Here is a 72,089-nt window from a genome sequence, read left to right as displayed (position 1 = left end):
AAAAGGGGTCCAATTTTATAACCTACACCAGCAATTCTTAAACATTTTGGTCTCACTCTTTAAAATTACTGAGGGCTCTTTTTAGAGGCACCTCAGAGGCAATCAGCCACTTCAAGATGAAGCTGAATGTCTCCTTTCCAGCTGCTGGCTGCAAGAAGCTCCTTGAAGTGGACGAGGAATGCAAACTTTGTACTTTTTATGAGACGCATACAGCCATAGAAGTTACTGCTGACGCTCTAGGGTGAAGAATGGAAAGGTTCTGCGATGGGAATCGGTGACGGAAATGACAAACGAGGTTTCCCATGAAGCAGAGTGTCTTGACTCATGGCTGGGTCTGCTTGCTACTGCTGAGCAAGGGGTATTCCTGTTACAGACCAAGGAGAACTGGGGCAAGAAGCACAAAGCTGTTTGTGGTTGCATTGTGGATGCCAGTCTGAACTTTCTAAACTTTGTTATGGTAAAAAAAAAAAAAAAAAAAAAAAAAAAAAAGAATAGAAGGATATTTCTGGACTGACTGATACTGTGGAGCCTCATCGCCTGGGGCCCAAAAGAGCTAGCAGAATCCACAAACTTTTCAGTCTCTCTGAAGAAGATACTGTCCACCAATGTGTTGTAAGAAAGCCCTTAAAGAAGGCAAGAAGCCTGGGACCAAAGCACCCAAGATTCAGCTTCTTGCTACTCTATGTGACTTGCAACACAAATGCTGACATATTGCTCTGAAGAAACAGTGTACTAAGAAAAATGTGGAAGAGGCTGCAAAATACACTGAACTTTCGGCCAAGAGAATGAAGGAGGTCAAAGAGAAACACCAGGAACAGATTGCCAAGAGATGCACACTGTCCTCTGTGAGCTTCTACTTTTGCATCTAGGCAAAAATAGGGTGTTTTGAGTAACCAATAAATAAGACTGGACTCCTGAAAATAAAATAAAATTGAGGAACTTGAGAGTTTTTGTGTATGTGCCTTCCATCTAATGCTATTTACTTTGTGATATGGTTTGGCTGTGTCCCCACCCAAATCTCATCTTGAATTGTATCTCTCATAATTCCCACGTGTTGGAATTATGGGACGGACCCAGTGGGAGATGATTTAATCATAGGGGCAGTTTTCCCCATACTGTTCTCATGAGAGTGATAAGTCTCATGAGATCTGATGATTTTATAAGGGGATTTCCCCTTTCACTTGGCTCTCACTCTCTCTTGCCTGCTGCCATGTAAGACATGGCTTTCACCTTCTGCCATGATTGTGAAGCCTTCTTAGCCACATGGAACTGTGAGTCCATTAAACCTCTTTTGCTTTATGCATTACCTAGTCTCAGCTATGTCTTTATCAGCAGCATGAAAACAGACTAATACACTCTGTTAGAAATTAGATCTGAGAATTTAAAAATTATCTTTCTTAATTCTCTTTAAAAATAATAAATCCATTGGTTAAGATAAGTAACACATTTTTATTGAAAAAGTCTGTATTAAAAAAAACTTTAACCGGAAGAGTAGAATTGTTTTACATTTGGCAAATCTTTTTAATGTCTGGCTTAATAGAAGACAGCTGGGTTCTCAGAGCTGCTTCTGTACTCCGCCAGTGGCAATATCACACATCGGGTGGCTTCTAGTACACTCCACTGTACGACTGAGAGGAAGTGAGTGAAAAAGGCAGATAATAGCTTCATGTTATGGTGAAAATACTTTCAGGCATGCAGGTGCCCTGAAGGGTCCCAGGGACACACAATCCCCAACACATCTTGAAAACCACTGAGCCAGCCTCTCTTCAAATGCCTTTTCCTTTTCTTTCCAATTCTTTCTCCTCTGAAACTGCTCTGGGGATCTTACTGTGAGACCATGCTTCCATCAATCCAACAGCCAGTGGGGCAATATTTTCCCATGTCTTTCTATCCTCCCATACTTGCTGCACTGAGTAGCTCTACTTAGCCTTTTTCTTTTCTTTCTTTCTTTCTTTTTATTTTTTTGGTGCTTCTTCCATCACTCAGATGATCACCCAGTCCTTCTCCAGTTCCATCCACTTCTCCTATCCTCTCATCTTAATCTTTTCTCCCATTTTGTGTCACAAAAATTCACAAACTGGGTGGAAAAGGCAGTTCTTTATTTAAAGGAGAGGAGAGGTTGGACGTGGTGGTTCTCACCTATAATCTCAACACTTTGAGAACCTGAGACCAGCGTGGGCACCTAGTGAGACCTTGTCTCCACAAAAAAAATTTAAAAAAAAATTAACTGGGTGCGGTGGTGCACATCTGTAGTCCCAGCTACTCAGGAGGCTGAGGTGGGAGGATGCCTTGAGCTCATGAGTCAGAGGCTGCAATGAGCTGTGATTACGCCACTATACTCCAGCCTGGGCAACAGAGCCAGGCCCTGCCTCTAATAAATAAATAAGGGAGTGGAGAGCAGAGTAGAAGCTGAGCAGGCAAAGATTGAATTCCCTTAGGGGAGAAAAAGGGAGGTTACAATTTAATCAGTTTCCTTTCTTTCAAAAGGCTAAGCCCTAAGTGGTTTGAATCCTAATAATGAGTGTGGTGGCTCACACCTGTAACTCAGCACTTTGGGAGGTTCAGGCAGGTGGATTACCTGAGGTCAGGAGTTCAAGACCAGCCTGGTCAACGTAGCTAAACCTTGTCTCTACTAAAAATACAAAAATTAGTTGGATGTGGTGGCACACACCTGTAATTCCAGCTACTAGGGAGCCTGAGGCAGGAGAATCACTTGAATCCAGGAAGCAGAGGTTGCAGTGAGTTGAGATTGCACCACCACACTCCAGCCTGGGTGACACAGCAAGACTCCATCTCAAAAATAAAACAAAACAAACTAATAAAACACTGCTTTATGAAAGCCCCCCTCCGTGACCCCCAGGGCACCCTGTGTGTACTCTTGTCATGCTCCCTGCCTCTCACATCCCACTGCTCTTGCCTACCGGTTTCCCCAACCCTGGCTGGGCTATCACACACTGCCTGGCGCTATAAGTATTCAATAATGCATGGATGTATGCAAGAGCAAATGTGAGGTGGATGGGGGTTTCCCCTTTGCGGTTATTTCACTGCTTCTTCACTTATCTGGGCCCCCACTTCAGCCCCTGGAGTCTAGGACCCAAGTCTAATTTACCACTGCACCCCTGTGCACAGTGGCTGGCACATGGCGGGTGTCTACTCAATGTCCACTGAATGACGAGGAACACACCTGTTTGAAGGCTTCAGCCTTGTGTCGAGATCGCCTGAACAGAACATCGGTGGCTGCCTCATTTTCCCCTTGGTTGCACGCCACAATATTAAAACTCAAAACTTCCTTGCCCCAAATCGTGCATGTGCTATTTGTTTTGCTGCAAACAAAGTAAATGATGAATTTTGCCTTGGCCCAGTCTTCTTTTAGGCCAAAGTCATTAAAAGCATCTGTTCCTACAGACGGAGGATCCAGTCAAGATTTGAGCAGATAATGATGCAGAAAACATCTGTATCATAAGAAGAATTTGAGAAAGATGAGGGGAAAGAGTTTGAAATTATAGTGCCTTAAATAAAAGAATATTTCCCCATCCCACTTCTCCCCCTCCTTGTTTATGATAAAAACCAGACGGCTGAACTGAGTGCCACTGAAACCTGGGACCCCAGTTCTAGGGAATTGACACTTGGATGGGGAAATGGTGTCTCAGGTAGCCATAGGAAGGCCTGGGGGTTCCGTGCAGATGTTGGGGGGCTGTCTGTGCTTTTGTGTACATCTGCCTCCCTCAGGAGGGCCAGGAGGGCCTTACCTCCCACTTCTGTGTCTCTCCCCTGGCAGGGGCAGAGTGAAGCCGAGTGGGTGCTGGGAAGGACGCCCAGCTGAGCCCCTAGGCCTTCCTTCCCCTTCCTCCTCTTTCACCCTCCCAGTGATAAAAGAGGCCCCAGATCAGATTAAAATGACATGTTTTGATGGTTCCTATAACTGGAAGGACATTGCTCTATCTCCTTTCCTGAAAGTCATCATCTCTGGGGAGCCCCAGATGAACTTGGACGTTATGTCTGTATTTGCTCTTTGAGGCAGGGCCCACCTGTATTCTGGGGTGAGCTCCATTATCCCACCTTTGCCAAAGTACACAGCAAGGGTCAAATAGAGGCATCTGGCCTTAAGCAGCAGCTTCTGAGTCCCCTTTCCTGTGGGTCTAAATGGCCACAAAGAATCTTGGCATTTATTCATTTCTTTATTGCTGGCTTTCATTCAGTTGCTGTTGAGAGAGTTTTGTCATATGAGTTCAGAGGTAGGTTTATTTGCAAACTTATTTATTATACTTATTTTAACTTATATCTTACTTACTTTAAACTCCCCCAACATCTCTGTGCCTTTTAAAATTGCATTTAAAAAATGCTAGGCTGGGTGCGGTGGCTCATGCCTATAATCCCAGAAATTTGGGAGGCCAAGGTGGGAGGATCACTTGAGCTTAGGAATCTGAGACCAGCCCGGGCAATATATCAAGACCCCGTCACTAGAAAAATTAAGAAATAATTAGCCGGGCATGGTGGTGCACACCTGTGGCCCCAGCTACTCAGGAGGCTGAAGTGGGAGGATTGCTTGACCCCAAATGCAATGAGTGGTGATTGTGCAACTGCACTCCAGCCAGAAAGAAGGAGATTCTGTCTCGAAAAAAAAAAAAAGGATGCTAGATGAGCTATTCATTTGTAAAGGGTCTGGAGATGAAGCGTGGTGGGTGTGGGACTCCCAGGCCACTGTAGTACTCCAGGCTGTTCACTGTTGAGCACTTACTGATTTTTGGAGGAGGAAGTATAGTACCCTAGGCTCTTCATCTTCATCTCGGGGAGGACGGACCACAAATCTTTCTGCTTCCCTTCAGGCCAATAGTTTCATGGTGTTGCAGAAGGAAGGAAATAGAGGGAAATGAGAAAAGGGAACAGGAAGGCTTTCCCTCAGATTAAAAGGAGGTGAGGAGGTGGGAGGAGAAACTAGGAGAAATACAGAGTGGCCCTGGCCACATGGGAGAGAGGGAGAGCCTCTGTTCCCTGCTACTGAGGGGAGCAGAGTGCCTGATGGTGGCAGTGGGCCGAGCAGGGCTCACTCTGTGGGGCGTCAGCGGGCCCAGTGGGGCCTCCCCCGGGTGAACACAGCTACCTCAGACCCAGGAACTGGGTCTTCCAGCCCAGCCCCAGCCTACAGCAGGAATCCTCCTACTCGGGGCTTCTCCCACTTCAGCATGCATCAGAATCACTGCGAGGGTTTGTTGGAACACGGTGAGCTGGGCCCTACCTCCAGAATTTTTTTTTTCAAGACAGAGTTTCACTCTTGTTGTACAGGCTGGAGTGCAATGGTGCAATCTTGGCTCACTGCAACCTCTACCTCCCTGGTTCAAGTGATTCTCCTGTCTCAGCCTCCCAAGTGTCCCAAGTAGCTGGGATTACAGGCATGCGCCATCATGCCCAGCTAAATTTTTTTGTATTTTTAGTAGAGATGGGGTTTCACCATGTTGGCCAGGCTGGTCTTGAACTCCTGACCTCAGGTGATCTGCCTGCCTCAGCTTCCCAAAGTGTTGGGATTACAGGTGTGAGCCACCGTGCCCAGATAACCCCCATTTTGAACTCAGGTGTAGCTGGGTCCCAGTCCAGCTGGGGTAGCTAGAGCCTGAGAATGTGCATTTCTAAGGCCTGAGAATGTGCACTTTTAAGTCCCTGGTGATATTCATGCTGCTGGTATGAAGAGCACACTTTGAAAACCATGTTGCAGCTCCCCAACCTCACAGTTGCCTGTGGACCTGTTTCGCCTGGTCCCCATTGTATCACCCTTGTGAACCTCCCCACTCATCTCCATGGCTTTTCTCCCGGGCATCTCGAGGAGTGATGAGGACAGCGCCCCTTTTCTCCACCTGCTCTTGGGGTGGGGCTCAAGCAGGTTGAGAACTTCTCCCTGGGCAACAAGCATTAGTTCAGCATTTATGTTTTGGAGGAGGAAGCTGTTTCTGTTTATTCAAAACAAAAATTTTGCAATTGTCCATCAAAACTTGCACTAAATATGGTTTGCACTAAATGCTGAAGATTCAAACCATATATAAGCTTTGAGCACTTGTATTATAGTAAAATAATACAATGTGCCATTTTAATCACTTAAAATATACACTTAGAATTGTACACCTTAAAAGTGTACAATTCTGCCGAGTGTGGTGGCTCATGCCTGTAATCCCAGCACTTTGGGAGGCTGAGGTGGGTGGATTATCTGAGGTCAGAAGTTCAAGACCAGCCTGGCCAACATGGTGAAACCCCGTCTCTACTAAAAATATAAAAATTAGCCGAGCATGGTGGCACGCATCTATAGTCCCAGCTACTCAGGAGGCTGAGGCAGGAGAATCACTTGAACCAGGAAGTGGAGGTTGCAGTGAGCCAAGATTGCACCATTGCACTCCAGCCTGGGCAACAGAGTGAGACTCTGTCTCAGAAAAAAAAAAAAGTATACAATTCCATGACATTCAGTACATTCACAATTCCACGATATTAGTACATTCACAATTCCATGATATTCAGTACCTTCACAATTCCCTGATATTCAGTACATTCACAATTCCCTGATAGTCAGTACATTCACAATTCCGTGATATTCAGTACATTCACAATTCCGTGATATTCAGTACCTTCACAATTCCCTGATATTCAGTACATTCACAATTCCCTGATAGTCAGTACATTCACAATTCCCTGATAGTCAGTACATTCACAATTCCCTGATAGTCAGTACATTCACAATTCCGTGACATTCAGTACATTCACAATTCCGTGATATTCAGTACATTCACAATTCCGTGATATTCAGTACCTTCACAATGCAACCACCATCTCTAGTTCCAAAACATTTTCCAAAGTAAAACTTACTTAGTAAGTAGTTTCTCCCATTCCCTCATTCCCCAGCCTCTGACAACCATTCGTCTACTTTCCGTCTCTATGGATTTATCTCTTCTGAATATATCATCTACAAGGAAGCATACAATATGTGCCCTTTTGTGTCTGGCTTATTTTATTTGGTTTGATGTTTCCAAGGTTCATCAGAGTTGTAGCACGCCTCAGCGCTCCATTACTTTGTATCGCTGAGTGGTATTCTATCACGTGGATAGATCCATTGCTTGTTGTTTTGAAGCCTGCACTTGACCCTGCCTGCCTACTTGCTGGCCTTCCTGTCTCTTCTCTTCCAGGGCAGGAAATCCCTGTGCTATTCTCAACAGCAAACAGAATACCTAAGATATAGCAGGTGCTCTTAAATATTTGTAACTGGGATGGCCAGCTGACTTCCTTTCCCTTCTTCACTCTTCTGCTTCCATCCAATATTTCTTCAGCAAAAAGTAACTGACCACCTGAGGGTGGAGACCTGGGCTGGCTCTATTTAGGCCCTTCTTCCAGTGAGCTAACAGTATAGGGTGGCAGGAAGGGGGCACTTTCTTTCTTTTTTTTTTTTTTTTGAGTGAGAGAATCCAGAAAGATGGAATCCAGGAGAGGAAAGCAGCTTCCACACTGAGTGGAAGGGAATAGAGAGAGATGGAGTTTAGGAGGGGAAGACAGACTTCCATGCAGGGAGTGTTCATAGAAGGGGACACCAGAGGGAAAATCCAGGATAGAGAAAAACAGCTTCCACGAGCACAAGAGTGTTCGTGGAAGGGGATCCAAACATGGAGTCCCGGGGCACTTTCTTTTTCAAAGCCCCAGCTTCTTTCCCCTGGGCTTACAGGTATTTGGTGGCCTGTCTGGAGGGCTGGGAATAAGAGGGATTTACACATGGGGCAAGATGGTTCGGTACTCAGTTATGCCTGAAGGTGTGCCAGGTAGCCTGTGGCCGTGTGGTTGGCAGGCTGGGCTGGAGGGGTACTGGGAATACAGGTTGCAGTGAGCAGAGTCCTCCATGGCTGCTCCTGGGTGTGGGCAGAGTCTCAGGCCTTTAGCAGAGCTTCCTGACATCCTTCCTCCCCCTGCTAGACCCTTGACCTCTCGACGCCTCTGGGAGCTGGAACTTCTCATAGCCTTGAGGCAACAGAAGCCTATTCTCCTTCTTTCTATTTTACTCAAGTGTTTTGTCTGTGCCCAAAACCGGGACACTTCTTTGTCTCCCGTTGCCTGATCAAGTCCATCCCCAGGGAAACAAATATAGAACAGCCTCTGTTCGAAGGGGGATTTTTGCATAATGTTCTAAAGTATTAAACTGCTTCAAGGGCCTTTCGTGGGTAATATTCTGGAATAATATGGTGGCTACTATCAAATCCCTGTCCCTTAGAAACTATGTGAACTGGGCTGTGGGTCTGTCATCACCACCTGTCTATTCAGCTTTTCCATAACCATGACTGCAAGATCAGCTTACCATCCACCTGACCACAAGCCTGACTATTTGGCTGTGATCACTAAATTAGACACGTTTTCTTGAGAGCTAACATACAGCTATAGCCTCCTAGCCCGAGCAGATTATTTTCAAACTTATCTCAACTGACATGATTTCAATATGTGTAGCAGAAATGAAGCATTTGAAATGCCCTTTGTGAAATAATGTGAAAACTACTTCTGCAAATAGACTGAAAATAAGAAATCTCTCTTTAAAAAAGCAATATACATTTTCATTTTGCCATTTACAGATTCATGAGAATGGCTTTCAGAAATATTTTCCCAAAGAGTACAATATGCCTTGCATCTGAGGTGGCTTTTTGACTTTGGTAATAAAAAGTGATTACAGTGGCCTATTAATTTACAGAGACTAATTCAAGCCTGGGGATACAGTCTAGAATTTTGTAGGCAGTTACCAACAGCTGCAAAAAGCCCCGTGAATCCTGGTCCGAAGTAGAGCCGTCATAAAAATTATAGCAATGAAATCTGCAAGGATTAAGGGGTAGCGATGATAAAACAGCAGCCAGACTAATTTCAGCTGCAGAATCGCATCATGTGAGTGAATGGCCTTCCTGGATTAAACTTCAATGCAAGAAATTATTGTGAGCACCCATTATGTGCCAGGAATGTGAATGGACTGAGAAATACAAAACAGTCACGATAAGCTCAGTAACACACTTAAAGCACCTCCCTTTTAGAAGCACAGTTGAAAGAACAACTTTACCAGGGGTTGGGAAGTTTCCTTGGAAGAAATGACATAAGGGAAGGCCACTGTAATCACTTTTTATTACCAAAGTCAAGGCAAGGAGAAAAGGAAGGAGGAATCCTAGATGTGGAGGCTTTCTATCTTGGACATCAAGGCAGGTGAAGCTGGAACAAAATAAGACCTCGGGGGAGGCTTGGGAGGGAGGCGGAAGCTATGTTTGCACACCCGACATTTGAGGTGCCTGCAGAATTTTCACTTGGCTTTGGAGAATATGACAACAACAGCGACAATATATTTTACGTTTTCAGTTCTGCTGATTTATTTTTTTAAGGCTTCAAACTCACACTCCATGCCACACTCTCTTACAGGCAGATTGCTAATCTTTTTTTTTTTTTTTTTTTTTTTTTGAGATGGAGTCTTACTCTGTCGCCTAGGCTGGAGTGCAATGGCTTGATCTCGGCTCACTGCAACTTTTACCTCCCGGGTTCAAGCGATTCTCCTGTCTCAACCTCCCAAGTAGCTGGGATTACAGGAGCCTGCCACCATGCAGCTAATTTTTGTATTTTCAGTAGTCATGGGGTTTCATTATGTTGGTCAGGCTGGTCTCGAATTCCTGACCTCAGGTGATCCACCTCTCTTGGCCTCCCAAAGTGCTAGGATTACAGACATGAACCACAGTGCCCAGCAGATTGTTCATCTTTTATAGCAACTTCACTTCCTCAGAAATTATCCTTGGCAATGGACTCAGATTTGTGTGAACTCAGGACTGTCTTTGTCTTCTCATCCCGTGCCGGGGGGAACCCAGATAATTTCTGGTCACAGCTGCAGATCTGAGGTTGTAAGTGATCTCTTGGAAAATAGCCATAAAGTTGCTGAAATTATCCTTTTAAATTTTTTTATTTCATTTCATAACATAAAATACTTTAGCTTTGTTCTTGTGACTAGATCTCAATTCCTGGCATTTCCCCAACCGTGCTGTATTATCAAAGAGCTTCATGAATTTTTAAACAAAATTAGCCTACTTTCCAGAGCCTTTCTTTTTCCAGGGACTTCAACTTTTTAAAGATTAGTTACCCTCGCAGAAAAATCCAGAATGAATGAAAACTGTTGCTTCCACCACCCACTGCAGCACATAGATTTTTTTTTTAACTTCTCTTCTAAATACTTTCTTGGAAATTACTCTGGTAGGGTCATTCTTTTTTTCTTAGCTCACCATTGCTTATTATAATTGACTTTATATATATAATTGTATATTATATATCTACAATTATATTATATATATAATATAATTGACTTTATATATATAATATATATAATTGACTTTATATATATAAAAGTCAATATATAATTGACTTTTCTTTGCAAATCTAAATTTGTTGCTGTTTAATAATTACCCGACTTCCAGAATGTAGGTAAGGTTGTACCGTCAGTTCCTATCTTTTAAGAAATTATTTTTTTAAACATGCAATTGTTTTAGCCTGTATTAGGATCATAAACTGTAATTTAAAGGACTACTACATATAAAATATAAGACTTGTACATGGCAAAAATTCACCCAAATAATGAATGAATAAGTAAATAAAACAACCAATTGATCAAAGGAAAAGCAGGGGAAAATATCCAATTGAGATGGTTAATATGCAAATTACAATCTTTACTACAGAAAGAGCTGTTGTGGGCAGGATGTGATGACTCATGCCTGTAATCCCAGCACTTTGGGAGGCCGAGGTGGATGGATCACTTGAGGCCAGGAGTTTGATACCAGCCTGGCCAACATGGTGAAACCCCGTCTCTACAAAAAATATAAAAATTAGCCTGGCATGGTGACACATGCCTGCACTCCCAGCTACTGGGAGGCTGAGGCTGGAGAATCACTTGAACCCAGGAGGCAGAGGTTGCAGTGAGCTGAGATCACACCACTGCATTCTAGCCTGGGCAACAGAGTGAGACTCTGTCTCAAAAAAAAAAAAAAGAAAGAAAGAAAAGAAAGAAAAATTTGCTAAGAAAATCACCATCCACTTGTGCAGAGAACTCTGTAGAATTTTATTCACTGCTCTCTTGTTTACAGAGGGGAAAGGGATAAGATTTCCTGTTTGTTTAATAACAAAATATATTATCTTAATAATAAAAATGATAAAACTATTACTATTAAGGGGAAACATGAAGGATATGATTGAAGTTTTCTGTTTTTGGGTGATAGAATATTTTCCCTTTACATGCCATCGAGAAAAGCACTAGAACCTTATGAATTTGACATAATTTGGGGAACGTGGAGATGACTTAGCACTGGAGCATGTCCAGCCAACATTAAGGTCAGACGACAAAGATCACTTTCAGTCAGCACAGTGTTAACAGCTAAGGAAGCTGAGGCTCAGTTAGATCTATTGTCATAAAAGACAGAATATTTTTTAATTCTTTTTTTTTTTTTTTGAGATGGAGTCTCACATTCTGTCACCCAGGCTGGAATGCAGTGGTGCAATCTCAGCTCACTGCAACCTCCGCCTCCCAGGTTCCAGCAATTCTCATGCCTCAGCCTCTGGAGTAGCTGGGATTACAGGTGCCCGCCACCATGCGTGGCTAATTTTGGTATTTTTAGTAGAGACAGGGTTTGGTCAGGCTGGTCTTGAACTCCTGACCTCAAGTAATCCAGCTGCCTTGGCCTCCCAAAGTGCTGGGATTACAGGTATGAGCCACTGCACCTGGCCTAGATTCTTAATTTTATATTTTTGGAGTGCTGTTGTACAATCTCAGCTCACTGCAGGAGTAGATTAGAAAACAATTTCTCTCTGGTAAAGAAAGTCACCCCAAAGCTTACAGTTTTCTTGTCCTGTTAGGATATTAACCAATTTTGGACATTAACCATCTCCTGCTAAAAACAATTCATATGTGGAAGTCTTAACCCCTAATTCCTCAGAATGCATTTGGAGATAGGGCCTTTGAAGAGGTGATTAAGGAAAAATGGAGTCATTAAGGTGGGCCCTAATCCAATATGACTGCTGTCCTCATAAGAAGAGATTAGGACACAGACACACACAGAGGGAAGACCACATGAAGACAAAAGGGAGGCCAGGTGCTCTGGCTCATGCCTGTAATCCCAGCACTTTGGGAGGATTGCTTGAGCCCAGGAGTTCAAGATCAGCTGAGGCAGCATCCTGAGACCCTGCCTTTACAAAAAAAAAATTTTTTTTAATTACCCAGGTGTAGTGGTGCGCACCTGTAGTCCCAGCTACCCCAGAGGCTGAGGTGGGAGGGTTGCTTGAGTCCGGGAGGTGGAGGCTGCAGTGAGCTATGATTGTGCCACTGCACTCCAGCCTGGGTGACAGGGCAAGACCCTGCCTCAAAATAAAAACAAAACAATAAAAAAGGGAAAAGGTGGCCATCTATAAGCCAAGGAAAGAAGTTTCAGAAAGAACCAACTCTGCCAACACCATGATCTCAGACTTCCAGCCTCTAGAACTATGAGAAGATAAATTTCTCTTGTTTAAATCACTCACCGCAGTACTTTGTGGCAACCTGAGTAATACTCTTAGCTAAGTCATTTCGGCAAACTTTTCCTGATTAAATACATTCTTGAATTCTACTTTGAAACAGCTTTAATGTCCTCTTGAATCTCTCACTAGTGTTTGTATGTAACTCATGTTTTTTAATCTTTTGAACACTGAACTTTGATATAAAAAAATTTTTAAGGTCACATTGTAATCCCAGCACATTGGGAGGCCAAGGTGTGAGTGGATCACTTGAGTCGGAATAGGTTGAGACCAGCCTGGCCAATGTGGCGAAACCTTGTCTCTACTAAAAATACAAAAATTAGCTGGGCTTGGTGGCACCTGCCTGTAGTCCCAGCTACTCGAGAGGCTGAGGCAGGAGAATCACTTGAATCCAGGAGGCAGAGGTTGCAGTGAACCGAGATCATGCCAGTGGACTCCAGCCTGGGTGACAGAGCTAGACTCTGCCTCAAAAAAAAATTTTTTTTAAATCTTGTTCCCCTCTTATTGGACATTTATTAAATCTGAGTACACATTTCCAAGTGTTCTTTTGTTAATTCTTTTGATATCTGGGATAGCAATCGATACGTTGTGAGCCAATATGCTCCTCAGCTTTAATTTGATCTTTTGTTTTTAGCGTCCCATGGGAACTTCAGTTAGAGTGCCCTATGGCTAGTTATCTTCCAACTTACTCAGATAACTCTCCTTCCTTCTTGGTATTATCTTGGTCAAAGGGAGCTCTCAGGGTTTTTGTCAGTGAAGGGCCCTGGCCTCGAAAAGCTTTCTGGGTTAAAGAGGGCAGGCAGGCAGAAGAAAGGGAGGTGTTTCCAGACTTAAGAGAAGGGCCTGGAGAGAGACTGCTCGGGTATATCTCTGCAGGGTGGAGGGAGTTGCAGCATTAAATATTCTGTACCTGCATCATTCTATGATGTTAGCAGACATAAAATCTAATATAACCCTTTTGCAATTCATCTGGGATCATATCTTTAATCTCACCAGTCAGAATCTGACACTTTGCTCACAGCAAGGCCACCCCTGTTTACATCACTAAAACAGCTATTCCCCATCACCAGAGTGGATTAAATTTCTTCCATTTACCAAAGATAGAGAACAGGCCCTCTCTTTGCAATGAGATGGGAGGTAGTTGTTTTTATTAAGAAAAACATTAGGTGATTTTCTGTAAGAAAAACATGTATTGGCCGGGTGCAGTGGCTCACATGTGTAATCCCAGCACTTTGGGAGGCCGAGGCAGGTGAATCACAAGGTCAGGAGATCAAGACCATCTTGGCCAACATGGTGAAATGCTGTCTCTACTAAAAATACAAAAATTAGCTGGTGCGGTGGCACGCATCTGTAGTTCCAGCTACTAGGGAGGCTGAAGCAGGAGAATCGCTTAAACCCAGAGGTGGAGGTTGCAGTGAGCCGAGATTGTGCCACTGCACTCCAGCCTGGTGACAGAGTGAGACTCCGTCTCAAAAGAAAAGAAAAACATATATTCAAGGCACTAGGCACCAATAGGGAAACAGCCTGATGCAGAAAATGGTATCGGGGCCTTTGGAATAATTAATTAATTAATAGCAAATGAAACAATTAACTTAAAATTTAATAAGTAATTAAGATAAGTGGGTGCTCATTGAGAGGGAGTGCAGGCTGGTTGGGAGGGGTATGAGGGAAGTGGGGGTCAGTTTGAAGACTACAGCCCCGGCCCCAAGTGCATAGGCCCTGGGAAGAGAAGCAGAGAAACAATCACCTTTATTTTCTTTAATCCCCAGGAAGAAATAAATAATAAATATGATATTTTTTATTTTCATCCTTGCCAGCAGAAGATCAATTAATAAATACGTTACATGCCTTTTTCTGGAAGACGTTGTGCTGTCTACTGTCCAAAAGTGGTGGTGGCTGACTCAGCTCATTGCTGAGCTCACGGCTTGGGATCATGAGAATGGACAAGGTGGACATGCGCTGAGCCCCTGCACATGCCAGGCACTGACCAGCAGGGTCTCATCTCATGGAACCAACAGCCCTGAAGAGAAGCTATGTCATCTCACTTTGCAGGGGAGGAAATGAAGCTCACAGAGTTAAGAACTCTGCTCACAATTATTTTGAGGCCAAGCCAGGTGCGAAATTCCAAGTCAACTCCCAAAGTTCATGCCATACAGGCACCAGTAAGTCTAATATGCATCCTCAAATGAACCAAGTGTGTCCTGGAATCAACAAGCATTTTTCTTAACTGTCTAATTTATCTCATAGGCAACAATATTGTAACAATGATTACACAGCATTTTTAAAAATCATAAGCAACAAAAACCTGTCATTGAAATTCGAAGGACAACCAATGTTATCCCTGCCTTACTGTCTCACAGCCTATGCCCTCTTCCTATCTGTGTGCCCACGGTTGTTTGTTTTCGTTTGCCCTATATGGGTATTATAAGGCCGGTTGCCTCACCGGGAGCTCAGACGCACACACCCCCCTTCTTTTTTCCGAAAGCTCAGACATGCTTGGGCATGTTCCCTTCTCCACTTCTCGCACAGCCTGGCCTTTCCTTAAAGAACCCAGTATGCAAGCAGGGTCTTGTGATTCTAGCCAATAGCAGCCAAATCTTTCTAGCCAATAGCAGCCGAGTCTTTCTAGCCAATAGCAGCCGAGTAATTCTAACCAATAGCAGCCAAGTCCTGTATGCAAACAAAGGCTTGTAACCTTACCCAATAGTAGTCCTGCTCTCCTACAACCAATCGAACTCCTTCACTCCCTATAAAACCCCACGTCTGAGAGGAGTCCGTGCGACTTCTCCAGCCCCTCCTGTCGGACTGCAGAACCTCGCCCGGGAGCCTGAATAAACCCTTCATACTGGATCTTCTTGTGTTGGCCTCAGTTTCTTCCTTTTAAACTCGGCAAGAACAAACCTTACAAGTATTTCTTGCAGTTCTTTTGCTACCTGACCCTGGCCATGCCCCTGAAACTCTACCTTTGCTGCACTATACAGACTTGATTTTGACAATGTGCAATGTTGAGTGTTCTTCTGATATCTTTCCCCAGATCAGGAGGAATGACCCCATACTAAGAATGCATTCATCAACCAATATTTAGTAAGTTCCTAAAAAGTACATCAGGCACTAACAATAAGGCCTCAGTTCTGAGAACATAAAAAGGAATATAGGCCAGGCTCCATGGCTCACACCTGTAATCCCAACACTTTGGGAGGCTGAGGTGGGAGGACCGCTTGAGCCCAGGAGTTTGAGACCAGCTTGGACAACATGGCAAGACCCCCATCTCTACACAAGATACAAAAATAGCCAGGTATGGTGGTGTGCACCTGTAGTCATAGCTACTCAGGAGACTGAGGTGGGAGGATCACTTGAGCCTGGGAGGTTGAGGCTGCAGTGAGCCATGATCATGACACTGCACTCCAGCCTGAGCAACAGAGTGAGAACCTGTTTCAAAAAGAAATAAAATTACAATGCAGTCCTTGACATTAGTAAGCTTCAGATCTGGTAAGGAAAGAGAAGTAAACAAATTGAAATACAGCTGATAGCAACTACATAATTCAGACCAACCTGCCTGACGAAAACAATTAAAAAGATGCATAAAATGCTGTTGTTGTTTCAGAAAACTTACGAACATCCGGGAGTTAATATGACACTGAAATGTTACCAGGCCAAGAACCAGAGAACTGAGTATCTTAGATGATTTTGTGATGCTATAACAAAATACCTGAGACCTGAGACCAAGCAATTTATTAGAAAACAGACATTTATTTCTCAAAGGGCTGGATGCTGAGAAGCCCAAGATGAAGGCACTGGCAGGTTTGGTGGTCTGGTGAAGGCTGCTCTCTGCTTCCAAGATGGCGCCTTAGTGTTGCCTCCTCAGGAGGGGAGGAGCACGGTGTCCTCACAGAGTGGAGGCTGACAGGCAAGCCGCTGTATGCTATGCAAGGCCTCTTTATAAGAGCACTAATCTCATAAGCAAGATGGCTCACGGTCTGTCACCTCTTAAAGGCCCTACCTCTTAATGCTGTTGCATTGGCAACACCTGAATTTTGGAGGGAACATATTCAAACCGTGGTATTCCACCCTTGGCCCACCAGAATTTGTGTCCTTCTCACATACAAAACGTAACCACGTGTCACGTAATGATGGGGATATGTTCTGAGAAACACACTCTTAGGCCATTTCATCATCGAGCGGGCATCATACGGCGTGCTCACACAGACCTAGATAGTACAGCCTACCACATCTAGGCTACATGGTATGGCCGACTGCTCCTAGGACACAAGCCTGCACGACATGCTACTGTACTGAATACTGTAGGCAACTGTAACACCGCGGCAAGTATTTGTGTATCTAAACAACTAAACATAGAAAAGTTACGGTAAAGGGCCGGGCGCGGTGGCTCACACCTGTAATCCCAGCACTTTGGGAGGCCGAGGCAGGCGGATCACGAGGTCAAGAGATCGAGACCATCCTAGCCAACATGGTGAAACCCTGTCTCTACTAAAAATACAAAAATTAGCCAGGCGTGGTGGCACACGCCTGTGGTCCCAGCTACTCGGGAGGCTGAGGTGGAAGAATCACTTGAACCCAGGAGGCAGAGGTTGCAGTGAGCCGAGATTGCGCCACTGCACTCCAGCCTGGGTGACAGAGTGAGACACTATGTCAAAAATATAAAAAAATAAAATTGACTCTTATGATAACACTTAGCTTAAAACACAAACACATTGTATAGCTGTATAAAAATATCTTTTTCTCTATATTCCTATTCTATAAACTTCTTTCTGTTTTTAACTATTAAAATTTTCTCTAACTTTTTGAACTGTTTTATAAAAAACTAAGAGCCAAGACCCAAACATACACATTAGCCCAGGCCTACACCAGGTCAGGATCCTCAGTGTCACTCACTGTCTTCCATCCCTTCATCGTGTCCCACTGGAAGGGCTTCAGGGGCAGTAACATGCATGGAGCTGTCATCTCTTGTGATCACAGTGCCTTCTTCTGGATACCTCCTGAAGGACCTGCCTAAGGTTGTTTTACGATCACGTTGTTAAAAAAACAAGTAGGAGGAGTATGCTCTAAAATAATGATAAAAATTATAGTATAATAAAAAACATAAACCAGTAACATAGTCACTTATTATCATCAAGTATTATGTTCTCTACATAACTGTATGTGCTAGACAGCAGGTTTGCGGACACCAGCATCACCTGGGATGGGGAAGTGATGTGTTGTGCTGTGATGCTATGAAGGCTATGATGTTCCTAGGCAATAGGAAGTTTTCCTTGTAAAATCTTACAGGGTCACTGTCATATAGGTAGTCCATAGTTGCCTAAACCATCCTTATGTGTTGTATACTGTACATTCATTCTCTCCCACTAGCCTCAAGTATTTTAATTTGTCCCAGGATTAACTCAAGCCTAAAGTCCAGAGTCTCATGTAAGTCAAATATGGGTGAGACTCAAGGCAGGATTCATCCTGAGGCAACTTTCCCTCCAGCCTGGTGCCTAAGAAGCCAAACAAGGTATGTGTCTCCAAATTATAATGGGACAGGCACAATACAGACGCTTTCATTCCAAAAGGGCGAAATGGAAAGAAGAAAGTCATAACAGGTCCCAAGTAAGTCCAAAACCTAATAAGGCAAAGAACATTAAAACAACATTAAATCTTTTTTTTTTTTTTTTTGTAACAGAGTCTCACTCTTGTCTCCCAGGCTGGAGTTCAGTGACACCATCTCAGCTTACTGCAACCTCTGCCTCCCAGGTTCAAGCAATTCTCCTGCTTCAGCCTCCTGAGTAGCTGGGATTACAGGCGCCTGCTACCATGCCTGGCTAGTTTTTGTATTTTTGGTAGAGACAGGGTTTCACCATGTTGGCCAGGCTGGTCTTGAACTCCTGACCTCAGGTGATCTGCCCACCTTGGCCTCCCAAAGTGCTGGGATTATAGGCATTAGCCACCACACCCAGCCATAATAGTAAATATTGAGGCCTGAGAACAATCCCGTCTGACTCGATGTCATGCCTTCTAGATATACTGGGTTGGTGTTGGGCTTCCAAGGCTCCACAGGACCCTACCCTCAAAGCTTTGCTGGGAGCAGCCTGTAATGCAGCTCTCAGCAGTTGGAGTTGGGTACCCAGGACTCTCCCAGGCTGGCATTGCACATTGGCAGCTCTACAAGTCTGGGGTCTTGGGGACAGCCTGCCCCCATTGGCTGCACTAAGCATTGCTCTAGTGGAGATTCTCTGCAGTGAGCCCACCCTGGAGCAACTTTCTGCTTGGTCCCCAAGGCTGTCCATGATATCCTTTGAAATCTGGTGGGAGAAACCATGCCTCCACAGCTCTTGCATCTGTGCACTTGTGGAGTTAGCACCACGTGGATATTGCAAAGGGTTATGGCCTCAGTCTTCGAGAGCGGTGGCTAAAGCCATACCTGGGCCCACTTGAACACAACGGGGTCAGTTCAAGAATGCTTCGCAGAAACACGGGGCATGGAGTCCCAGGGTAGCCCTGGGTCATGAGCCCTGAGGCCCCTGGGCCCCTCCCTTGAAATCATTCTGCCCTCAAGGGCCTAGCACTCTGGGCCTATGATGAGCAGGTGACCTTGAAGGTCTCCACAATGCCTTCAAGGTCGGTCTCCTATTATCTTGATGAATAGCATCTGGCTTCCTTCTGTCCCTACTAATCTCCTTAGCAAAGGTTGCCAGGCCACACTTTTTTTATTCTTTACATGGCCAGGCTGAGAGCTTTCTAGATCTTTACATCTGCTTCCCTTTTAACGATCAATTCCATCTTTAAATCATTTTTCTCTTTTTGTACTCTATTGTAAGCAGTGAAGAGAAGACATACAGCCCTTTCAACATTTTGCTGCTTAGAGATTTCTTCCACTAAATATCCTAGTTCATTGCTCTTGAGTTCTGCCTTCCACAGACTCCTGGGACATGGACATAATTCTACCAAGTTATTTGTCACTTTGTAAGAAGGATGGCCTTTCTTCTAGTGTCCAGTACCTTGTTTCTCATTCTCATCAGAAATCTCCTCAGGATGGTCTTCCTGGTTCATATTTCTACCAACATCCTACATACGGCCACTTAAGTAATCTCCCAGAAGTTCCAGACTTTCCCTGCGCTCTCCTCTTCTGAGCCTCCCCTAGTCACCCTAGATGCTCCATTCTTAGCACTCTAGGTCTTTTACAGCATTCACTTCAAAACTGTTCCAGTTCTACCTATTACCCAGTTCCAAGGCTACTTCCACAGTTTTAGGCATTTGTTACCAGTGATTTGGTGCCTCACTTCTCTGGTACTAATCTGTCTTTGCCTGTTTTGTGCTACTATAACAGAATACCACAGACTGGGTATTTTATAAAAAACAGAAATTTGTATTCTCACAGTTTGGAAGCTGGGAAATCTAAGATCAGTAAACCAGCAGTTTTGGTTGTTCAGTGAGGGGTGCTCTCAGCTTCCAAGATGTTGCCGAAATTTATATCCTCTAATTGTATATCCTCTGGAGGAGAGATGCACTGTATCCTACTGTGTAAAAGGTAGAAGGACAAGCCACCAAAAGCTGTATGAAGCCTGTTTTATAGGGGCTGTAATCTGAAACCCTCATAGTCTGATCCCTTTTTAAAGGCACCACCTCACTGGCAACACCTGAATTTTAAAAAGAAAGGTTTTTTTTTTGTTTTTTTTTTTTTGTTTTTGCTTTGAGACAGGGGTCTCCCTCTGTCACTCAGGCTGGAGTGCAGTGGCTCCATCATGGCTCACTGCAACCTCTGCCTCCAGGTCCCAAGCGATTCTCTTGCCTCAGCTTCCCAGATAGTTTGGACTATAGGCACATGTCACCATGCCTGGTTAATGTTTGTATTTTTTGTAAAGATAGAGTTTTACTATGTTTCCCAGACTGGTCTTGAACTTTTGGGCTGAAGTAATTCACCCACCTCAGCCTCCCAAAGTGCTGAAATTACAGCCATGAACCACACACCCAGCCAAGGGGAAGCATTTACAACCTAGCAATGAAACATGCATTTGGAGTAACTTTTGTATGAGGATATCTGAGATGGGATTAGTGGTTCAGAGGCTGAACTGCACTTTTGAGAGCCTTATGAAAATGGGGGTCAAATGTCAGAGTCCAGGGCAGGCTAAGTTTGGGTCCCCTGCTAATTAATCCCCTGCTTAGGCAGGAACCACAAAGGTCTGATCCTGAGAAGTAAGAGTAAATAAAAAGGAAATCAGTGCTGGCATGGACTACAACCAAATTTTGAGTCCTTTTGGTTACTTAGAAAATCTCTAGCCCTGAAGATAGTTTAAGGTGACACTATTGATAGAGTACCAAAGTACCTGACATAAACGAATGAAAATTTTTTTATAGGGGAAAATAACATTATCCTAAACTTCAAATTATTACTACAAATAACTTCTGAAACATGATGTCAAGCACAAAATAAAAAATAACCAGGCACCACCTCCAACTCATTAGGAGAGCTCCTATTAAAACAAACAGAAAATAAAAAATGTTGATGAGGATGTGGATAAATTGGGACCTTTATGCACTGTTAGTGAAAATATAAAATGGTGCAACCACTGTGGAAAACAGGATGGTGATTCCACCCAAAATTAAAAACAGAATTACTATATGATCCAACAATTCTACTTCTGGATATAAGCCCAAAAGAATTGAAAGCAGGGTCTCCAAGAGATATAGCTATGCCTATGTTTACAGCATATTCATAGCAGCATTATTCACAGCAGCTAAAACATGGAAGCAACCCAAGTTTCCATTGACCATAAAATGCACATGCAAAATGTGGCATATACATAAAATGGAACATAGAAAACATTACAATAAGTGATGGACAAAAATCATACAGTAACAAAAATACAAATACTGTATGATTTCACTTATATGAAGTACCTAGAGTAGTCAAATTCATAGAGACAGAAAGTAGAATGGTGGTTGCCAGGGGCTGGGGTGTGGGTGCAATGATGAGTTAATATTTAATGGGTACAGAGTACGAGTTTTGCAAGTTAAAAAGAATTCTAAAGATGGATGATGGTGATGTTGCACAACAATATGAATATATTTAATACCACTGAACAGTACACTTACAAATGATTAAAATGGTTAATTTATGTTGGACGTATTTTACTAGAATAAAAAAAAAATTGAAAAATATTTGAAAGAATTACCAGACTACCAGACATACAAAAGAGATGATGTTAATGAGAAATAGCAGGAAAAAAAATCATAGCAACAAGGACTCCAGATATTGGAAATGTCAGACACAGACTGTCAAACAACCATGCTGAATATGCTCAAAGAAATAAAAGCTCAGCTGGGTTCGGTGGCTCATGCCTGTAATCCTAGCACTTTGGGAGGCCGAGGTGGGTGGATCACCTGAGGTCAGGAGTTCAAGACCAGCCTGGCCATTATGGTAAAATCCTATCTTTAAAAAAAAAAAAGAAAAAGAAAAAGAAACAAAAGCTCAAAAATTTTGGCAGAAAATTGGAAACTTTAAAACAGAAATCATATTTAAAACAGAAATCAACATTCTACTATCACTTATTAGAAGCACCTCCACTTAATATTATCACATTGGCAACATCTGAACTGCAAAAAAGCAAAATCAAGTGGTTGCCATGGTTTAGGGGGAGTGGGTGAAGGGATGAATAGGTGAAGCATAGGAGAATTTTAGGACAGTGAAACTATTCTCTATAATTCTGTAATGATGGCTACATGACATTATGCAACTGTCAAAATACACAGAACTGTACAACACAAAGAGTGAACCTCACTGTAAATTGTGGGACTTTAGTTAGTGACAATGTATTAATATTGATTCATTAATGCAATAAACATGCCACACTGATGCAAAATGTTAATAATAGGAAAAACTGTGTGTGGGAGGAGCACATATGGGAATATTCTGTATTATTGGCTTAATTTTTTGATAAATCTAAAATCATGAGCCTCAAGTCAGGGTAAGAAAAAAATGAAAATAAAATAAAATCATTATAAGAAATAAATTCGGCCGGGCGCGGTGGCTCACGCTTATAATCCCAGCACTTTGGGAGGCCAAAGCAGGTGGATCACGAGGTCAAGGGATCGAGACCATCCTGGTCAACATGGTGAAACTCTGCCTCTGCTAAAAATACAAAAATTAGCAGGGCATGGTGGTGCGCACCTGTAGTCCCAGCTACTCGGGATGCTGAGACAGGAGAATTGCTTGAACCCAGGAGGCGGAGGTTGTAGTGAGCCGAGATCACGCCATTGCACTCCAGCCTGGGTAACAAGAGCGAAACTCCATCTCAAAAAAAAAAAAAAGAGAGAGAAAGAAATTCTACCAATTTTTAAAAAGGAAAATCATCAGTGTGAAAAAGGAGCAAACAGAAAGCTTAGAAATGAAAAAATACAATATAAAAAGGAGTCCCACAGTTGGGATTAACAGCTAATTAGAAATGGATGAATTGAAAGTTAACTTATTGCAAGATAGGCCAGGGGAAAAAACACTAACCTGAATGAAGCACAGAATGTGAAAGGGATGAAAAATACAAAAGGAGAGGATTAGTGGCATAAAGAATAAAGTGAGAAGGTCTTACATTCAACTGGTATCCCTAAAAGAAAGGAGAATTGTAATAGGGAAAATTTAACATCTGAAGTAAAATTGCTTATGCCTGTAATCTCAGCACTTCGGGAGGCCAAGGCAGGTGGATCACTTGAGGTCAGGAGTTTGAGATCAGCCTGGCGAACATGGTGAAACCCCGTCTCTACTAAAAATATAAAAAGAAATTAGCTGGGCGTGGTGGCACACACCTGTAGTCCAAGCTACTCGGGAGGCTGAGGCAGGAGAATCACTTGAACCTGGGAGGCAGAGTTTGCAGTGAACTGAGATCACGGCACTGCACTCCAGCCTGGGCAACAGAGTGAGACTCTGTCTCAATAAATAAATAAATAAGTAAATAAAAATAAAGAAAGTAAAATAATAGAATCTTCTAAAAGTGATGAAAGACATCAGTCCTCAAACTCAGAAGTCCTATAAATTTGACATAAAGTAAATTTTTAAAAATCTAGGTCCAGACAACTGAGTGAAAAACAACACTAAAGACAATGAGAAAATCTTAAAAGCAGTCAGAGAATGAAAATCAGCTTATTTAAAAACAAAAACAAAAACCCAGCTGACTTTACAACACAGACAACAAAAGTCAGGACCCAAAGATGAGAAGTTTTCAATGTGCTTGCCAACTTAGCATACTATAACTATGTTCAAGAATGAGGAGTCAGAAAATTACAATAATTATCCAGGCATCATGGTGGTTGCCTGTAATCCCAGCTACTCAGGAGCCTGAGGCAGGAGAATTGCTTGAACCCGGGAGGTGGAGGTTGCAGTGAGCCGAGATCACGCCACTGCACTCCTGCCCAGGACCTGTCTCAAAACACAAATAAACCAAAGTTAATCATAAAATCAGAGGGTGCTCAACAGACAGTGAAACTAGTAACACAGACCTCATGATAGGAGGTCAATATTAGAGGAAGTTAAAACAGGTGCTCCTGCCCAGCAATTACCAGTGGAAGATGCAAGATGAGAACAGAGGTAGACTCTATTTCCTCATCGGAACAGTCATGTGCCACCCAATGGGCTCCCAGCTTCCTCCAAAACATTTGATGTTTCATGATGTGCTTTTAACCAGCGGTGTTGGCCAAAGAGATTGTAATTTATAGCTGTTGCCCATCTTAATCTCAAAACTAATTGGACCCACTCCCCAGTGATACCCTGACAGCCCCTCCTCCCTTGACTAGCTTGTGGGCTCACAAAAGTCACTTGACCATCAACCAGTGATGTGAATATTGCCTTTATTACTAGCAAAGCTGCTGTCTTCAGGAAGAAGAGTTGCCTTTGTGGGGTTTAAGAAACTTTCTTCTTCCTATATGACAAATAATTTTTAGCAACGTGAGAGCTGAGTCTGGTAGCCATTGTTTGAGCTTTCCTGTGCTGGGTTTTGTGATAAATCAAGACTTTTGTTTTGTTTTGTTTTTCTTCCTTGCAGGGGAAGTCAAATGCAGCTGGCCTCTTCACAGTGGGCTGAATCTGGAGTGGCAGGAAGTTCGAGTGATGGCTCCTAGGATGGGCCAAACAAAAACACCCACCCCGCCTCAAGAAATGGAAACTGCTATGCTAGAGCAGAAGGTGTGAGAAATTGTCTTCGAGAAACACAGAACTCACGTTCCTATCACCTCTTCTTAGATGACAATTCTCATTTTTTCAGTCATTCAGCAAACATTGACTCAGCAGCTCCTAGTATCTGCTGAGCACTCTGCTCATCAGTGTCCCCTTTAAAGAGCTCACTTTACAGAGGAAGGACAACCGAGCACACCGACTGGTAGAACCAGGCAGGAGCAACACTGTGACAGAGGTGAGCCCAGTGGGCCTGGGAGGGCACCGGGAGGGCACAAGGGAGCCTGCACTTAGGCTGGCTGGAGAAGATGGGGGGTCTCTGGGAAGCCTTCAGGACAAAGGGAGCATAGCTAAGCTGAAGTGGGCTGGGCAGCATTCAGCTGGGGAAGATGAGAAGTCTAGAGATTCCAGACAGAAAGAGCAGCTTGTGCAAAGGCACTGAGGCGTGCCAACACACAGCTCAAGGAACTGCAAGTTCTGGGCTTCAGGGAGCTTAGAGGGGAGATGAGTGATGTGAGGTTAGAGAAGCAGTTGTGCAAATCGAAATTTCCTTCCTTCCTTCCTTCCTTCCTTCCTTCCCTCCTTCCTGCCTCCTTCCCTCCCTCTCTTCTTTCTTTCTTTTTTCTCTCTTTTCTTTTTACTTCTTGTTTTTTATTTCAGTCTACTTGCCATCCAGTAACATCTTTCTTTCTTTCTTTTTCTTTCTTTTTCTCTTCTTTCTCTTTTTTCTTTCTTTCCTTTCCTTCCTTTCCTTCCTTTCTCTCTTTTTCTTTTCTCTCATCCTTTTCCTTTCTCTTTCTTTCTTTCCTTCTTTCTTCCTTCTTTTTCTTTCTTTTTTCTTTCTTTCTTTCTTTCTTTTTCTTTCTTTCTTGGTTTCACTCCCATCACCCAGGCTGGAGTGGCAGTGGCAGGATCTCAGCTCGCTACAACCTCCACCTCCTGGGCCCAAGCGATCCCCCTGCCTCAGAAGAGTAGCTGAGACTACATGCATGTGCCACCACACCCAGCTAATTTTTGTATTTTTAGTAGAAACAGAGTTTCCCCATGTTGGCCAGGCTGGTCTCAAACTCCTTACCACAAGTGATCCATCCACTTCGGCCTCTCAAAGTGCTGGGATTACAGACATGAGCCTCTGCACCTGGCGTAAGTAAATTTTGTACAAATATTTGAAATGATAGCCCTATATCCATGAGAAGTAAAAGAATTCCTCAGGTGTATGGCCATGTCACCATATTCATTTTTGGTAAATGGAAGATCCAGAGTGTGACAGAAATATGAATGATGGTGAAAAATTAGGCAGGTTACAAATTTTGTTGCAATACAAATTGCAGCTGTATGATCTTGAGCAAACTGCTTAACTTTTCAAGGGCTCCATTTCTTTATCTATAAAACAATAAAAAACATCGACTCCGTGGGCTTATAACCATAGCAGTGTTTTACGAGTTTTGTGAACATATGTGATGGAATGCTAATAACAGTTGTATTAGTGTTTAGCGTTACCATCATTATTCTAATCTGCATCATCACTGCCAGGTCAGTAACTCTCCCCAACCCTCTGCACGAGGAGAGGAGGAGAGATGGAAAGGAAAGAACAGAGAAATAGACAGGAATGGAAGGGAGGGAGCAGAGGGCTCCTGAATCCCAGAGCTTCTGGGGACCATTGACAGGGGAAAGCCTGCTTGGAGAAAGAGGAGGAAGGTGGAGGGCATCTGGCTAGGCTACAGACGCGGAGGGAAGGAGATGTGGCCAGTCGTGAGGTGGGCAGATAAATTAAAGTGTTTATGAATCAATATTCTATAACTCTCAATTATGATCACACTCTCCTGATTTTTCTAAAATAAAACTTCTGGAGCAAGGAAATCCTAAATTACTAAATGTATTCAGTTTTCATACTGTTTTTCAATGCACTAAAGCGCGAGGTCAAGTGCTAGCTAGAAGGAAAACCAGAGGCAATGTATTTGCATCATTTCAAAATGCTAAATGTGCAAAACATGGCTAAATACATAGGTTTTGTTTTGTTTGTTTGTTTTGAGAAGGAGTTTTGCTCTCGTCTCCCAGGCTGGAGTGCAGTGGCTTTATTTCAGCTCACTGCTACCTCTGCCTCTTGGGTTTATGTGATTCTCCCACCTCAGCCTCCTCAGTGGCTGGGATTACAGGGGCTTGCCACCACTCCCAGCTAGTTTTTCTTTTTCTTTTTCTTTCTTTCTTTTTTTTTTTTTTTGCATTTGTAGTACAAACAGTGTTTCACTACTTTGGCCAGGCTGGTCTCAAACTCCTGACCTCAGGTGATCGTCCCGCCTCGGTCTCCCAAAGTGCTGGGATTACAGGCGTGAGCCACCGCGCCCGGCCTAACAGCTTGCTTTCTTTTACTTCTCACAGCTATGCTCTTCGGGAAGCACTTGACAATCCAGGAACCAGCCCCTCAGAGGTCCCCCAGGCAAAGCGTGGCCCTGTATGTTCTGTCACTTAAATCTGTGGCCTTGTGTGTTCTGTCACTTAAATCTGTGGCCCTGTGTGTTCTGTCACTTATTGGCTACACAACTTTGTGCAGACTCACTTCAAGTGTCTTTAATTCCCTGCAAGTCTCCTTTTCCTCCCTGTGAAATGAGTCCATTCTACTGGATTCATGAACTCATGCATCAGATCTTGAGAAGGTATTGATTGGTTCTTCTGCATGTGCTGGGGCTCAGGGGTGGGAGATCTAAGGTTTGGTCTGCTCTGCTAGAGTTAGCCCAGTGTCATGACTCAGGCAGTCCTCTGAGATCATGCCCAGTCTCCTTAGGTAAACATGACTTATTTCTCAGTTTATTTCCCTCCCCGGCTTTCTCCAAGATGGCCCCAGGGCCTATGAAGAAGAAGGGTGGCTCACCCAGTGGGAGGATGCTATAACTCAGGGTTCAAGCCAGGGCACTCTTCACAGTGGGAAAGAGAGCTAGCAGCAGCTGCCCAAAGTGGCAGGCAGGCCTCACCCATGCGGGTCCCTCCTGGCCCCAGGCCCATGGACTCTAAGACAGTGCCATTGTCCTCTGGGTGCTGGCCACGCTGATGGCAGCCACAGCCAATGTGTGGTTGCACCTGGGTCATTCTCCCTGATGGACCCGTTTCTACTTCTTCCTGTGGGCTCTGTGGGTCCTGTGGTCTGGCTGGGACTCCTGTGATCCCTGCTACGGGACCCATTCGGTGGTCCTCAGCTGCATGACCACACTGACAAGGTCCCCAGCCAGACCTCCAACTACTGTCTAATGGATTCTGTTGTACAGAAGTTTTGGGGGTAGCCCTACTTTCATTCCTGTGTCTTTGTCAGAGATGGTGTTGACCGTGGATACCCCAAGGGCAGGGACCACTGCAACGCATCCTTCCTGAGGTCTCCCCGGCCCCTAGCATGCACGAGGCTCATGTGGGTGCTCCCTAAATATCTGTCCAGTGAATGACTGAACTCCAGCTCCCCCTCAGCTCAGCCATGGGGCGCCAAGTGTCCTTCAAAATGGTCACCTCCAGAAGGGTGTGGGAGCCACCTCCTTCTCCCAGATCCTTACTGAGAAGACAAATGACAGGTACTAGAAACTCATGAACTTGGCTGGGCACAGTGGCTTACATCTGTAATCCCAGCGTTTTGAGAGACTGAGGCAAGTGGATCATCTGAGGTCAGTAGTTCGAGACCAGCCTGGCCAACATGGAGAAACCCCCGTCTCTACTAAACATGCAAAATTACCCAGGCATGGTGGTGGGCGCCTGCAATCCCTTGGGAGGCTGAGGCAGGAAGATCACTCGAACCCAGGAGGCAAAGTTTGCAGTGACATGAGATCACACCACTGCGCTACAGCCTGGGTGACAGAGTGAGACTCCATCTGCTCCCCCCGCACCCACCAATAAACTTCATGAACTTGTGATAAGAAAAAGAAACCTGCTCTAAACGGCTCAAGGAAAAATGTAATTTGTCGGAGGACACAGAGGAGCTCCAGGAGAGACTGCTGGGCCACTTGGGAGCCAGGAAATTATCAGGGGTCTGCCTGCTCCAGCTCTCCAGACTTAGGTGCCTGTGACCTCTTACCTCCACTTCTCTTGGCTCGCCTGCTTCCTGTGCAAGGTTCTAACATGTTGTTAAATGGAATGGCCTGGCCGAGGAACAAGCAGAGGCAGGTGGGAGAGGTCCCTGCCTCTCAGCTCACCTGTACAAAAGTACTCTAAGAGGCACTGGACAAGTGTTTAGGATCCCAGCACAGCAATAATATGAAAATAGTATTTTTAAAAGACCATCTTGATAACTATTTGCATCTTAGACTGGCTTTGGGGGGGTCTTAAGATTAGTGGTTTTTAAAGCCAGGCTTTGTTTCATAAAACAAGCTTTAACAATCTTTACACATCTATTGAGATGTGTTTACCTTTGTTCTCCAGCAAAGCTCACAGGCAGATGCTCTTTGTAAAGCATCTTTCCTGCTTCTCTCTGCTGGGGAATTCCAATGGGTAATTAGCAGAAGGAGGATCACATGACCAATTGAAAGGCAGTCTGCTGTCCTTTAGAAAGATGTGTCAAACATGTACTTTGTCCGGAGATGCTGTAGTGAAATTCATTTCACGGTGGGGATAGTACCAGGAAATAATTCCATGCAGAACGGCAGGGAGCAGGCAGCTGTTCCAGTACGTTTTTACCAAAGAATAATATGAACCATGAGGACAGATGAAGGTTTTTCACACCCCAAATCAGCTAATGCTATTGTTTAAAACTGCTTTTCAAAAATAATTTTTTCATGCCTGTAAAAAGCTTTGAAATAGTATTTACACAAATCCAAAGCAATTGACTTAGTGTACCTTTTCTCATTTTTTGGAAAATTATTTAAATAAATTGGGGTAAGATTTATGATTTTGCTCACAATTATGATTTGGAAAAGTGCCTGCCTTGCTTACACGATGGCTTTAATGAGATGACTTATTACATTCCTACTAATCATCTGCAGAAAAGGAAACCACGTTTCATTTTGTTTTTGCTTGGCTTCCAGAAAAGTCCCACTTTTAATGAAACAAAAGAATTCAAATGCATTACTTTGCAAATTACAATTTACAAGCACTCTGTGACAAATGACGGCTGTTTCTTTTCATTCCACACATTCTCAGAGTTCCTCTGCAGATAATGCTATTTGTATACCATAAGTGGTCAGCATCTCTCTACAAAAAGGGAAAAAGGAGAACTGCATTGGGGAAAACCATCTATAGCGATGGGATATTGTCATGGTCCTCTGAATCACGGATTTTAGATAAAGAAATGGCAGAGAAGTGTTTTATTTTTGGAGCTAGGTTTTCTCATTACATACAGTCTCCTGAATGCAATGTTCCCATTAATTTCAACTGGGGTAAAAGCCAGATACTCAAAAGGTGAACGTAGACCAAGAAAAATTGCAACATATGATAGTGATTTGGAATCTCTCCAGTGAGATTGCTTTGCTCCAGTATAGTTTGAAAGTCTCCAAAGCTTACTGGTTTAGAGCCCAGGGATCTTGGGTAATCTCTTCCAGGCTAAAATGGAACATGCAGTTGTCTGTTCTCTGCAATGCTCTCCCTGCACAGATGCAGCTACATTGTGCATTCTGGACCCAATCCACTATGCTCATTAGCTTTATTTAAAAATACATCTATTGCCTGAAGACACCTGGGTACATCCACAGAAAGTGAATAATTGCAAGAATTGAATGAAATTAAGCACCCCAGATCAGAGATGGTTTTGTGCAAGGAGAAGGCACAGCTGGTGCCCTTTTAGGTGAAATGAGACTAATTAGATAAGCTAGAAACCAATTAGATGGAAGTAGGTAAAAGAAGTTACTGTTTAGATAAAAGAGATGTGGTTCTCCAGCTTTGTGTAAGTAAAATGTGACATAAGAAACTGGAATTCTGCTTGATATAAACTTTAGGATTTATTTTCCTTGTTAATGGTTTAGATGTTAGAGCAAAGATGATCAACTTGGAGTTAGAGAGAGACTAGATTTTCAGGTACAAGGCAGCACATGCATGGGTCTAGCAGTCTCCTCAGTGAAAGCCGAAGAATGAAGTTTTTGGTTACGTCACTTCCAGTTAAACATTCTTTGAAAAGAAAATGGATTTTACCTAATTCTATTCAGCAAATTATGTGGCTATATGGTCAACTCAACTGAAAGCCTTAATTATGCTGCTAGTAATGGAGTCGTGTGCAGAGGTAAATGTCCTTTGCATATTTAGCACATTATGAAGGCACACACTGGGAATAAATCTTCTGAGAGTGTCATTGTATTAGCACGAAAACTACTCTGATCTAGTCTATAAGACGGCTGGTCAAACTAGGGACACCAGCTGTCACCTGTAATAGATGAAATTAATAGGCCCTTTGGGTGGAGGGTGGGAAATTTACCACATGGCCTCATTTCTAGAGTCCTCTAATCAACAAGCCTCAAGAGCTCTGAGCCAAGATAAGATGATATTTGCTTTTCATGGCATCTAACATTCGATGCAATAACTGCAAAGAGACCACTGGTCCACCAGATGGTCATGGTGTCCCCATTGTATTTCCAAAGTCTGTTCCAGTGCCTGGTACTGGTTGATCGTCAGTAAATGTGCAAATATTATGGCACCAGCAAGGACGTAATAAGGCCCTACCTAAATAACAGCAGGCTCTTCCTGTGGTTGTTTTCAGTCTCTGTGGACAGCAGCAGTCATCTTGGGAAGTTTCCTGGGTGGAAGGGAGCTGCTGCAGGACCAGTATGAGAAGAGGAAGGAACCATACCCTCAGCTTGCTCGGGCCACTGAGAAGGACCTGCCTGTTCCACTGCAGGAGGACAGAACTTAGCACTCAGGGCAAAGCAAATCAGATGAAGGAACCTCATGGGGCTCCCTCTCTGAGTCCAAAGGGATGTGTTCCTCTCCTAGAGACAACCAAAGGAGGGCGGACCTGCAGAGTGCAGCCTTGGAGAGCCCTGCCACATCGCCTCACCTCATTGTTTCATCTCTTTTCTTCCTGTGGGTTCTTCATCATGGTTGCCATTCAGCAGTCTCCCAACTGTTTGTTACCCACATAGTTGGCCTCCCATCCTGATATGGATGCTCTTGAGGCACGAGGTGAGGTTCCCCACAGCTCCTGGCTTGAGAGAGGATGATATGGAGTCAACTATCCCCTACTGGGTGGTGGTTTAAAGCAGCCTGCCCTGAACAAGGAAACTCAGCTGAGAAGATAAATAGAGCTAACAGTGGCCCTACGCACTTGTTGATAATGTCATTCCCACTCACTCACCTATCCCACTCCTACACTCCAAATGCCCCAGGCTTCAGGACCAAGCTGAGTCATGGGGCAGGGCCCCAAAGGAGAGTCAGATGCTATCCCAGGTCAGCTCTGGTGACCTGGTCAAACTTCAGGGCCCAGGTTCTGAATGTCCTGCTATCTCTCTCTGGAACTGACCTTGGAACCTCACCCTGGTGATGGTGTCCCTGAGGAAGAGGATGCTGGCCCTGGAGATCTCTGGTGAGCCCCAGCAACTACCTTCTGTGGCTGGCACAGAGGAGGCAGTAGACACTTTGTTAATCTGTTCAATCGATCTCTTTCCTTCTTCCAGATATGGTCCTCAGATGTGTGTGTGTGTGTGTGTGTGTGTTTTGGGAGCAGAATTTTTTTTTAAAACCATGGTAAAATATACGTAACATTTACCATTTTGACAATTTGTAAGTACACAATTCAGTGGTGTAGTATTAAGTTCGTTTGCATTGTTTTGCAACCATCAACATCTATTTCCAGAACTTTTTATCTTCCCAAACGAAACTCTGTCCCCATTAAAACACGAATCCCCCAGCCCCCAGCCTCTGGCAAGCCCCAGTCTACAGTCTGCCTATGAATTTGACTTCTCTAGGGACCCCATGTAAGTGGAATCATCCTTTTCTGTGTGCTTTATTTCAGTTAGTATAATGTTTTCAGTGAATCGTATTGTAGCATGTCTCAGAATTTTGTTCCTTTTTAGGGGTAAATAATGTTCTAGTGCATGTATATGTACTACATTGTGTTTATCCATTCATCTGTCCAAAGACACTTGGGTTACTTCTACCTTTTGGCTATTGTGAATAATGCTGCCATGAACATTGCTATACACATTTGTTTTCCTTCCTGCTTTCAATTCTTTTTGGGCATACATTCAGAAGTGGGACTGCTGGATCATAAGGTAATTCTATGTTTAGTTTTTGAGGAACGGCCATACTGTTTTCCATAGCAGCTGCACCACTTCTTCTTCTTCTTCTTCTTCTTCTTATTGTTATTATTATTATTTTGAGATGGAGTCTCACCCTGTTGCCCATGCTGGAGTGCAGCGGTGAAATCTTGGCTCATGGCAGCCGCTGCCTCCCAGGTTCAAGTGATTCTCCTGCCTCAGCCTCCCCAGTAGCTGGAATTACAGGCACCCACCACCACCAAGCCCAGCTAATTTTTGTATTTTTAGTAGAGTCTGGGTTTCACTTTGTTGGCCAGTCTGGTTTCAAACTCCTGACCTTAGGTGATCTGCCCGCCTCGGCCTCCCAAAGTGCTGGGATTACAGGTGTGAGCCACCACGCCCAGCCAGCCGCACCACGTTAAATTCCCACACGCAATGAACAAGGGTTTCAATTTCTCTACATCCTCACTAACACTTGTTCGTTTCTGGGTTTTAAATAATAGCCATCCTCTTGGGTATGGTTTTGATTTGCATTTCCTAATGACTAATGACATTGAGCATCTTTTCATGTGCTTTGTAGCCACTTATGTATCTTCTTTGGAGAAATGTCTATTCAAGTCCTTTGCCCATTTTTAAACTGGGCGGTTTGGTTTCTGTTATTGTTAAGTCAGCAAATGTGTTTTTGATCTAGATTGAGAAATCTTTACCCGGGAAACTCTGAAGCAGTTAGCAGCCACGATAACGGCTGCATGACTGAGCTCTGACTACGCCGCAGCGTCGCAAGCGAACGCCACTTAATACTCAGCAACCGCACAGTTCCCCAGAAAGGAAGTGAGTTTGGAGAGGGCCAGCAACTCCATGTCACACAGCAATCACACTGACATAAATGGCTCTTGAGGGCAAGGACTGGCAGGGCCTGGCTGCAGACTCGGGGACTCACGTTGAGGTGGCCCTGCTCACCTGGGGCGGCACACTGGAGTCACCAGGGCCAGCCTCCTAGAAGTCCCGCCGCGCCCGCCTTCCAGAAATTCTGAGCTCTGAGATTTTTCAAAACTCCTAGGTCCAGTGGTTTTCGGCAACCGCGGGCACATTAGCGTCACCCGGGGAGCCTGAAAAAGGAAAAAGCCGGTCTGCCCAAGCTGCCCCCGCTCAGACCAATTCATTAGAACCTCTTTTGGAGGCGGGGACTGGGGGGAAGCAGCAGCCCGGCATTAATATCTTTGAAAACTGCCCGAATAACTGCAACGCTCAAGCAAGTCAAGGACCCTCACGAACTCAACACCGCGACCAGATTGGAAAAGGTGTCAGCTGGCGTTTGTTGTTCGCGTCCTTGTTTGATTGGTTGCTACGGAGGAGGGACGGGAGCTGGGTGCGGGCGAGACGCGGCTCCAGCCTACACCGCAGGGTGCAGGGCGGGGTCCGCGCATCCTCGGCGGGGCGTGTGGGTTGAGGGGCTGTGGCCTGGCGGGCTCCCCGCGCGCCCTCCGCACCCCTGGGCTCGGGCCTGGCGGACTGGGCTCCTGCCCCACGCCCCGCAGGCCCCTTTCTAAAGTAAACACTGGGGAGCATCGGTGGCCGGACCAGTGCAATCCAGCGCCGCCCACGGCCGCCGTTCGCTGCCTGCCTCGGTGCTGCAGACCCCCGGCCGAGCCATGGCCGAGGGGGTGCCTGCCTCGCCGTCGAGCGGCGGTGGCAGCCGGGGCCCGCACAGCGGCATCATCCAGTGGTGAGCCGCCGGCGCCCGGGACGCTCGGAGGGAGGAGGTGGGGCCGGGGAGGGGAAGCGCCGTTCCCAACGCGGCTGCCTCGGGACGCCGGGTGAAAGTCGAGTGCGAGGAGGGGCCCCAGGCCCAGCGCCTTCTGATGCCCGCCCGCCCGCCCCAGCGCAGAGGGACCTCCCATGCATGCACACCAACAAAAGCCCCGGGTCCGAGTCGGCTATGGGGCCGCGCTTCCCATCTGTGGGCTCCCCGTTGTCACCCTTCCCGCGGGAAACCGTCCCGTCCGCCCTGCGGGGGCCTGTTGGTTGAACCCTGCTTCCTTGTACGTCCAAAAGCGCCTGGACATTGGCCAGGGGAAGAAAAGCTTTCTCTCTCTAGATCCAGAAAGGGATGTTTCCTAATTTAACGCTAAGGAGTTTTTAGTTTTAGCAATGCATTCTACATTGTTTGTGAAATTAACTTCTAGCTATTTAAATCGAAGCAGGAAAAAAAGGGAAAGAAAAATACCCTTACCCCTTGGGACTGAGAAACTCATGGGGTTGCAGATTTTCTTAAATAGGAAAATTGAAACCAGTTCTAGGACCTTTAGAAGGTGAATAAATGTTATATAACAGACTACATTTTTCTGTTTTTAAGTTTCAAAGCATATTTCTAAGGGAAGACTCTTGAAAAAATCATGTGAGTAAAACAAAAATGAAGTGTGTGTTTGTGATTTTAACTCCGGCAGACCTACAGTTACCATTTTCCTCCAAAAGAACATTTTTGATATGTTATCACTGAGAGAAAAAAAATCAAAAGAATAAATATTGAAGCACACAGCGTTTTTCAGTGTTACACAGCCGGGCTGGATTTCTGCTATGCTCACTGACCCAGGACCCTCACGCATCGTTCTTCTTCAAAGAAAGGACTCAGGATGCCTTACAATGACTTCAGGTCGCCATTTAGTAAATTAGAGTTTCCAGGGTTTGACTTATGCTCCAGAGATTTGAAAGAATGATGAGACTGATTAAAAAATACCTGAACTCACGCCTGTAATCCCAGCACTTTGGGAGCCTGAGGCAGGAGGATCTTTTGAGGTCAAGAGTTCGAGACCAGCCTGACCAACAGGGTAAAACCCCGTCTCTAGTAAAAATACAAAAATTAGCCGGGCATAGTGGTGTGCGTCTGTAATCCCAGCTACACAGGAGGCTGAGGCAGGAGAATCGCTTGAACCTGGTAGGCAGAGGTTGCAGTGAACTGGGATTATGCCGCTGCACTCCAGTCTGGCGACAGAGCGAGACTCCATCTTGAAAAAGAAAAATATCTGAGCATCCTCCTAAAACCATTTGTGAACTCACTTCAGATAGTAACCAAGGGGCCCTATTATTATGATGCTCTAGACCAAGCTTGTCCAACCTGCAGTCTGCATGAGGCCCAGGATAGCTTTGCATGAGGCCCAACACAAATTTATAAACCTTTTTTTTTTTTTTTGGTGGTGGAGTTCTGCTCTGTTGCCCAGTCTGGAGTGCAGTGACACCATCTTGGCCCACTGTGACCTCCGCCTCCTGGGTTCAAGTGATTCTCCTTTCTCATCCTTCCAGAGTAACTGGGATTACAGGCCTGTGCCACCACACCCTGCTAAGTTTTGTATTTTTGGTAGAGACGAGGTTTCACCATGTTAGTTAGGCTAGTCTGGAAGTTCTGACTTCAAGTGCTCTGCCTGCCTCGGCCTCCCAAAGTGCTGGGATTACGGGTGTGAGTCACCACACAGGAACTTCGTAAACTTTCTTAAAACAGTATGGTTTTTTTTTTTCTTTTGCTCATCAGCTATCATCAGTGTTAGTTATTTTATATGTGACCCAAGACAATTCTTCTTCCAGTGAGGCCCAGGGAAGAAAAAATTAGATACCCCTGGTATAGACCAATTTAGCAGAGAGTCTGACCTATTCAAGTCCCATATTACAAGTTCCTATTCCTATAGGCCTCTCTTCAAGGTTGGGGGGTGGAGGCAATGGAAATGAGGGAGGGGTCACCATTTCACTGTGGAGGGCTGTTCTTTAGGCATCCAGTTGATGAGGTGGTGTGTTTAACAGATCGTTGGGGTCAGGCACCGTGGCTCATGCCTGTAATCCCAGCACTTTGGGAGGCTGAGATGGGCGGATCACTTGAGCTCAGGAACTCAACACCAGCCTGGGCTAACATGGTGAAACCCCATCTCTACTAAAAATAAAAAAAATTAGCTAGGAGTAGTGGCTCGTGCCTATAATCCCAGCTACTCAGGAGGCTGAGGCAGGAGAATTGCTTGAACCTGGGAGGTGGAGGTTGCAGTGAGCCAAGATCATGCCACTGCACTCCAACCTGGGCAATAAAACATCTCAAAACAAAACAAACAAACAAAATAAAACAGATCATTGGCACTAGTGGTTTTAACATCATCAAAAACAGCCTCTGGGCCGTATTCCAGAGCCTGGAGGATGTTGCGAACAACCGCAGTGGGGAGTGCAGGGCGAGGGGGTCTGGACGCCCAGAGACGGCTCCGTTAGCTAGCATCTGAATGAAAGACCAGGGAGGGGCCCAACTGTTGTCCTGTGGAAGAAACGTGCCATTTTCCGCATTAGTTCATTGTTTTGTCTTCTCATCAGTCACTTGGTAGGTCCCCAACATGTCTTAAAGACATCAGTGCCATTGTCATCCACACTGGATAAATTCTCCCAGGAGAAAGGTCCCAGGAGAGCTTGGCCAAGTCTCAGGGGTCTAGAAGGTTTCTGTTTCATAGACAGGAAGGACTGTAGAAATGGGGAGAGATGGGGTTAAAGCTCCGGGGAGCACAAAGGAATGAAGAACAGTGATCTGACTTCCTTGCTGGGGTGCAAACCCAGCAGGTCTGATCCCTGGCTTCAGACTCCAGGCAAAACCTAAGAATTATCTAATCCCAATGCATGCTGAGCCCTGGCTATAGACTACATAACTATCTCCCACATAGACTTTTACAAATTTCTGCAGACTCTGTTGAAATTTTCAAAATACCAATTTATTTGGAAAGGTGCAGAATTCATGGTAGCTTTTGATCAGTCAGAACCAAAAGGTCCTGTAGTTCCTTGTGGGGGGGGGCTCACAACATTTTGCTTCTTTCTTTCTTTCTTTCCTTCCTTCTTTCCTTCCTTCCTTCCTTCCTTCCTTCCTTCTTTCTTTCCTTTCTTTCTTTCTTTCTTTCTCCTTCTTTCTTTCTTTCTTTCTTCTTTCTTTCTTTCTTTCTTTCTTTTTGAGATGGAGTCTCTGTCTCCCAGGCTGCAGTACAGTGGAGCAATCTCAGTTCACTACAACCTCCGCCTCCCAGGTTCAAGCGATTCTCCTACCTCAGTCTCCTGAGTAGCTGGGATTACAGGTGCACGCCACCATGCCCAGCTAATTTTTGTATTTTTTGTAGAGATGGGGTTTCACCATATTGGCCAGGCTAGTCTCGAACTCCTGGCCTCAGGTGATCTGCCTGCCTCAGCCTCCCAAAGTGCTGGGATTACAGGAGTGAGCCACCGTGCCCAGCTGCTTGTGACATTTTTCTTTAAAGCATACTCAGAAAATGTGTGAACCACTGGCTAAGTATTTGTGCTCTGAAGTCAGCAATCATCAGATTGTTCATCACTCAAAACGAGGAGAACATCATGAATGTTCTCAAGATCTTAATAATCCACCTTGTCTGATGGCAAGACCAGGAAAACAATGTCATTATCCAGCTAAGCAAGGAATCTAGTGATCTGATTCACTTCAAATATAGACAGGCTTTATTGCCAGGTGTATTGCCAAAGGACATTTTGGTGGCAGAGTATAAAACCCTTAACCAGTGTCATCTGCCAGCAGCTCTGCCAGTCTCCATTCAGTCTCTCCTTGGAGCCCCAGCTGGTTGGAAGTCAGGCTCACCTACAGCAGGTGCTCTGTGTTGCCACTCTGCCAACATCAGCATCTTTCTTGCTTCCATTCCAGATTTTGATGGTAGATATAAAAATGATAATAATAAGAGCTTCTATGTGCATGCTAGGGTACTAGGCACCTCATGTACTTGTTTTCTAATCACAAACACTCTCAGGTGTCTCGGAGTCAGAATGGAAACCTCCCGGGGTAATAGACATGATGGTAATTTCATATGTGTGCGGACACTGAAGGCTGAGGCACCTGCTGGGTGACAAAGGCCACTTTCGGACCTTCTGTTTGTCCAGTTACGGCGTGCTGACTGGCTGCCACTGGCCAGTCTCTGCGATTTGGCTTAGAATGTTGGGCAAATGACCACAGACACGTGGTCAGAAACAGGATGAATCTCTTGGAACTGCCAGGATCAAAGCAGCCACACAGGGCTCACATCTGAAGGCGGCCCTTTCTTTACATGTGTGGCATAGGAAGGACTCTTGGCCACAGACCGTTACTGTTATTCTTAATAAGAGTATTATTTGGCCTTCCTACTCCACTCAGGTAACAGGCAGGCTCAGTAGTATCATTTTGAAATTGGAAGACAGCAATTCATAGACAGAACAAATGAGCGTCTGTCACAAGAAAGAACAATCCGCAAACATTGAAAACTAGAGTTCATTTTAAGAAGTTTTTATTTTTTACACTTCTTTTTTAAGGAGATAGTTCCCTAACTAAATCTGGAGTAACTATGAATAAACAGAAGTGAGTCTGAATTCAATGCACATCACATTTTGCCACAGTTTCCTGGATTTAGCCAACATTTGTCTGTGATACTTCCAATATTGAGTTTTTCACATATCAACAAGTAGTATCTTAACAAAAGAAATATAAGCCAGGTGCAGTGGCTTGTGCCTGTAATCCCAGCACTTCGGAGGGCCAAGGTGGAAGGATTGCTGGACAACAGGAGGTCAACACCAGCTTGGGCAACATAGTGAGACCCTGTCTCTATAAACAAAATTTTTTTTTTAAGTATCTGGACATGATCACGTGCCTGTAGTCCCAGCTACTCAGGAGGCTGAGGCAGGAGGATCCCTTGAGCCTAGGAGTTTGAGGGTGCAGTGAGCTATCATTGCACCACTGCATTCCAGTCCGGGCAACAGAGGGAGACTTTCTCTCTCTCTCTCCCCCGCCACCCTCTCCATATATATATAGAAAAACAAATGCCAACAAGCAAATGTATTATCTGTAAAGTCTTTGCTAATAAATATTCCTCTTTGTTTGAGATATATATATAACTGTATGCTGACTACATATGGAATCTGCCACTCCCACAACCCACCATCTCACCAATAGGTATTACCCTGTGCTCAACCTTGAGCCAAATAACTGATGCAGTAGCAGCTTCATATAAGTGTCAGGTTCCTACACTGATTTTGGGAAGCATCCTAGAAAATCTACTTCCTTGGTGCCTGTACTGGGTTGAATTATTTATTTATTCCACTTTATTTATCCCCCCAGAAAAACTCATGTCCACCCAGAACCTCAGAAGGTGACCTTACTTGGAAATACAATCTTTGCAGATGTAATTAGTCAAATTGAGGTCATATTGAATTAGGATGGGCTCTAAATCCAATCACTATTAACTTGATAAGAAAATTCACAGAGATGCTTATCATGCATGGTAGCTCACATGTGTAATCCCAGCACTTTGGGAGGCCGAGGCTGTCTTAAGCCCAGGAGTTCGAGACCAGCCTGGCCAACATGGCAAAACCCCATCTCAAAACCCCGTCTCTACTAAAAAAAATACAAAAAGGAAATAAAATAAAATTCACAGAGATACAGACACACAGGAAGAAGGCTGTGTAAGACACCAGCAGAGACTGGAGTGAAGGCGAGGAACACCAAGGATTTCCGGCAGTCACCAGAAACGAGGAGAAAAATATCAAGCAGGGTCTCCCTCAGAGCCCCAGGAAGGAACCGACCTTTCTGGCACTTGCATTTTAGACTTCCAGCTTCTAAAACTGTAAGAATGCATATCTGTCGTTTGAGGCCACTGGGCCTATGGTAATTTGTTACCCCGAAGAAGCATTTCAGGGCCAGAGATTCCCCCATTCCTTATGTCCATGTTTCTTTTTTTTTCTGGGAAGCCAGCGGGGTTAACAATTGTGACTATGTCCTTTAGTTCCCAAGGAAAGTAAATTTGGGCCTCAGTGTGCCTCATTCCAGAAGATAAGCTGTATACCATCTATACATAGCTTGGATAGGAAATGTATTGTCTGTAAAGTCTCTGCTAAATAAATATTTCTCTTTGTTTAAGAGTTATACTGGCTTGCTTTGTATATTTTTTTAAAGAACGACGGTCTATCCCAACCAGGAAAGGAAGTTTGGCTAGATGTAACTATGGACACTTTCTGATCCAGGTCACCTTCACCACTCACTCCCACACTCACATACTGCTGCTGGAACAGGCACCTGGCTGTCCCCAGGGGCTGGGGGTGGTCTGTGAACCTCAGGCTGAGCCCCTCATTGCTAAGGAATACACCCTGCCCCCCGGGCCAAGAGCATTTCGGTAGTTGAAAGTCCCACTTAGAGCAGAGGTCACAGGCATTGCAGGTGCGTTCACAGGCACTGCTGCATTCCCTCCGTGCTGCTTTGGCTGTATACCCAATGGGGAAGAAAGCAGAGCAAAAGAACTCTGCTTCCCTTGGTGTCTCTTGGTGTCTTGCATTTTACACCTCATCGCAATTCAAAGAATTCAAACATCGTGGCCTGCCCTAAAACCACAGGAGTTTAAGAACCATGCAAGCAACTGCTTCAGAGGAACAGGGATCAGAGAGGGAAGGATGTGAACCCTTGGCCTGAGTCACAGGCAAACGGGGCCTGGGGAGCCAAGCTGGCTCCTGCAGTCACCTGCAGGAGTGACAGGCTCTACCTGGGTATTGCTCTGTGTCTTATTCATAAAGTGGAATAAATAATTCTCCACTTTTTAGTTATGTAGCTCTTGGCTGTAACCTTTATAAGGGTTTATGAAACAGTATCTGCTGAAGGCCTAACTTGAACTTCTTTTTAGCATGCCAAGCTGCCAAGAAACAAACAAAAACAGAAACACATTGTAGACTTCTGATCTTCTAAAAGCCACAGTCAATATACTTAACACTGGCCTAAAGACAAACAGGTGATGCCAGCTGTGAGCCTTCGCGGAGTTCACAGGATCTAGTTTAATAAATTAGACATGTTGCATTTATTGGGACCTCACATACGTCTTGACCATTGATTTTGTCAAAATATTTTGCTCTAGAAAAACAAATGCCAGTTTCCTCTTCCTAGTCCTCCTCTCCTGCAGGTTGGTCGACAACTTCTGCATTCGCGAAGGGTGCAGTGTGCCTCGCTGTCTCACGTATGAGATTTACGTGGAGTCCTGTGGGCAAAATGCTGAGAACCAAGTCAACCCGGCCACCTTTGGGAGGATAAGTTGTGAAGGTTAAGAATGCTCTGTTCGCTGAGTGCAAAAAAGGGAAGCAAGTTAATGGAGGAAATGTTGAAATGTATTTGGATCTAATGGATTTTCAGTGAGCATCTTCGGCCTCCTTCCCACCAGCTGGTCAACAGAAGAACCATTCTGTTAGCCACTTCCCTTTGTCCACACTTCATAGTGAGGGGCCGGGAAAGATGAGGAATGGGGTAGCACCTAAGGAAATGTAATTATGGCAGCTCCAAGCACTCCTCAGGGAGCCGGGTTTGCTGGGCCGCTATTCCCTGCATAGAACGCCAAGCTCTGAGAGCTGCTTTGGCACCACACAAGCTCTGAGAGCCACTTTGTGGTATGGGACAACTGATATTTCTCACAGTTTGATTGTACTGAGAGAACCCATTGACTCTTAAAAGATTTCCTCTGGAGGTTAAGATTTTTTTTTTTTTTGAGATGGAGTTTCACTCTTGTTTCCCAGGCTGGAGAGCAATGGCACGATCTCAGCTCACTGTAACCTCCACCTCCCAAGTTCTAGCAATCCTCCTGCCTCAGCCTTCCAAGTAGCTGGGATTATAGGCACCTGCCACCATGCCCAGCTAATTTTGTACTTTTAGTAGAGATGGGTTTTACCATGTTGGCCAGGCTGGTCTTGAACTCCTGACCTCAGGTGATCCACCTGCCTCGGCCTCCCAAAGTGCTGGGATTACAGGCATGAGCCACCATGCCTAGCCTCTGGAGGTTAAGATCTATATCCTGGAACTTTGTTTAAGACCACATACTGTACAGCAAACATTAGCACAAACATTGTCCAAGACCCCCTGCATTCAACAAATGTTTATTTAGCCACTGCTGTGTGTCGGACTGAAGATACAATGAACAAAATAGATAAAATTCCTGCCCTTAACTGAACTTCTGGTTGTCACAGCCACCTAGTCCAGGTAGCATTCATGTCATTTCATGGTCGAGAAAACAAACCTGGAGTGATTAAAGCTAAGGGTCCCACAGCTGGTTGCAATATGTGGGTGGCAGATACAGCTTCTTGAATTGTGACTCAGAGCTCTTTCTACTTGGTCTTCCTCTAAAATGTTTTTGAACTCAAAGAGATGTTGGAGGTCACCTCGTCCAAGTGTACACCCAATAGAAGATGTCTTCTAAAGCACCTTTGGCTGGGAGCCTCTTATGAGGACCAGGTGCCCTCTTCTAGCAGAGACAGTGCTGTCGGGGCATAGAGCTGGGTGAAGGGACAGCACATTTCTGCAAAGAAGATGATTCCCCTTCTGGGAAAACACAGCCCTATACCAGGATTTGTGGCATGGTAAAGAGAACACAGGCTGATGAAAAACTGCACAACTCCTCATCAGGGGCCTTGGAGCAGTTCATGACCTGCACAGCCATGTCCCTGTGGGTGGTCATCCGGCTTGGATTTCAGTGATCTAGGTGACAAGGAGATTGTTCACTGGGCCACAACGCTGCTGGTTCAATTTCTTCCCTCCCGTTCTTCCTTCTTTCTCCCTCTTTTTTAGTGGTCCTCAGGTGGACAGAATTGGATTGGTTAATGACACACTTTCTTCATTGAGGAATGCGTGGTTTAAGAACTTACTTTGGTGGGTTCTTTATACAATGTGACAAGTGTCTATGAACCTGCCACCCAAAATGAACCATATTGCCAGTCCCCCACATCACATCTCCTCACCCTCACTGCTGGTGGGAACCTTCATCCTGTTCATGATGACCTTGCCTTTTGAAAAAGAAATTTAGTGCACTTATATGTATTGTTTAAAAGCCTATTTTTAATTTTTTTTTTTTTTTTTTTTTTGAGATGGAGTCTCACTCTGTTGCTCAGGCTGGAGTGGAATGGTGTGATCTCGGCTCACTGCAACCTCCACCTCCCAAGTTCAAGCGATTCTCTCACCTCAGCCTCCTTAGTAGCTGGGATTAGAGGCACCTGCCATCATGCCTGGCTAACTTTTGCATTTTTGCAGAGACGGGGTTTCACCATGTTGGCCAGGCTGGTCTTGAACCTGACCTCAGGTGATCAGCCTGCCTAGGCCTCCCAAAGTACTGGGATTATAGGTGTGAGCCACTGTGCCCGGCCTATTATACATTTTTGTTGTTCAACTTTATTAAAAGGGATATTGTGTTGTTTGCAATCTTTGGGAACTTTTTTCACTTAATAGTATCTTAAGATTCATCAGAATTCAATGACCCATTGTGTAATATTTCACAATGTACTCATCCACTCTCCCATTGATGGGCATTTGGGTTGTTGCCCCTGTGAACATTTGTGTATGTGTGTCCTGGTGTGCTTGTGCAGATTTTCTCTTGCATCTGTATGTCCAGGAGTGAACTCGCAGAGTCAGGGGGTGCAAGGCTGAGTGACATCAGAGGACGTGACCACACCGTTACCCTCCCCCGAGCAGTCCTGTGGATTTCAATTTTACTTGCAAAACATTGAAATGATTAGATCCATTCTTCCAAACAGTCTTCATTTTTGAAACTTCTGGTCATTGGTGGAAGTTCTGCACTTCTGATAATCACAGAGTCTTCTATTATGGAAGCTGCTCACATATTTGAAACAACTGTTCACCTCTCCCTGTCCCTTTGCCTCCCTGCCCACCAGTTTTATTATGACTTCAATTATTGATGTTTCTCTTAAAGGTGGCCCCAAGGGTGCAACCCACTCCCTCGGATGTGCTAAGGACAAGAGCGCTTACCTTTTTTTTGGCTACTATTGGCTTTTATTTTTCTCTATCTGTTGATTTCACTTTAAGCTTGTAGTCAACAGAAACAGCCCTAAAGTACTTTTTTCTAAAGAGTTGAAATTAAGGTAGACCTCCCAAAACAGTTTTGTAAACCGCGAAATATTAATACTCGATATAAATACAAAATAGTGTTGTTGTCAGACTGTTAACTATTTGAACCCAAGAGTAGCTATTCTCTTATTCCTATTGTATTTTACCTCTTCAGTTTCTTGATTTGTTTTGTTTTTTTGAGATGGAGTCTTGCTCTATTGCCAGGCCGGGGTGCAGTGGCGCGATCTTGGCTCACTGCAACCTCCGCCTCCTGGGTTCAAGCGATTCCCCTGCCTCAACCTCCTGAGTCACTGGGACTACAGGTGCATGCCACCATGCCTGGCTAATTTTTTTGTATTTTTTTTTTAGTAGAGACAGGGTTTCACCATGTTGGCCAGGATGGCCTCAATCTCTTGACCTCGTGATCTGCCCGCCTCAGCCTCCCAAAGTGCTATGATGACAGACGTGAGTCACCGCCCCCGGCCACCTCTTCAGTTTTGACCTGTAGTTCTATTTCTCACCATCTTCTTGAATCACAGGTGGTTTATCCAGTCTTCCCAACCTGCTGAAGCAGCTACGTTTGAAAAGTATGTCTTTTATCAAGTCGTCTTGCTAGGTGACCGTGGAGGTGAAACAGCCTTATAACAGGTTTTCTCAATAGCTTGGGAATTCCCCCAGCTGCTATCATCCAGCTCATATTTTGCCATTTCATCACTCCGAATATTGGGAAACATCATCCAAGACTGAGCTGAGTGCTGGGTGTCCTGGTCCTGCAGACTTTTCCTATCCAGCCATCTACCTACCACCCGTATCAGAGGGAAGGGGGTGACTTTAGCTTTACAAGTTTTAGCTCCATGGGATTCCTACCTCCTTTACTAACATAGCAGAAGCTCTTGTTCACGATTATTTAAAGATCTTATTATAAGGCTGTTTCACCTCCGTGGTAATTCCACTGTAAAGCATTTTAAAAAAATTGTTAAAGAGACGCCAGTGTGCGGCAACATGCACTTAGGTGGCTTTTTTTTTTTTTGGGGGGGATGGAGTCTTGCTCTGTCGCCAGGCTGGAGTGCTGTGGCATGATTCCTGGCACACTGCAACCTTTGCCTCCTGGGTTCAAGCAATTCTCCTGCTTCAGCCTCCTGAGTAGTTGGGACTACAGGGATGCACCACCACGCTCAGCTAATTTTTGTATTTTTAGTAGAGACAGGGTTTCAGCATGTTGGCCAGGATGGTCTTGGTCTTTTGACCTCATGATCCGCCCGCCTCAGCCTCCCAAAGTACTGGGATTACAGGCATGAGCCACCGCGCCCAGACTGGCATTTTTTGATCTCAGTACTCTAGGATCCCCTTAGAATTCCCCAAGATGCCAAGGTACTAACTTTCAGCTCTTATTGGAAATTTGCCTGAAGAATGGGCCACATCAGTTGTGCTAGTATTGGGAAGGATCTCCGTGCTGCTGAATTTGTGACTAAATGGAGAAGGGAGGGGAAAGGAAAAGGATATGATCCCTAAGTGTGTTTACAAGAGAAACAACAAAATCCGCAATTCTCACTTCCTCCCTCCGCCCCTGGGAATGGAGTCGGTTTCTTGCCAGGTTCCTGTGCAGATGTTGGAATGTTTCTTGCTCTTTGTGGCAGTACTGGGCATATGATGGGTAAGCCTCATTCCTGGTACAAGTGATATTTTATATGGATTAGGGAATTTCCGGAAGGCCAACTTCCTCGTTTGAAATAACATTTAGTGATGTTTTTCTGATTATAAAAGGACTACATCCCCTTTGCAGGAAATGTGGAAATTAGAGGAGAATGTGTAAAAAAAAGAAAATGAATGCCGACTGTCGCTTCCCTGTCCAGAGATATAGGCACATGTGTGTAGTTCATTTGCCGACGTGCACACTCACTCATGCACACATATAGGACTGGCAGGAACTGGAGGGGTAACCACATGGCGACTTCGTCTTCCTGTTTTGTGTCTGAGGTGCCCAGTGGCTAGTTCTTCTCCAGCTCCTGAGCGAGCATTTGAGCAAGCAGCATGACCTTGCTGGAAATTCTTGGATGATACAAAGTCTTGTTGTCACTGTAATTACCCAACAATGTCATCAGTCTGATGCTTAAAGTATCCAGTCCCAGATAATATCAAAACTCTGAACTTTTTTTAAAGTGGAGCCATTTCCCCATCCCCTCCAGTTTGGTATCTTGCCACAGAGAACTAGACCTGGGGCTTCTTCCCTCCCTCCCCCTCCTCCCGCAGCTCACCAGGTGTGGCCTGACCCCTCTGGGAGGGAGAGAAGGAGGTAAGTGGCTGGACAGTTCTTCATGGCTGCAGGCTCTGGAGGCCAGGTGGACCCTGACCTCCTGGTGCTGGTGTTCAGAGCACCCTTGGGACTGTCCCAGCGTGCATTGACAGGCTTGGTGAAGGATCCTTTTCAGCGGTCACATGCTGCCTACCCAATGTTCTACCTCCCAGGGCTGCTGTGGCTGACCACCCATCTGGGGGGCCTTGCAGGGCAGAGTCTGGGCCCTCCCACATGCCAGCTCTTTCATGGAGATGATGCAGCCATCCTTGGCCTGCACAGACTGGGTGAGCCTACGAAACCCAGAGCTGCACCCATCTCTTCCACTCTCCTGCCAGAGCCGCTGGCCAGCCCTGCCTTCACTGCCCACCAAGAGTCTGAGGACGCTGTTTGAGTGATACAGGCCTAAGGGGGCCCACACCCCTCCCACACATGCTTCACAGGGAAGAGGGTGGTTTTGAAGCTGGAAAGCCCCTTATGTGTCCTCTTCTCTCTACCTTGTTGAGGGTGATGAGTGTTAAGGGCTTCTGTAGAGTTCTGTAACCACATTTCAGCTAAACACCCGAGGACACAAGTCCCCTAGGGTATGCGTCTCACAATTCACTTTGCTGCCTGTTATCTGCTGTCTTCTTGCCTCATCCAGTCATATAGAGGCTGCGTGGATGGATGGATTGAAAGATTGATGTGTGGATGGATGACGGACGAACAGATAATAATTAGACAAGAAGACCCCTCAGAAGACTTTCTCCTTCCTGATTTGAGTTCCGTCTGCTCTTTGGGCCTTGAGTACCACGTGGCCTCTTTTTGCTGCCTTACCTCCTGGCCACGCCTATTATAAGGACTCCTTTTGACAGACTTCTTCAATTCTTTTCACTTGAGTTTGCTGTTTCCTGTCGGGACCCTAATTGATAAAGATAGATAGGTAGATTGACAGATACCCAGGCAGACAGACAAATGGGCATCAGGTAATATGGTAACATTTTAATAGCACCAAGCCTGAATGGAACTTAGATTGTAACCCTGGGTAAGATAACCATCTTGTTTCCACTTCATCATATGTAAAGTGAGGATATTAATACTAGTACCTACTTCTTGAGGTTCTTTTAAGAAAGAAATGAGAAAACACATGTAAAGAGAATAAAACAGCCCTGGCATGTGGAAAGCACCCAAGAAATATTAACTTTTATCATTATTTTTGCCTCAAGTATCACAAACATTTTCACATTAAAATATTTTCAAATGCATCTTGTATAATAGCTGTGAAATATTTTGGGGGATGTACCATAATTAACCATATCCCCCCTTTTTTTGAGGCAGAGTGTTGCTCTGTCACTTGGGCTGGAATACAGTGGCATGATCTCAGCTCACTGCAACCTCTGCCTCCTAGGCTCAAGCAAGCCTCCCACTTCAGCCTCTCAAGTAGCTGGGACTACAGGTGTGCCACCACACCTGGATAATTTTGTTTTGTTTTGTTTTGATTTTAGAGACAGTATTTTGCCAAGTTGCCCAGTCTGGTCTTGGACCCCTGGGCTCAAGCAATGCACCCGCCTCGGCCTCCCAAAGTGCTGGGATTACAGGTGTGAGCCACCGCCCAGCCTATCCATATCCTTTACTGGAAATATAGGTTGTTTGTAATTTTCTTGTTTTAAACACTATAAGTCCCCATCCATATCTGGTCATTTTTCTAGGATAGATCCCCACATGTGGCCTGCCAAATTGCTTTCTCCAACCAACTGTAAACAATTACAGTCAGTTCTCACCTCTGATGATAATTCATGGTATTCTTACACAAATTCATAATATTCCTACCCCAGAAAACTTGTTGGGTAAAAACTAGAATTAGCTGTCTCTACTTGCATTTATTGGGTTGTAAGGTGAGCACTTTCAATGTCCTTTGGTCATTGTGTACGTTGTGTGTGTATATATTACCACCAGACCATTTTCTATTAGGGCATATTTCCTATTGATTTGTTTGAGCTCTCTCTATATTCAGGATATAATTTTAACTTAATTATATTTTCTGCAAGGTATCATCCCAGTTGCTTTTTTCATTGTAACTGTGTTGTATTTGTTCTCTATATTAGAATGAAATCACAGGACAGTCCTGGTTGGGATGACTCAGTATAATCAAATGTGCAGAGTATTATGTTGCTGGACAACCAGGCACCTTACTTCCGCTTTTCTCTCCAAAACACCAGATTATTTCCAGGGGCTAGAATCTGAGCCTGCTGCATACTTTCTCATAATTTTCTTTAGGTGCTTAAGATGTGCGTCTTAATTTTATTTTGCAACTAAACATATAGGAAGGCTTTTCAGTGATTTTCTTAAGTTAGAGGAGATGAAATTGTCAGAATCTCTGGTTGACAGGAATTTCTAGCCTCTAATTCTGCATTTAGATTTGGCTGACTTTTCTTTTTGTCTTCTGTCATTTTCATCCTATACAGTTTGGTTCTCCTTCCCTGAAAGACCCTCTGCATTTGCAGGCATGACCAAGGTATTAATTGTGTCAAACTTGCCTATCCTATTCTTTCATCTTGCCTCCCCCACACCCTGGCTTGTTTGAGCTTCCTGCAGGAAGAGGTAGGACCTGGAGCCAGACAAGACAAATAATGATTCATATTTCCATAGAATTCCACTGCTTGGGGGCTAATTTTAAGAAAAAGAAGAAGAAGGAGGAGGGCTGCAACATGAAACCAAGAAGAAGTGAGGGCTGAATGGTTATGGACAGGGTGTGAATAGAAATAATTACTTGACAGCTCTGAACACCTTGGCTTTCCTGCTCTGTTTTGTAACTTCATGATGGTCCAGGGTTTCCACTCTCAACACCATGTCATGGATGCCACGCTCGTCATGAACCTCTTTGATTCAGAAACTAGAACAGACTTCTATCGGTCATAAGTGTAATATCATGGCTCTCTAACAAAGTGCTGATAAACAAGATAGCATTCACTAACCAAACCCAGAAAGAGAAAAAAATTAGGCAAACGAATGGATAATGCAAAGTGAAATGATTATCACATTAGAAAAAGAGGAAAATAGTAAAATTATCGCCTTCTCACAGGTTGGACTATGATGCCAAACTGTGAGACCAGTTATGACTATGGTTCATCATTCCCTGTTTCCAGAGAGTTTTTAATGACAAGGGGAAATATGCATGGCATAATGTTGAGGGAAGAGAGTAGAATGCAAAACTGCAGACATGCTAATTGTGTGATGCCGGGTATTAACAGTGAAACACAAAGAACACACACACATATTGGGGCTTTGAAAACAAGACTGGAATCAATGACATTGAGGATTTTTAGTTTAGTTTTGTTTTTCTGAGATGGAGTTTCACCCTTGTCGCCCAGGCTAGAGTGCAGTTCACTCTCGGCTCACCACAACCTCTGCCTCCTGGGTTCATGCCCCGCTAATTTTTGTATTTTTAGTAGAGATAAGGTTTCACCATGTTGGCCAGGCTGATCTCAAACTCCTGACCTCAGGCGATCTGCCCACCTTGGCCTCTCAAAGTGCTGGGATTACAGGCATGAGCCACCATGCCCAGACAACACTGAGGTTTAAATGGCAGTTTTCTCCAAGTGGTATGTTTTCTTTTTTTCTTTTCTTTTTTTAGGGGGGATGGAGTCTTGCTCTGTCACCCAGGCTGGAGTGCAGTGGCATGATCTTGGCTCACTACAACCTCCACCTCTTGAGTTTAAGTGATTCTCCTGCCTCACCCTCCGGAGTAGATGGGACTACAGTGTGTGTGCCACCACGCCTGGCTGATTTTTGTATTTTAGTAGAGACCAAGTTGTAGAGACGGGTTTTACCATGTTGGCCAGGCTGATCTCAAACTCCTGACCTCAAGTGATCTGCCTGCTTCTGCCTCCCAAAGTGCTGGGATTACAGGCGGGAGCCACAATGCCTGCTTCCAAGTGGTATGTTTTCTTTTTCACACTTGTCTGATATTTTTCCCCAAAAATTTCATTTACATTTCTTTTCTTTATTGTTACCTTTATTTCTTTATTATTATACTTGTTTTCTTTATTTTTTTTAATTATCAGGAAAGAAGAAATATCTTTTAAATATTATAAGATAAAATATGGGAAATTTGTTTCTTAGTTTTCTAGTTGCAACTTTAAATCTGCCTTTTTCTTTTTTCAGAGATCACCTGCTCCATGGGATCATCCGCAACAGTGAGTGCCCCTTTCACTCTCAAAGGTGTCCTAGTTTAAACAATAAACTATAATGAATTATATGGTCACCCTTGGTATAAAGCATCCTATATGTGAGGCAGCTGCTGTGGTGGAGAGATGAGGAACCTCTAGTGTGGGTAAGACAGGGACCCTTTTCTGATAGCTGAAGAGGGAGGCTAAGATGTCCGTTTACTTTTATCCTCAAGTATAACATGACGTGTGTCAGAAACGTACAAAAGATACCATGAGAACTCAAAGATGGGGAGCACACATTTTGGGTGGGTGATCATGAAGGGCCTACAAGGGCGTTGGGCTTTGAGTGAAGCAATGAAGGACAGATTAGAATTTGACAGGTGGTGTCGGAGAGGGATGCAGGAGTGCGGAGGACATCCAGGCTTAGGGGAGCAAAGATAAAGGTTCGTGAAGGCGAGGGCTTTGTCCTGCACAGGTGTGCATGGAGCTTTACTAAAACATAAATCCGGAGGGCAAGTTCAGAGGGCCTAGATTGCCAGGCTGGGTAGTGAGGGGTGTCCACAAGTTCTTTGGAGGCTTCCTTTAGTAAAATGGTAATTACCAGAGGCTGGGGGAATAGGGAGGAATGAAAGGTGGGTTAATGATTAATGGATATCAACATACAGTTAGATAGAAGGAACAAGCTCTAGTATTTGATAACACAGTAGGGCGACTCTAGTTAACAATATATTGTGTATTTCAAAATATCTAGAAGATTTGGAATGTTCCCAACACAAAGAAATAATAAATGTTTAAGGTAATGGATATGCTAAACACCCTGATGCATGTATCACAATATCACATGTACCCCATAAATGTGTACAATCAGTATGTTAAAAAAAAGAAGCAGCAGCAAAGAGCAAACCTTCACCAGACACCAAATCTGCCTGCACCACGATCCTGGACTTCCCAGCCTGCAGAACTGTGAAAAATAAATTTCTTTTGTTTATAAAGTACCCAGTCTAAGGTATTTTGTTACAGTTGCAGGAACAAGGACATATTCCCAGAGTGGGCACTGAAATAGCTATTGAAGAACTGAAAATTCAGCATTGGGGTTAAGAAGAATAGATGGGAAAGGGAAGGGTGATGGGCCCGGAGATGGTCCCAGGGCACTGGAATCAGACAGGAGGCAGGTCTGAGAGACCTCTCAGAGGCAGGGTCTTCGGGATCTGGCAGTTGGTTGAGTCAGTGTAGTAGAAGGGAGCAGGGATGATTCAGCCAACCTTATCCCACCTAAACCCAACCTCAAATAAAGTCATTATGTTCTGTCCCAACCAGCTCTTCCTCTTACATCGCTTATTCATCTCTTAGTCACAGGGATGGAAAAGTTACATTGGCAAAAATAGAGAAGCTAGGAAAACGAGTAGCTATAATGAGATTTATTTTAGTGACTGTTAGAACTTCCCGGTGCGAACGTGTTCTCTCACTTGCTGATCTGTAGGCTCCTGAAGGCGGAGTATAGATCCTACATTCCACTGTGTGCTCCGGCACCTAGCAGTCAGTTAACTAACAGATAATTTGGAGAGCCCTGCACACTCCAGGAAAACAACTAACTAGGCAGGCATTCGGCACTCAGAGGGGAGAGACCATTAGTGTCCTGGGGACTCTGTTTGTTTCCAATATCACAGAGAGAGGGCCTAGGAGTGGCCCTTGTTGGGGAAGAAAAATAGACTTTATCATCAGCGAGGAAGAGGACTGCCAGAGAACAAAGATAAAGGCAAGGGTGACATTGGCTGGTCATGAGATAAGCCCAGCAGCAGGCACTTTTCATGTACTCTATGCTTGGCAAATACTTAATAATTGATCAACTTGGCCAGGTGCAGTGGCTCACACCTGTAATCCCAGTACTTTGGGAGGCCGAGGTGGGTGGATCACGAGGTCAGGAGATCGAGACCAGCCTGGCCAATATGCTGAAATCCCGTCTCTACCAAAAATACAAAAATTAGCTGGGTGTGGTGGCACACGCCTGTAGTCCCAGCTACTCGGGAGGCTGAGGCAGGAGAATTGCTTGAACCTGTGAGGCGGAGGCTGCAGTGGGCTGAGATCATGCTACTGTACTCCAGCCTGGGCGACAGAGTGAGATTCTATCTCAAAAAAACCCAAAAACCAAAAAACACAAACAAACAAAATAATAAATCAACTTTAAAGTCTTGACCAATTAAGGGATTTTTAAAAAAGCATTAAGATTTAAGGATAAGTTCACTACCAATGCCACATTTCTGGACATACTTAAAGTGTATTTTAGAAAGCAGAAGTATAAGAAATGGTACACTGTTGTTAATGAGTTGTACTGATGAAAATGTCTATTTTATTATATGATATATAAGAACCTGTGTGACAAATTCCTCTTAAAAATTAAATCTCAAAACAAATAAGTTTATCTCTCTAGTTTTTAGGTGATGAAAACTCTGTAACTCATCTGCCATTTATTTGTTCATTCAACAAATATTTCAGTTCCTCCAGTAAGTCAGGATTGTTCTAGCTACCGATGATACAGCAGTGGACAACATAAACAAGGCCTCTTCTTTTATTAAGCTTAGTTAGGAAAACATAAAAAAAAAAGAACAACAGGCCAGGCATCAACATGGGCAGACTGTTTGAGTTCAGGAGTTCAAGACCAGTCTGGGCAACATAGCAAGATCACATCTCTCTAAAAAATACAAACAATTAGCTGGGCATGGTGGTGAACTTGTGGTCCCAGCTATTCGGGAGGCTGAGGTGGGAGAGTCACCTGAGCCCAGGAGGTCAAGGCTGTAGTGAGCCACGATCACACCACTGCACTCCAGCCTGGGCTACAGAGCAAGACCCTGTCTCAAAAGAAAAAGAACAATTGGAGATGTGATCTGAACACAATACAGTGAAGTCATGGAGAGGCCTCCCTGAGACAATACCATTTGAACAGAGTGCCAGTCAAGGAGCCAAGTAAAGATCTGGAACAAGTGTTCCAGGTAGAGGAAAGGGCAGTGCAAAAGGCCTGAGGCAGAGAGGAGTTCAAGGAGCAAGAAAGTCTAAGGGTAGACTTCAGTGGGTGAGCAGGAGGGTGGGAAGAGAGGAAGCTGAACACAGAGGTGAGGGAGAGGTTAGAGAGACCAGGGAGAGGCTTTTGTGGCAGCCCTGGAAGAAACAGCTTATTCAGATGAGTGACTGAATTAATTTTAATTCTCCCAAGAAGCAGCAGAACACTATGCAATACTGCATGTGGATAAGAGCAGAAACTGAAACAGACTGCCTGTCTCTACCACTAACTAGTAAGCTGTGTGATCTTAGGCAGGTCACTCAGTCTCTCTGTGTCTCAGTTTCCTCATCTATTAAGTAAGGATAACAGTATCTACTTCATGGGACTGTTATGAGATTACATTAATTAATACAGGGAGAATGCTTAGTGCAGCATTTGGCACACAGTAAACATTCGGTAGGGCTCCTAAGCATATTGATCTGTACTTTGATGTATTTATTTTATCATGCCTGCATGATTTTTTCACGGTATTTGTATATTATTTTTATTCCAGTTATTGTATTTTTCAGTTGTATAATTTCTACTTGATTCTTTTGTATGACTTCTATTACCTTGCTGAGGTTTTCAAATTTTTCATTTGTTTCAAGAGAATTCATAATTACTTGTTGGAGTATTTTAATAACGATGGCTTCAAAATCCTTCTCAGATAATCCAGCATCTGAATCGCCTCAGTCTTGGCATCAGGTGATTGTTTTTCTCATTCAAACGGTGGCTTACCTTGTCTTTGGGATCATGGGTAAGTTTCCATTGTATCCTGGGAATTTTGGTTATGTTAGGAGACTCTTGATCCTATTTAAATCTTCTGTTTTAGACAGAAGGCAGTCGCCCTGTTTAGGTTTAGTGTGTAGGTTCTGGCCTACTTCTGTGGGCTGTGGGTCCAATGCCAGCTCAGTTTCCTGAGCCTTTGTGTGCTATTCTGGTCTGCTTCGTTCTTCTGGCACTGCTGGGACTTCTGATTAATCCTTACTGGTGCCATCTGCAGGAGCTCAGCCTACTTCCCTGGACCACTTTCTATGGAGAGTGCAGAGAGCCAGAGAGGCTGGGCCTGGGTCTCCTTATGCCCCTTGGTGTCAGGAGGGAGACATCAGGCTCTGCCAATGTTGCCATGTGGGTAGCATGACCTGCCCTTTCAGTGCCCCACATGTGGGATGGGCATTGAATTAACCCAAGGCTTCACTACTGTGCATGCAGGTGGATAGCAATGACCCCACGTGCACATACCCAGAGCACTGGCAGGCAGGCTGATCCCGATCCTGAGCTTACCTGCCATGCTCTGGGTATGGGTATATGGAGCATGGAGGTCAGTCTACCAGGATTCTGAAGCTGCTGCTGTGGGCAGATGGGTCACCAAACCATGCCCTGGTTGTGGAAAGAGGATTGCAGCTCCCTTCTAGGTGTCCACTGGGCTTCCCTTCCCTTTCCTAGTCCTTTGGCCAGAGTACAGGCTTTTCTTGGGATTTATGCCTATGCCTATTGAAATAACAGACTGTACTGCACATTTATCCAGTGCCCAGTCCAGGGGTGTGTGGAAGACAAGCAGAAAACCCGGAGAACCCACCACATTGTCATTTCTCTACTCCCGTCATCTCTACCCAGTCTACCTTTTTCTCTCCAGGTTTCGGAGTCCTTCTATCATTGTCTGTAGAATAATTTCCACAAATTTAGTTGTATTAGAGGCAGGAGCAAGGAAAAGTGAATCTGTACCACCCTGTTCCCTGTACATGATTTGTGATATAAGCTACTACAGATACTTTTTGAAAACAAACCATATATACATTATGAACCAATACTACTAGTGAGCAGAATGCTTAATTATATGACTGTGCCTTCAAAATATGATCAAGATATGATCAGTTCATATTTCAAAATATGATAAAAATACTTCAAAATATGATCAGTTAAAATACAATGGCAGAGACTTCTGGTTGGGACAAGATGAACCTATTTCTCCATGCCCCTCCACCCTAAGCACAACTGTAAACCCTGGAAATAATGCAAGAGGCAACCAAAGGAAAACTCTGAGAGGTGGTAATAAAAGAGTGAGCTGGTTTGGGACCCCAGGACTGTACAATCAGCACTGCATCAAGCATCTTGCATCCCCCGCCTGCACCCTGAAACCCAGACCCAATGTTTCCCAAGCCTGACCTAGCAAGAAAAGGTAACCCAGGTAGATCCATTCTTCCTTCCTTAAGTTCCTCTAATAATATCAGGCAAAAGAATTTTGGGGGTGGTTAATAGAGATAATACTCTCCTTCCTCCCTGGGTCTGAGACACCCCTTTTCCACCACAAGATACCGAAGGTGTGAGCCAATCTGCCCAGAGACCCAGCTTCAATAAGCCTCTTGGTCCAGGAAGCCTCTTTTTCTGCAGCCTGACACTCTTCCATTCCCCAGAGGCAGCCGGGAGCATCAGTAGGAGGAGCATCTCCCTCAAGGAGAGAAGTCCTAAAATCTAGCCTGGGGAAACCCTTCTCCCTGCTCAGGTAGAACCAGCAGTGAGAAACAGCAGGCTGAAACAACACCACAAAGGCTCTGAAAACAAAAAACAAAGAAAAAGAAAACCTGGAAGCAGGCAGAAAAGTAACACATTACATGTAACAGTGATTTGAATGACAACACATTTGTCATCGAAACCAAGAAAGCCAGAAGGAAGTGGCATGACAGGTTTCAAGGGCTGAGATAAGAACTGTCAGCTACAATGTCTTACATCCAGCAAATTTATTTTCAGGAATGAAAGGGAAATAAAAATATTCTCAGGCAAAGGAAAACTAAAAGAATTTGCCACTAGCTGACTCACCCTTAGAGATTGGCTAAAGGAAGTTTGTCAAAGAGAAAGGAAATGATGAAAGAAGGAATGTGGTAGCACAGAAAAGAAAAAACAGGAAGAGCAGAAATATGGATACACACAATACACTGTCCTTTGCCTCACAACTTCTATGAATCGCATTTGATGAAACAAAAACTATGCCTCCATCTGGTCCCTAAGACAACGATATTTAAAAAGTGGGGAAGGTGAAGAGTCCTGAATGGAAAAAAGATTTCCACACCTCGCTCAAAGTGGTGAAATACCGAGAACAGACTGTGATAAGTCGCATGTGTCTATTGTGATATTCATGCAACCACTGTGAGAACTACACAAAGATATGTACTCAAAAACACTACAATTAAATCAAGATAGAGTCCTCAGTGCTGTTTAAAGTAACCCTCAGAAAGGCAAGAAACGAGAATAGAAGAATAAGAACCAAAGGGAACGAATGGAAAACAAGTAATAAAGTGGCAGACTTAAGTGCTAACATGCCAAGAATTACCTTAAATGTAAATTATCTTATATAGTCAGTCAAAAGACAAGACTGGCAGAGTGAACTTAAAAAGAAAAAAAATGGACTGGATGCTGTGGCTCACGCCTGTAATCCCAGCACTTTGGGAGGCCGAGGCGGATGGATCACAAGGTCAGGAGTTCAAGACCAGCCTGGCCAACCCTGTCTCTACTAAAAATACAAAAATTAGCTGGGCACAGTGGTGCATGCCTGTAATCCCAGCTACTCGGGAGGCTGAGGCAGGAGAATTGCTTGAACTGGGACCTGGGAGGCGGAGGTTGCAGTGAGCCAAGATGATGCTACTATACTCCAGTCTGGGCTACAGAGCGAGACTCAATCTCAAAAGAAAAAGAAAAAAAATGACTCAAGTATATACTGTTGCCAAGAAACTCACTTCAAATTTAATGGCTTAGGCAGGTTGAAAGTAAATGGATGGAAAAGACGTAACATGCAATAGCAGGAGTGGTTATGTTCACATCTAATAAAACAGAATTCAGAGCAAAGAAACTTATTAGGGACAAAAAGGGACTGACTTAGTCCATTTTCTGTTGCTTATAACAGAATACCGGAAACTAGGTAATTTATAATGAAAATTTATAAAGAAATTTCTTTATAAATTTCTTACAGTTGTGAAGGTCAGAAGTCCAAGTTCAAGGGGCCACATCTGATGAGGGCCTTCTTGCTGAAGAGGACCCTCTGCAGAGTGCCAAGGTGGCCCAGGACCTCACATGGCAAGGGGGCTGAGTGTGCTGGCTCACGTCTCTTCCTCTTTTACAAAGCCACCAGTCTCATCCCCATGATAACCCATTAATCCATTAACCTGTGAATCTGTGAATGAATTAATGCATTCTTAAGGGCGGGGCCCTCATGATCCAATCCCCCACCTCTTAAAGGCCTCACACCTCTCCATACTGCCACATTGAGGATTAAATTTCAACATGAGTTTCAGAAGAGACAGATATTCAAACCACAACAGGGACATTACATAATGATAAAAGGATCAGTCCACCAGGAAGACACAACCATCCTATATGTGTTCACACTGAACAATCAAATTGCCCTTTCTTTTTGTAGTGTAATGCTGTAGCCTTACTTCAGTGAATTCAGGTTATTCTAGCAAATCTCACCACTGCGCTGGGGATTTCCAAGACCACCTCCGCTTTCAGGGATCCAGTAGAAGGAATCACGGGACTTAGCATACAATTGTGACACAGTAAAGACATCCAGGATCATGATGGAAAAAAGGCAGAGTCTGGTGGAACCCTTCTGGGGCTTCCTATGTGCTCTCCCCGCCCCCCATGAGGGATCATACAAAGTGCACTCCTCCCCCGGCAATGAAATGCAGCAATGTGTGTTTGAGGTTTCTGCCCAGGGAAGCCCATTAGAGACTCGGCACCCAAAGTTTTTACTGAGAGCTGGTCACGTAAGCACCCTCTGTCTAGCACATGCCAAAATGATAGACTCTTAAAAGGAAAGCAGGTGTTCAGCATAAACCATGATGTTTGTACAGTCTAGGCACAGGGAACCACTCTTATCAGTTAACGGTTGACTGGGAACACTCCAAGAGCCAAGTTCCCAGACCCTAGCCAAGGGCCAAACTTGGCAGCAGAGCTTTCTACAGAGAGCAGTCTCAGGCCTGCAGTGTTATCTCTTTTCTGCACAGCTGCGTAACCCTGTGGATATGCTTTTAAAAAACATTGATTTGGACTTTTTAAGTAGGTGAATTGTATGGTATATGAATTATCTCTCAATGAGTTTTTTTTAAAAATCCCACCCAGATTTTCTTGTAGACATAGCCAAACTTATTCTAAAATTTTATATGGAAAAGGCAATTGCTCAAACAAACTTGGCAAAAAGGAATAAAATGGGAGGAGAACATTCTTCCTTACATTAAGGCTCACTGTAGAGCCACAGCAGTCAGGACAGTGTGGTATCAGTGGCAGCATGGACACGCAGATCACTGGAACGGAGTGGAGGATACAGAAATAGATCCACTTGGCTGGGCGCGGTGGCTCACGCCTGTAATCCAGCACTTTGGGAGGCTAAGGCAGGTGGATCACCTGAAGTCAGGAGTTCGAGACCAGTCTGGCCAACGTGGTGAAACCCCCATCTCTACTAAAAATATAAAAATTAGCTGGGTATCATGGCAAGTGCCTGTAGTCCCAGCTACTCAGGAGGCTGAGACAGGAAAATCGCTTGAACCCAGGAGGTGGAGGTTGCAGTGAGCCGAGATTGTGCCATTACCCTTCAACCTGGGTGAGAAAAGTGAAACTCCATTTCAAAAAAAAAAAAAAAATCTCAAATATGTTGAGATTTTTGACATATGTTCCACTGATTTTTGACAAAGGTACAAAATTAATTCAGTGAAAGGGGCTGCTTTTCAACAAATGGTGCTGGAACAATTAGAAAACCACAGGCAAAAAAATAAATAAATAAACCTCAATCTAATCTTTACAACGTATAATGAAAATTAACTCAAAATGGATAGCAGACTTAAATTTAAAACATAATATTACACTTTAAATACATGGGATAAAATCGTTGGGACTTGCACTAAAAGTTCCCAGACGGGAAACCAGAAGCACAATCTAATTAAGCTGGACCACATCAAACTCAAAACTTTTGCTCTCAGAAAACCCATGTGAAGAGGAGAGAAAGACAAGCTACAGACTGGAAGAAAATATTTGCAAACCACATAGCTGACCAATGATTCGTAAGTATCTAGAATATAGAAAGAAGGCTCAAAACTCAGCAGTAAAAGAAATAAACAGTCCAATTAGAAAATGGGCAAAAGACATAAACATACAATATGCCAATTGTAAACAAGCACATGAAGGGACACTCAGTCCATTAGTAACTGTGGAAATGCAAATTATACCCCAATGAGGCTGGGCACAGTGGTTCACGCCTGTAATCACAGCACTTTGGGAGGCGCAGTGGGTGGATCGCCTGAGGTCAGGAGTTCAAGACCAGCCTGGCCAACACGGTGAAATCCTGTCTCTACTAAAAATATAAAAATTAGCCAGGTATGGTGGCAGGTGCCTGTAATCCCAGCTACTCAGGAGGCTGAGGCAAGAGAATCGCTTGAACCTGGGAGGCAGAGTTTGCAGTGAGCCGAGATCATGTCATTACACTCCAGCCTGGGCAACAAGAGTGAAACTCTGTCTCAAAAAACATAAATAAATAAAAAATAAAACCACAATGAGATATTACTACACACCTACCAGATTGAATAAAGTAAAAAATAGTGACAGCACTCAATGCTGGCAAGGATGCAGAGAAGCTAGGTCACTCACTGGATGAAAAGGTAAAATGGGCTAGCCACTCCGAAATACAGTTTGGCAGTTTCTTATAAAACTAAACATACAATTTACCATCCAAACCAGCAATTTCACCTTGGGCATTTATTCCAGAGGCATGAGAACTGATATCCATATGGAAACTTACATACAAACATTCATAGCAACTTTATGTGGAATGGCCCAAAACTGGAATCGGCTTAGATGTCCTTCAATAGGTGACTGTAAATAAACTATGATCCATCCATACTGTGGAACACTACTCAACAGTAGAGGGGAAGAAACTATTATTTTGAAGCAACCTAAGTGTCCATCAACAGATGAATAGATAAAGAAAATGTGGTACATATACACAATGGAGTGCTATTCAGCCGTAAAATAGAAGCGGATCCTGTCATTTGCAACCACATAAATAAGAATGAATAAGACCTAATATTCGCTAGCAGGTGATGATAGTGAATAATAATTAAATTATTAAATTATTAAATGGCTGTATTTAATAATTATTAAATTATTAAATTGATGATAATAATAATTTAATAGTATATTTTAAAAATAAAAGTAGAATGGGATTGTTTGTAACACAAAGGATAAATGCTTGAGGTGATGGATACCTTATTTATCCTGATGTGGTTATTACACATTGCCTATATCAAAAATCTCATGAACCCCGTAAATATACACACCTACTGTGTACCCACAAAAATGAAAAATTAAAAAAAAGAGTAACAAACTATTGATACACAATGACTTGAATGAATCTCCAGGGAACTTTGCTGAGAGAGAAACTCCAGTCCCAAAAGGTTGTATAGCATATGAGTCCATCTGTAAAATATTTTGAAATGACAACATTTTTGAAATGGAGGACAGGTTAGTGGTTGCCAGAGGTTAGGGACCTAGGGGTGGGAGAAGCTAGAGATGGGTGTGGTTGTTTGTGGTGGTGGATACGTGAACCTGCACGGGTGATACAATTGTATAGAACTAAATATACACACAAATGCACAAATGAGTTTAAGTAAAACCTGGGAAATTTGAGATCAATGGAGTGTCTCAATGTCAGTGTCTGGGTGGTGATATTACACCACAGTTTTTGCAAAAGGAAACCATGGGGAGAAACTAAGCAGGGTGTAAAAGGGATCTCTCTGATTTCTTTTTTTCCTTCCTTTCTTCTTTCTTTTCTTTTCTCTTCCCTTCTATTTTTTTCTTTTCTTTTTTTTTGAAATATCTGTCACCCAGGCTGGAGTGCAGTGACATGGCATGATCATGGCTCACTGCAGCCTTGACCACTTGGGCTCACGCGATCCTTCTGCCTCAGCCTCCTGAGTAGCTGAGATCACAGGCATGCACCCTCATACTAGGCTATTTTTTAAAAATTTTTTTGTAGAGACAGGGTCTTGCTGTGTTGTCCACACTGGTGTTAAACTCCTGGCCTTAAGGGATGCTTCTGCCTCAATCTCCCAAGTAGCTGGCAACAGTTGTGAGCCACTGAACTTGGCTAACTTTTTTTTAAACATTTTTTGAAAGAGATGAGTCTACTGTGTTGCCCACGCTGGGCAACTCCTAGGCTCAAGTGATGCTCCTGCCTCAGCCTCCCGAATTGTTGAGATTACAGGCGTGAGTCACTGCACCCAGCCTGAATTATTTCTTACAACTGCATGTAAATCTATAATTATCTTCATAAAAATTTCAATTACAAATAATAAATCAAGCAGAATCCTGTAATTCAGGAAAAGACATCATGGCAGGCCCCATGAAGTATCCCACAGCCCTCCCCTGCGCATTTCTCGGGGGGGGTCTGAGGTCTCAGAGTTTCTTTCACTGACACCCATCCTCTCTTCTCAGGGTTGGAGTGCAACGCCTTCCTTTCTTTCAAAGCACTCTCCTGGCATTTTCATCCATGCATATAGTTGCTTTTCCTCTGGTCACACAGGCATCAATCATTGCCTTTAACAGACCCAGAGGAGGGATCCTTAGCAGAGGGAGGCCAGCGGCCAAGAGAGGACCATGGCACTGCCCACCTGGAGGTGTCAGTCCCCACAGTGTGCAGCTGTGTGTGCTCAGGATGCGTTCTCTCACACAGCTTTTACGACTGCGATCTCTATTGTGTTTAAAACCCAGAAGCAAGCCTCCAACTAACCCACGATGAGGATGTTGGTCTTTTCCCAATGTTTTATGCCTGGGTGAAGCAGGCATTTCTCTATGTGTGCAGCAATTGAGGACTGATTTACAAAAACTCTCCTACTAATATTTGCCTAAGGGAGGAACTGGAATTTCATTTTGGTTAAGGGTGGGTGTGGTTAAAAAGAGCGTGCCTTGCTGCCTTGCTGGGAGCATCTTAGAGTAGAACATACAAGCTCTCCTCTCCCAAAGCAACTCTCAGAGTCACAGAGCTGTGCACAGGCTGTTCAAGGGCATTTCATTTGTCTTTACCTCTTCTTTCTGGATCTTGTGTTAAGGAAAGAAATGGAAACACCAATAAGAGCATCATTGTAGAGAGATTTGGCCATGACCCAGGATTGTAGCAAAGGGGTGACTTTTCTCACTATCACCAAGTACTCCAAAGAAGCATAGAATCTAATTAATTTCCTCCCTATTGCTTCCATATTTCCCCCAAGCCCCATAAGTTTAGAAATTCTGATTCCCAGGCCCCTGAACCTGCACATCCCACTCTTCCCTCCACACCCGTGTGCTGAGGAGGGGAGAAGAGAGTGCCCACAGATACAGCAGGGGGGTCACGACCAGAGCCAGGAACCAGGGCACTGGTGGTCCACTTAACTGCACACCTGGAGAGTGGCTGAGCAGCGGGTGGGTGCGTTTCTTTTCACTGGGGTGAGATGGGGATTGTGGTGAATCATGCTGAAAACTGCAGAGGCAGCATCCATCCTCACCAAGGAGAGACCAAGGTTTAATTTTTAAAACAAATGAACAGCTTGAGCCTATTTTTTTAAATGACAATGACCAAAAATGTGCAGTGTGTGCCATACGGAAAAGACCACCTCACAAAATCCAGAACATTCTCCCTCCCTTCCTGCTCCCCCGTCAGGGCAGAATGGCCTCCCCAGATTCCCATCCCGTTTAGTTGGCAACCAGATTGAGGCTTGGATCTGGGTATAATTGCTGATCTACAAATTCACGGAAGAATCCAGGCCAAAGTATAAAATACTTTATTATTGTCTAGGGGAACAGGGGAGTGGAGAATGTGTGTGTGTGTGTGTGTATGTGTGTATGCACATGTGTATGTGTGTCTACGTGTGTATGTGTGTGTGTATTATATCACATCTAGAGAAATAGCTCTGTGTAATTAACCTTTATTCTGTATCTCTTAGGCAAAATCCCTGGGTTTTGTTTCAAGGATACATTTTTTGTCATTTTTCAAACATGAACCCCCATTCTGTGTCATGTAAAGTCTGCAATCAGCCATTGGGAGTCTCAGGTTTCCCTTGGGGATATGTGGAAACTAAGCCTCGCCCTCATCCCTCCCAAAACATACACACTCTCCTCTCTCACTCTGTCAGCTTTTTCAACTCAGCTTATTAAAGGCCTTTAAAAGCTTCTAAAACTGTGCCTTCAACACGCCGTGCCTTTGTTCTTCCACGCCTTTGTTCTTTTGCCAGCCATGAGCTCAGGGGGCTGCCTGGCGGGCCTAAGCCTGGGGAATGCAGGGCGTGGGTCCACAACTGGCTATGCCAACGGAGCAAAAGAGGGAAAGGGGCTCATCCTCCAGGCTGCATCACGCTGGGGGCGAGCGGGTTCACAGGGAGCCGGCGGCAGTGGACACCACAGCCTGGTGATGTCAGACACCAGCGGTTTTCAGAGAAGTCTCTCCAGCCCCAAGCGGCAGCCTGTTTTCCTTGTATGTGTGCAGCCAAAGCCCCTGGAGGGGCTGAGAGTGGGGGCTGAGTCTACCTTGGGCCAGGGCCCCCCCACAAGGCCTCCGATGAGTCCTGGAGGATCTCCCTCTCAGGTACTAATAAGGTGTCCAAGTTGCAACACGCTTTTTGGCCTTGTCCACCCTATGGTTTTCAAGGCTGCTTAAAACTTGCTAATGTTAAAATATGTATTACCTGCTTGTTGTCTGGCAGCTTAAAATACCTGTGTGGAGAATAACAGCCTAGACGGCACCCATCCTTGCTGAGAAAGGTTTTAAAAGGAGGTGCCACTTCGAATACCCCTCACATCAGGAATTGTATCATTTGTTCACAGCGTTGCTCACTTGCCGATCTCCAGCAGACAGATGCCTGTGCAGTGCAACGTGTTATTTGCTGTCTGCCGGTGAAGCTTGACCCCCAGTGGCTGAGTTTTGCCTCAAGAAGGTGAATGTGGATGTCTTATTCTTCCCACACTTCCACAGGTCTCCCCCTAGGCCATCATTTTGCAGTTAAGCTGTTCATAAAATCGAATGGGTCAGGATACAGTTAAGTGATTTAACAGTAGTGGCCCCAGTGCAGAAAACAACGAAACCACAACGCACAGAAGACCAAATTGGAAAGCAAGATTGTTCTTGGTAATTTTCAGATTCAAAAAATTGATATCTTACTTTTTACTTCTTGTGTACGTTATTTTCTTGGTCACACACGTGATTCTATCTTAAAAGACAGAATCATAGAATAGGTAATATTCCACTCGGAAGTCAGAGCTAGGTCTCCAGCTCTATGAATTCTGTTTGTCCTTCTTCATCTGCAAATTGGGGATAATTCTTATCTACCTTCCCCACAGGTGTTCATGATAACTAGGGTAAAACAAGTAAAACATTTAGGATGAGTAAGTGCTGAGTGCATTTTAATGATTAATATTATTAGTGTAATCAAAATTATATTAGTTTTTTGAAATCATAATGACATATGTCTTGATGTGAATATATATATTTACTATTTTAACATATGTAAAAATATTCATCAAGTCAAAGATATCTTCTCTTAATCAAAATGAAAATAATTATTTCATGTGCTTTGAGGACGAATTGCAATGGAAGCCTTTAATAATTGGAAGATGAAGCGCCTTTGCTCTGAAATCTGACACGGAACAAGTATGGTCCATGAATTAGGTTTTATTACATTTTTATCCTCTTACCTTTGTAATTGCTTCAAGTTGTTTCACCACTGGTTAGAGTGATTTGCAAGGGCAAGTTATGATGCCAAAATGATGTCAATGAAAGTCTGGACTAATGACAAATGATGTCAAAACCTGAGAATGTGAATGCAGATTGTAGTTAGACTAAGAGAAAGTTAATGCCAAGAAGCACATGAAGCTAATGCTACACGTGAAAGACTATGGGAAAAATTAAAGGAACGAGATGAGATATGTGCCATATAATCGTGTCTCTGTCCTCTTTATGCCTGACTTTTTTTAGACAAATTGATCATAAAAATTAATTAAAGTAAAAAGCAGTTCTCAGTCTGTGTCTTCACTGTACTGAGTGAATTGGACAATTTGCCGGTGCCCAGAAGAAAGCAGGCCCTCCTCCATTACCCCTGTGTGAAGCCCAGAAGGAACCTCCAGACTGTTGTGTAAGACCTGGGGTACCTCTGAGTCCTCGTATTCCAGTGGAAGCTGGAAAAGATCTGGCGGGGGTCGACAAATTCCAATCCTTCCCTTTATAGGGAGGCAAAATTGAGGCCCTGGTGCTCATGTCACTTGTTCAAAGCAATTATTGCCAACTAGCTGCAGAGCTGAACAAGCAGGCCTGTTCCATTGTGCTGGGGAAATTCTCAGCCCTCCTCCCTCCCAGGTCTTCCCCATCTGGGGTCCCCTCCCTCCAACCCCAGCTGATGGTTATTTATTCATTTATTTATTTCCCTCTAGTGGTTATTTATTCATTTATTTATTTATTTTTATTTTCAATGAGCATCAAGTTCCACTCTCTCGTGGTTATTATATCGTAACATCCCAGGCAGGATGTTGGTTTGGGCCCCTCGGAACAGCCACTGAGGGGGCAGCTACCAAGGAATGCAAATGATCCGAGGATGGACTCACCTGGGGGTCACTCCTGTGTCACGATCTGCCTTGTGCTCTGGTGTCTTGCTCTGACTTAGTGACTTGGCACTGTTAAAGCATCACAGGCCTCGGAGAGCAGGTGGAGAAGACGCCTTTTGGACTGGAAGGCCTTCCTTCACAACGAGGCCAGCTCTGGATGTTGTGTGTGGTTTCCTCAGCACCGTATTTTAGCAATGACTGTGCTTTTGATCACAGCCTGATAAATGTCCCAAAGGCCTGACTCAGAGCCACACTCTGGAAACGACACAGAGAGCAGTAAGCCCAAAGACACAAAGCTGTCCCGATGGGCACTCTGAGGGCTTCTGTCTGAAACAGTCACCTCCAGGCCTGCTCTGGCCTCACGCCCCCTGCAGCATCGCTTGGGTGGTGGCCCCATATGGGGAACTGCACTGTGGTGGAGCGCTGGTCTACCACAACCTCCCTTTCTAGCCTAGCCCAGCCTTACCTGCCAGATGACAGCCCGGCAATGCCTGCGGTGTTCACTCCTCCAAATTTGCCAGCTCATCGGGGTACTGATGACCTGAACGTGGACCCTCATGAATCCCCACCTTGCTAGTCTCCAGTGACTCTCTGCTCACCTGCCTTGTAGCCCAACTATGTTGTTGCCTCTTAATCCCCTGTCACTTGAATATTTTGGATCTTTGTTTGCAGAAGCCTCGGAAACTAGATGATTTTAGAAAATAAATATGATCTCATTAAACCTACATATTGACCTGTGTTGTGAGCCAATCTCTTAAATTAGGGCATTCCAGAAGTGTAAAGAGACAGCCTTGCCATTCATTCCAACAAACAAGCTGTCTTTGTCCAGCCAATTAGAGATGAGGACTTTTTCATAGATGATCCCATCTCTCCATGAGGTTGAAATATTTTCTCTTTGTCACCATTAGATTAATGCACAAAGTCCCCCAATTAAATGCTAAAAAGTAACATAGCTCTCCCAATAAGGATTCCTGCTACACACGGGCCCCTATATGGCAGGCAGCTCTCTTCAGGCTTCCCTATAAAGATGAGGAGGGTGATGCCACCTTCCTTTCAATTGCTGTTGAATTAAACCCATATTCTGCATTGAACACAGGCAGAAATTTGGGAGTATCATTTAGGAACTCAAAATAATTGAGAGCATTACTCAGTTGTAATGAGTATTACTCATTACTCCAAAGCTCCCAGAGTCGGGGTGGAGGGAGGGATGAGTGATAAAGTTGAAAGTTTTCCTTGTCCTTTTTCAAGTCTGAAAGCAGACATTCTAGGTTTGAAATATCTGTTTCTGAGTATCTACAGGAATGCCCCATGAAGATCAATGTCTCCATTCAAAATTGTTTAATAAGTGCTATCCTCATATGGTGATGTGAGGAACACCAACCAGATGAAGCTAACTGATCACAAAGGCATCTCTCCTGAGCTCATCAAGCTGCCGATGTACAGACATGTGCACTGCTGGACTAACAAGAGAATAGGATGGCCCCCTGACATACGTTTCCCAACACTTCAGCTGTCATAAACCTCACTCAACATCTTTGTGACTATTTGTTTGACATTCTTCCTCCCCCATAGGCTATAATCTCTGTGAAAACAGACCTTGTCTCCCTGGATCACAGCTATATCCACCAAGGCCTGGCACAATGACTGGCATTCAGTAGGCACTCAATAAACATCTGATGAATGAATGAGAGATGGATTGATGATGGATGGTTGGATGGATGGATGGATGGATGGATGGATGGATGGATAGATGGATGGATGGATGGATGGATAGATGGATGGATAGATGGATGGATAGATGGATGGATGGATGGATGGATGGATAGATGGATGGAGCTCAACGTATTCATATTGTGGTCTTGCATTCGTTTTCCAAAGAAAACATAGGAGTAGCATGCTGACACAATGTGGAATTGGGAGAAATTGCCCTTCCTCCAATTTAATTGAAGGAAGCTTCACATGTAATTTTTAGACTTCTCTGAAGAGTGATGACCATATTTTTCTGGTTACATTTCTTTTCTATGAGCCCTTTATTTTGTGAAATTTCACTTCTAATATTTTCTTCCATCTAATTCCATTCTAGTCTTTATTCTAAGTTTGATTTATTTGTTGTTTTTGTAGCTATAATGTCCCAGGATCTGTGGCAATGGGCTGTTCATAAATTTTACCTGAAGAAACTGCATAATTGTCACACCTACCCAAGATATATTGAGATATGATGCATTCCCTTGGGCTGTCATAACAAAATACTACCGACTGGATGGTTTAAACAACAGAAATTTATTTTCTTACACTTCTGGAGGCTGGAAGTCCAAGATCAAGGTGCCCCAAAATTTGGTTTCTGGTGAGGGCTCTCTTCCTGGCTTGCAGTCAGCCACCTTCTCACTGTGTCTTCACATGCTCTTTTGTTTGTGCACACAGAGAGAGAGAAAGATAACAAGTTCTCTGGTGTCTTCTTTTAAGGACACCAGTCCTGGATTGGTTTAGGGCCCCATTCTTATGACCTCACTTAATCTTAATTATCTCCTTAGAGATCCTATTTACAAATACAGTCACATTGAGGGCTAGGGCTTTAACACGGGAATTCAAGGAGGATGCAACTCAGTCTATAGCACACGACAAATGGAATTCCTAAGACACTCCAAATTCTTTGCCTGTGGCTCCTCTAGTGTTGCCCATCACCCTATGTGCATGTGCAGGGCTTATCTATATATTCTTTCGGGTGGAACAGATGCCGTGTTTTGCAGCCGTTGGAAAGTCCAAGGTAAAATTTCTGTTTTGATAACAATTCTTATTAAAAGATGAAGTGCCTTTCTAGTGGGTTTGTGTCCAGACCCTGAATCTATGTGCCCTGTTTGGAAATAGAACATTATGTGAAAATATTTATCAGATGTGTATCAAGCATTCTAGCCAGTTTTCTATGACTTAGTTTGGAGAATGGACTGACCTAAACCTTCAGAAGCGAGCCCATAGGGTTTTCAAGAGGCTGGGTAGGACATAGAACCATCCTGTGTGGAAGGAAAGCCATTTTCCTCCACCTCCCCTCTGCCTCCTGCCTCCTCCCAGGTCCTTCCACCTGGATGACTATTGTCCAGCTTCCAGAGCGCAGCAAGAGGCTGCTGACTTCCTCTTCCCTTTTTTATGTTCAGATAGAGCTGAAACCATCAGTCATGATGTGTGTTGACTTGGAGAGGACAGAGACACCAATGTCATGTCTATCCTTGACTCAGCCACAACTCTGGGGCGGAGAGGCGGAGAAGTGGAAGGAGACATCCCCACCTCTGGCTTCTTGAGAACGGACAGTCCCTGGTGCAAGTGGACTGGGCTCACAGTTTCTCGAATGCCCATAATTGAAAAAAAAAACACACCGTACCGCATGGATAGGACTAAATCTATTATGCATAAACTTCTCCATTATCGTGTATGAATCCAAGAGCCACGGTAAAATGAAATTTACATCTGTATTATTAATTACCAGTTTCTTTGTCCTGTAAAGGTGTTCTACTACATCCATCAACTCAGAGGCTATCATTTCTGTATTGATCATTTAAAATGCACCAAAATCAGAAAATAATAAGATTTCACGTTCATGATGATTTCCCTTTTCCTACAAGAGCGAATTCTACCCATGATGATATCATATTCTTGCTTCTGAAAGAAATAAACCTTAAAAAATAAATGCGTAGTTGTTCCAGTTAAAGAAATGGATTTTTTAAAGCCTGAGGCATATGATCATTACTATTTGTGGATAGAAACATGGCAAAGGGTTTTTCAATAAAAGTTACACCCTCCCAAACAAATAACCTTGCTGCAAAAGAAACTTCATGCTTCTGCTCAGAGACAGGTGTCTTGCTAAAATTATTTCTCTATTATCTGTTCCTTCACAGTGGAGATGCCATTGCGTTTGAAAAATCTACTAATTCTAACAGCATTATCCAACAAGAAGAAACAGTGAGTGTTGAATCAAATAGATTTACTATAATAGACCCCCAACCCAGCAATACTCAGTGATTGCTTAGTTCGATGCAGCTGTTTTACTGTGTGTAATGTGCTTTCTCCAGGGAGCCCCTAACCATTCACCCATCTGACCATGAATGTTGAGTGCTCACCACCTTCCACACACTGTGCCAAGAAAGACATAGCCCCTGTCCTTAAGGAACCTACTGTTTGGCTGTACATTCCCTGCTTAACTGTGTTTCTTCAGCTAAAATTAAAAACGATATATAGGCTGTTGGCAATAAATGTGTCTGAAGTGTCTCCCTATTACAGTTATAGCTGTGTGAATTAGGACACCACAACTATGAATAACTAATCTATGACATCACGAGTTGATTTTATTTTCGTGGGCCAAAACGATATGATAGTACTTGGATACTGTCTTAGCGCGAGCTGCAAATTATCATAGACAGGGTGGCTTCAGCACCAAACATTTATTTCTTACAGTTCCAGAGGCTGGAAGTCCCAGGTGCCAGCATGGCCAGGTTGGGGGAGGGCCTTCTTCCAGGTTGCAGACGACTTCTAACTGTGTCTCACATGGTGGAAAGAGAGGGAACTAGCACTAATCTCATTTATGAGAGCTCCACTTTCATGACCTAATTACCTCCCAGAGGCCCCACCTCCAAATCTCCAAATACCATCACATTGGGATTAGGGTTTTCTTTTCTTTTTCTTTTTTTTTTTGGAGACAAAATCTCGCTCTGTCTCCCAGGCTGGTGTGCAGTGGTTCTAACGATTCTCCTGCCTTAGCCTCCCGAGTAGTTGGAATTACAGGTACCCACCACCATGCCCAGCTATTTTTGTATTTTTAGCAGACAGAGTTTTCCATGTTGGCCAGGCTGGTCTTGAGCTCCTGACCTTAAGCGATCCATCCCCCTCATCCTCCCAAAGTGCTGAGATTAGAGACATGAGCCACTGCACCCAGGAAGAGATTAGAGTTTTAACATATGAACAAAAGGAGTTACCAATATTCTGTCCATAACAGATACTGTCTTGTTGACAAGTGTTATTGAACAGATAACCTTTTATAAACCTGTTTTGTGACTAGCCATCTTGAGGGATGAATGGGTTGTGAAAGAACAGCAAACACCAAAGCCCCTCTACTTAAGCAGAACACAGTTTTGTAGTCGGAAAGCTAAGACAGACATGGAACAATGGGCACCATATCAAGTGGCCAGTGCAGGCCATGAGTGGTTTGGGAACGCCAAACTGGAGGTGAGGGAGAAGGGCTATGGGAGGCAAGTGTGATTAGGGGGAGCTGCCCAGAAGAGTGTGGTTCCTACTGTTGCTGTGGCAAATTAGCACAAACTCAGTGAC

General features: G+C 44.2%; 1 long non-coding RNA gene across 1 annotated transcript; it reads left to right on the top strand.

The window, feature by feature from the left end:
- The first annotated feature begins 24,680 nt into the window (after positions 1-24,680).
- Positions 24,681-31,617, top strand: LOC135272771 (uncharacterized). The gene is made up of 3 exons (XR_010340739.1): positions 24,681-24,917; positions 25,706-25,822; positions 31,338-31,617. It is a non-coding gene; the product is annotated as an uncharacterized LOC135272771 (long non-coding RNA).
- Positions 31,618-72,089: the final 40,472 nt, after the last annotated feature.

Source organism: Aotus nancymaae, unplaced genomic scaffold (assembly GCF_030222135.1).
Source record: "Aotus nancymaae isolate 86718 unplaced genomic scaffold, 86718_ANA_hifiasm-v0.15.2.pri h1tg000131l, whole genome shotgun sequence".
Taxonomy (NCBI): domain Eukaryota; kingdom Metazoa; phylum Chordata; class Mammalia; order Primates; family Aotidae; genus Aotus; species Aotus nancymaae.
This window is presented reverse-complemented; position numbering and strand designations above follow the sequence as displayed.